The following is a 72,089-nucleotide window of genomic DNA, read 5'->3' as shown; positions in this document are numbered from 1 at the left end:
TGGTCTTATCATCAGAATGCCATAGCCCAACTATGGTCTTACTTATAAATACTGCCATAGTCCAACCTGGTCTCAGGTTCAAAGTGCCATAACCCAGTTATGGTCTTTTCATTAAAATGCCATAGCCCAACTATGGTGTTACATATAAACATTGCCATGGTCCAACCATGGTCTTATCTGTCAATTCATCCTTTGCTATAAAACGATTGTACTCTATCCTGCGTTCTACTTGTTTTAAGCATTCATTTCAATTTCATATTTTAACAATAAATTTTAATTTCAATAATAAAAATATGAATAAATAAATTATATCATTCATAAATTAATAAATAATCATGAAAATTTAACCTTACAAACTTACCTGGATTGAATTGTAAAATTGGTAGTAGTTCAGGGACTATTCAGCTAATTTCTCTTTTTCTCACTGATTAACGGGCTCTTGATCTAAAATGTAAAATTTTTCATTTATTAGCATATATTTCAATTTTAGTCCACTTACAATTTATACCCTTCAGATTTCAAAATTACACAATTACCCTAACTTTTACAATTTTTTGCAATTTAGTCCCTCACCAATTAACTCATCAAATGAGCTAATTTTTCTCAATTCACACTTTATATAAATATTATAAGCTACTACACAGCCTTTGATCAACAAACTTTAATACCAAACCCTAAGATTTAATCTCTTACACAATTTTTGTAACACCCCTTACCCAATACCGTTGCCGGACTCGAGCATGAGGCGTTACTTGACTTAACTTAAAAGTTCGGGGCATAAAAATTTACTTTCAAATTTAATTTCATCATTCATAATAAAGCTGTCCACCTGTACAGCAGTCACTAAAATAATTATAATTAAAGCTACAAAACTCGAAATTTATATCCGTAAATTTTCCCTGAAACTAGACTCATATATCTATTCACCATAAATTTTTCAGAATTTTTGCTTTAGCCAATTAGTACAGTTTATTAGTTGAAGCCTCCCCTGTTTCACTAATCGACTATCCTGACCACTCATCACTAAAATTTAATTATATCTTATTAAAGGCTTCATATGGTGATTAAACTTATTTCTACTGAAAATAGACTCATTAAGGAATCTATACATATAAATTATAACTCATAATTCCTTCTGTACAATTTTTAATGAATTTCTAAAGTCAGAACAGGGGACTTCAAAAACATTCTTGCCCTGTTTCACTAAAATTCAAATATCTAAAAGTATATAATTCTTTTGCTTACTCAACTTCTTTTATATGAAAGTAGACTCTTTCAGCTTTAATTTCATATCTCACTCAACTTCTAATTCTATTTCCACTATTTTTGGTGATTTTTAAAAGTTACATCAATGCTGCTGTCCAAGAACTGCTCCATTGCAATTTTTTTTAAAAAAATCAATATAACCCCTTTATAATTGTCTAACCTTCCTTGCAAATTTCAAATCACAACCAATTCCAGTATTTCATCTACTTCATTTAAATACTAATTAAGTTCAACCAATCAACCATTTCAAACTAAAAACATGTATATATTTCGATATCTAACGCAACCATAACATTCAAATTTACTTTTACTTCAATTCCCTATACATGCCATATAAATCCAAAAAGTTGCTTAACATAAACTACCGGAGTATATCTGGATAGTGTGATTCTTGATGTAGATCCGATCCTCCGAATGTATAAATACGTTAATCTACAAAAACAATAAACACACACATGTAAGCTTATAGAAAAGCTTAGTAAGTTCATAGGCATAAAACATAAATCTTACCAAACACTTGTACACTTATACAATATACACCATTACTAAATTTACCTGTCAACCACAATCTTTGGTGAGTTCCTTGGTATAAACTCACTACTACTTATTCTTTTACCATAATTCCTTTGGGCCCATTTGTCACTTACCATCCTTGATCAAAATTAAGGAACGGTTACGGAAAATTGAGTACTTCACTTTCACTTTGACATATGACCTCTTATCACTTGTCCTTGATCAGATAAGTGTAGCTAGGCTACCACTTATCACTTTGCCACTTGATCAGATAAGTGTAGCTGAAGCTACCACTTATCACTTTATCACTTGATCAGATAAGTGTAGCCACTTATCACTTTGTCTCTTGATCAGATAAGTGTAACCACTTATCACTTTGTTTCTTGATCAGATAAGTGTAACCACTTATCACTTTGTTTCTTGATCAGATAAGTGTAGCCACTTATCACTTTGTTTCTTGATTAGAAGTACTCAAATCCGGTGTTCCACTTAATTTGATCATTTATTCGATTTTCACATTTTTATTTTATTCTCATTTCAACAATAAATACATTTCATCATACATTGTATAATTCATGAAATTAACATTTAATCATTAAATTTCAGCCATATGAACTTACCTGGATCGATTTGCAGAATTTGTAAAAGTTCAGGGACTAATCGGCTACTTTTTCTTTTCCTCGACTTGTTTCGGGTTCTCGATCTAAAATGCAAATTTATTCATTCATCAGCATTTAATTCAATTCTAATTCATTTCACAATTTATGCCCTTTAATTTTTGAAATTACACTTTTACCCCAAACTTTACAATTTTTACAATTTGATCCCTACTCAATTAACCCCTCAATTGATCTAATTTTTCTCAATTAACACCTTTCCAACTATTTTAGACTACTACATAGCCTTTCATACTCAAAACCGCAACACCAAACCTTAATTCCCAACTTTTTCACAATTAGGTCCCTAAAATCAATTTCTATCAAAATTACTTAATAAAATCATCATATAACAAAATTAAAGCTTCAATTCCATGTTTATTCATCATAAAAATCCAACACTCATCAATGGTAACTTTCAAAATCAGCCATGGAATCAAAAACTAATGAAATAATTAGTTGGACCTAATTGTAAAAGTATCAAAATCACAAAAATTAGAAGAAATAATCAAGAATTAAACTTACGTGATTCAAAAATATGAAAAACCAGCTTATTCCAGACCTCCTATGGCGTTTTTGCTGATAAATTGTGAAGAGATCTCTAGATTTTTCACTTTTGTCTTTGTTTTAAATGTTTAATTTGTTAAGTTTCCAATTTTGCCCCTGTTTCTCCTTACATTCTGCTGATTTTTTTTTTACCCAACCGTCCAGCCCATATAATTTGGGCCTAATTGCCTTTTAAATCCCTCCACTTTAGTCACTTAAGCTATTTAATCACAATTTAACAAATTTTACACTATTCCCAATTTAGTCCTTTTTAGTTAATTAACTATCCAAACGTTAAAATTTTCTAACGAAACTTTAATACCAACTCAATGACACTCTATAAATATTTATAAAAATATTTATGGCTCGGTTGAAAATCTTCGAGGTCTCGATACCTCGTTTTTTTTATTTTAATTATTTTAATATTTATTCCTAGTACACTATTCACTATTTCAAAAATTTTCCTAACTTCACATTTAACTTATACTTACTAAATTTATAATATTTTCTACTCGTTTGTCAGATTTAGTGATCTCGAATCACCATTCCGACACCACTAAAAATTCAGGCTATTACAATTTTGTCCTAAAATCAATTTCTATTAAAATTACCTGATAAAATCATCATATAACAAAATTAAAACTTCAAATCCATGTTAATTCATATTAAACATCTAGAACTCATCAATGGTAACTTTCAAAATTACCCATAGAATTAAAAACTAATAAAATAGATAGTTGGACCTAGTTGTAAAAATCTCAAAAACACAAAAATTTCAAGAAATAAACAAAAAATTGAACTTACATGAAGAAAAATTATGAAATACCAACTATTAGAAACCTTCCTATGGCATTTTGGGACAACAATTTGAGGAAGAAATGTCTAGATTATCCTACTTACTCCTTTGTTTTATTTTCATTAATTTTCCCAAATGACCAATTTGCCCCACTCACTTGATTTGTTGTTTTTATTTTCTACTTAAGCTATTTCAGCCTTTTCAATTAGGCACATATACACTCTAAGTCCTCCCATATTTATCTTTTAAGCTATTTAATCAGTATTTCATCAATTAGCTAGTTTTGCACCTTTTTCAATTTAGTCCTTTTACTAAATTAACTATCAAAACATTAAAATTTTCTAACGAGACTTTAATACTAACTCAATGAAACTCCGTAAATATTTATAAAAATATTTACTGCTCAGTTTATAAAATCGAGGTCTCGATACTTTGATTTAGAAACCAAATAATTTAATAAATATTTCTAAAGCATAAATTACTAATTCATTAGCCTTCCTAAACTCATAATTTGTTCACAAACACTAAATAATAAAATTTTCAAACTCACTCATCGGATTTAGTTGTCTCAAACCATTGTTTTTGACACCAGTGAAAATTAAGCCGTTAGAAGCAGCCTTTCAGATCTATTCTGACAAAAGCACTCCTCCGTTTTGATTGAAGCTTCTTTTGCAAAAGGTTTAGAAGGTAGTCGGATAGAAAGTGCTTTTGACAAAGCTTTTGAGGCTAAAGATGGGAGAAGGGATCGAAAACTTTGCAAGGGAAAATTGAGAAAAGGAATTGAGTGAAAACTAGACTGAGTGAGAGAGGAATGTTGAGTGATGAGGGATGATTAAAAATTGAGGAATGGCAAGGTATTTATAGGTGAAGGTAAGGGTTTGAGTTTACTAAAAATAGGTTTAAATTTCCTTCCTTCCCTTTCTCATGTGGTCGGCCATGCTTCAAGGAAAAGGGATGACCAAGTCTTCTCAATTTGAATTCGAATTTCAAGCTAAAAATAGCTATAGAGTGGACGGTTTCAATAGGGAAGTTGTTGGATTGAATTATTATTATTTTCCAACTGCAGGGACCTTTAATTAAATATCCCAAAACACATTTTTGGCAGTCAAAATCAAGTGCCTAAATTAGGCTTTTAATTCCCCTTGTTGGGCAGTTTTTTCAGTTTAATAACTTCGTAGACATGTCTATCTTTTATCGCCTTCTTTATTAGGTCAAGTAGTCAAACCCATGCCCAAAATTGCATGGTCTTGCAGTCCACATGGATAATTTGTGCATGGTCATCTTTTATTCATTTAAATCTTGTCTCCCATGGACCTTCTACATAGTGAAAAATACATACATTAATAAATTAACATGAATTAATATAAAATACGTATGAAAATCATGTACTTAAGCATAATTTAACATACTTTCTAAATTCATGTCTAAAATTACTAATTAAGTAAAATTCACTCATTTCAATAATAATTACTCGAGTCAACACAATAATTAAGTAAAAAGGTGGTAAAAATGCATAGAAAAACCCAATATGATTTTGAGTTTACAAGTACCTCACTCAAATACATCAAGAAAACACCAAATTTGAAGGTCCTCTCTCATATTCATAATTGGATTGAAAAAAGAAAAAGAGAGATAAAATGGTGAAATCATGGATTAAACTATTATTTGATGATGAAATTAATGGAGGACTCACTTACCAAGCCTAAATTGAGATTGAATCAAGAACATGAAAAATGAACTGAGAGAACTTTGAGAGAGATGGTTCAATATATTTGCAAACCTATTATGAAATGATTAAAGTGATAATTGTTCTCTCTTTTATTTTCAACTAATGGTATTTTTGCTAATGAGACCTTGGTCAAACTAACTAATAAATCCCTCACATGCTTCCCATTATAAAATCCACATCTAAGACATTTGGCGGCCTAATTTTGACTTACTTACAAACTAGTCCTGTAACACCCCAAATCCAGCCCAGTTTTTATGGTCAAACTTCGAAAGCTACATTGGCCACCAGAATGGTCCAAATTTTTTTTCATAATTTTAAACATACTTTTTGAACCATTTGCGCAGTTCATTCAAAACTAGTAAAATCGAATGTTCAACTTTATTGTCAATCACATTTTGAATTCATTTGTCCATGAAAAAGGCTGAAATAATCTTTTAGAATTTTAAAAAATATATTTTAAATCTATTGGCATATCAATTCAAAAAAAAATGAAGTAAAATGTTTATTTTAATTGCGTAAAAACCGTGCAAATTTCAGGATTCAAAATAATTAATATATCAATTGTAGACACTCAACTTTTATTCAAAAGTATTTCTTGTAACAACTCGATTTTGACCTTAATCGGACAAAGTGGTTTCGAGACCACAAATTCGAGCCAGAAAAAAATTTTAAAATTATTTTTGGCATTTGCATTATGTGAATTACTATGTGTGAAAATTTCGTATGAAAATTTGATCGTTTGAGTGCTCAATTTAATAAAAGGGCTTAATCGCATAAAATGAAAATTTAGTAGTTATTTCTAAAAGGACGGAATAGTGGTTGTTCTTTTAATATGGAGGTTTTAAGTTGCAATTTGACCATTAAAAAGATAGTGGACGGCATTATGAGTATAATATATAATTTTTTAATATTATTTATATTTTATAAAGGTTATAATATATATTATATTATAATGCATTTATAATAAAATAAAAACAAACATAAAATTTATAAAGCCATACTTATCTTTCTTCCACCGAAGCTAGAAAAGAAAAAGAAAGTTTAAATCTTGTGATATTCGGCCATGGTCAAGCTTAATTAAAGGTTAGTTTTTGTTCGATTTTTAATAATTTATACGTTTTTGCAATCGTTGCTTCGAATACTTCAAGACCCATGCTTCAATTTTGTGAATTGATGATGATTTTGAAATGTGCCATTGATAGATGTTTGAGTTTTATGATGTTAGTTGATGAAATATGAAATATATGTGTTAGATTAACATGTTTTGTCTTGGGATTTTTGATGAATTTGAGTATTTAGGACTAAATTGTGAAAATAAATTTTTGAGGAACTAAAATGTGAATTAAATGAAATGCATGGACTTGTACGAGTATAATGAAGATTCGGCCTAAGCATAGTATAGTCAAAATTTATATGTTTTGTGTTATGTGTAATTTGGACTAAATTGTGAAAAAATGTAGAATGTTAGGGGTAAATTTGTAATTTTCTCATTTATGTGTTTTTGGATTAAATTGAAGTTAATAATATTTAAACTGGCCCATTTTGAATATGTTCAGATCAAGAACCAAATAAATCGGAGCTAGATCGGGGAAAAACCAAAATCGTCGACTAATTATCTGATTTCAATTTTTCACTGTCCGAGGTAAGTCTATTAGCTATTTAATGTTATTAAATTAGTATATATGTATCTATATTGATTGTAGTTGTTGTTGAGCTTTAATTTGAAGTAATTTGATTGAATAAATTAGAATTATAAATGGTATATATATGTGTATAAAGTGTTCGAATATATATATGCTTATATAAATTTTTGAATTAAGTTAAAGTAGGAATGATATAAAAGCATATATATATAAATATATAATGTATTAATATTTATATATGTATCTATATGAATATGTTCTGAATTTAATTGATTGTATGAAGGTTATATATATATACACATAAGATTCGAATATGAGAAAATAAATACATGTATAAATTCTTGCTTTGATTAAAGACACGTATTATACTCATGTATACATGGGTTTTCGAATATACATATATATATGTAGAAACTTTGGGTTTGATTAATGATATGTATATTGTAATTGTATAGGTAATTTTTAAATAAGGTGATTATATGTGAGATGGAACATTTATATATATAAAATTAAGTATTGATTATATTATAAGATATGAATGTTAAGCATGTATGTATAGTTTTGAATATGTATGGATGTACATAAATATGTTTTCATATTGAGCTTAGATATAAAATTATATATATATGTTATGTTTGAATAGGTGTGTATAGATAAGTACATGTAAATTATTTGTATTAAATTTAGTTAAGTATATTTATATATACATGAATAAGTTGTGAACTTAGGTAAAGGCAAGAATGTGTATATATATAAATTCATATAGGTTCGAATAGAAATAAACATACTTGTATAGGCTTTTAATTTTTATTTAAAGGTATGAATGTTAAATATGTATATGAGAGTTTGAATATATCTATATGTATATTGGTATACAAGTTCTTAGATTGAATTAAAGACATAAAAGCTTATATTTTATAAGTGAGGTTCGAATGTATATTTATATGATTATAAGCTTATAAGTACTTGAATTGGATTGAAAATATGATTTACAAACTCATTTATGTTTGAGCATGGACTATGGTGAATATGTGTTTGCTGTTAATAAATATTTGAGGAAATATTCTGTATATGTGAAGTTGAGATTTTCAGGCTTAGCGCTTAGTAGGCTTAATGCCAGTGAAACAATTTCAGACTTTATGTCTAGCAGGCTTAATGCCGGTGAAACAATTTCAGACTTTATGTCTAGCGGCTTAATGCCGGTGAAACAATTTCAGACTATATGTTTAGCAGGCTAAGTGCTGGTGTACTAAATCAGGCTTTAAGCCTAGCAGGCTAATGTTAGAGTATGCCCAAAGATCAATCATGAGATGGTTGTAATAACATACTTGATTTATCATGTTTATTAATATAAGGCGTTACCATTATTATTTCAGTTTCTTTTCTGTGTGTATAAATAAACTGTTTTATAATAATGTCCTAAGAATAATATGATTATTCTTAAAAGATCCTTAGTCAAGTATTATTGTTGCATAGGACAACGATAATGCATTAAGACTAACATGTAGTTGATTGATGATAAAGAGTTGTCATTGATATGGAATGTCAGAATCGATGCATGAATATGTGTGTTAGAGAACAACATATTGGACTGACCCATTATGAGTATGTTTCTTGGATTATTATGTAATTGTCACGACATTACTCATAGTGATTAATATGTATATGCCGGATAGCTACAGCCAATTTGTCCTCAATTTCAATATGAATGAAATTGATAAGACTCTGCCACAGTTGCTCAGTATGTTACGAACTGCTGAAGGCAACATGAAAAAGGTTGGACCCAAGCCTATACTGATGGTTCGTAATAATAAGGGTAAGGGAAAGGCCAAAGTTTAGACAAAGCCCAAGGGCAAAGGTAGGCCTAAGCCTGGAAAACTAAAGGCTGCATTGAAACCTAAAGGAGGGGTGGCTAAGGAAGGAAATTGTTTTCATTGTGGTGTGACTGGACATTGGAAGTGGAACTGCCCTATCTGTCTTGAGGAAGTCAAGAAGACCAAAATAAGCGGAACGTCTGCTTCAGGTATTTATGTTATTGATATTAATTTATCAACTACTACTTCATGGGTATTAGATACTAGTTGTGGTTCTCACATTTGTACTTCTGTACAGGGACTGCAAAGAAGTAGGACTTTGGCTAGAGGAGATGTGGACCTACGAGTTGGAAATGGAGCAAAAGTTGCTACATTAGCTATGGGAACATATAATTTATCTTTGCCTAGTGGACTTGGTTTATGTTTAGAGGATTGTTATTATGTTCCCAATTTGACTAAAAACATTAATTCAATTTCTTGTTTAGACAAAATTGGTTTTGAGATAATTATTAAGAATAATTGTTGTTCCTTTTATCTCAATAATGTTTTCTATAGTTCGGAACAATTGATTAATGGCCTATATATTTCAGATCAAATGAATCCCATCTACAACATAAATACTAAAAGATCAAAAATAAATGACTCAAATCAAACTTTTCTATGGCATTGTCGTTTGGGCCACATAAGTGAGGAACGCATATCCAAGCTCCATAAAGATGGTCTCTTGGATTCATTTGTTTTTGAACAATTTGAAGTATGTGAATCTTGATTATTGGGAAAAATGACTAAGTCTCTTTTTACTGGTAAAAGTGAACGAGCTAGTGATTTATTGGGCCTAATACATTCTGGTGTATGTAGGCCAATAAATATACAGGCTAGAGGAGGATATCACTACTTCATCACTTTCACTGATGAATGCAGTAGATATGGGTATGTCTATCTCATGTGCCATAAGTCTGAATCCCTTGAAAAGTTCAAGGAATTCGAAAATGAAGTACAAAATCAACTAGGAAAAATTATCAAGACACTGCGATCTGATCGAGGTGCGGAGTTTGATGATCTTTTGAAGCAATGTGGGATTGTCTCACAACTTACTCCTCCTGGTACTCCTCAATCGAATGGAGTTTCTAAAAGAAGAAATCGAACTTTGTTAGACATGGTTCGATCCATGATGAGTCATGTTGATTTGCCGACTTCCTTTTGGGGACATGCACTTGAGACAACTGCTTTCACACTAAATCGTGTTCCATCTTAATCGGTTCAAAAGACACTGTATAAGATGTGGACTAGGAAACATCCTAGTATGTATTTTATGAAAATTTGGGGTTTCGAAGGTTATGTTAAACATCAGACGTCTACTAAGCATGAACCCAAATCTAAAAAATGTGTTTTTGTGGGGTATCCAAAAGAAACCAAAGGATATTATTTCTTTAATCCCACTGAGAAAAAAATACTTGTTGCTCGGACTGGTGTCTTCCTAGAGAGAGAATTTTTTTCTAGAAATGGAAGTGGGAAAAAGATTGAACTTGACGAAGTTCGAGAATCGCAAAATACCACTGAACCAGAGATAGAACAACAGCAAGTTCCACAAGGGATTGAGGGACAAGTAATTGTTGTAGAAAGACAACCACCACGTAAATCTTTAAGAGAACGCCAAGCACCTCAGAGATATGAATTTCTCGTTACAACGCATGGTGACGTTCTACTGATAGATCAAGATGAGCCTAGGACTTATCAAGAAGCGGTGACGAGCCTAGACTCTAAAAAATGGCTTGAAGCCATGAGATCTGAGATGGATTCCATGTATGAAAACCAAGTATGAACTTTGGTTGACCCACCCGAGGGGGTTAAGCCCAAAGGGTGCAAGTGGGTTTTCCAAAAGAAAACTTACATGGATGGTAATGTACAAACATACAAGGGGCGATTAGTCGCTAAAGGTTTTCGCCAAGTTCATGGTGTTGACTATGACGAAACCTTTTCTCCTGTAGCTATGTTTAAATCCATCAAGATCTTGCTCGCTATAGCTGCATTTCATGACTATGAAATCTGGTAGATGGATGTCAAAACAGCTTTCCTTAACGGGAAACTTGAAGAGGATGTGTACATGACACAACCTGAAGGTTTTGTCAATCCAAAAGATGTTGGAAAGGTATGTAAGCTACAAAGATCCATTTATGGATTAAAGCAAGCTTCTCGAAGTTGGAATCTTCATTTTAATGATGCAATCAAAGAGTTTGCTTTTATCAAAAATGAAGATGAGTCATGTGTTTACAAGAAAGTTAGTGGGAGCACGATAACATTCTTGGTACTGTATGTGGATGACATACTTATCATAGGAAATGACATACCTACCATGCAGTCTATTAAGGCTTGGTTAGGAAGTTGTTTTTCTATGAAGGACTTGGGCGAAGCCACTTACATCTTAGGAGTAAAGATCTGTAGAGATAGATCAAGACGACTACTAGGTCTAAGCCAAAGTACATACATAGACAAAGTATTGAAAAGCCAAGGTTCAGTATGGAAGGATCTAAGAGAGGATTCCTACCTATGAGACATGGTATTTCACTCTCGAAGGAAATGTGTCCTTCAACTCCACAAGAGAGAGAACGCATGAGTAAAATTCCATATGCTTCCGCTATTGGATCTATCATGTATGCCATGTTATGTACTCGTCCAGATGTCTCATATGCCTTAAGCATGACGAGCAGATACCAAGTAGATCCCGGTGAAGGTCACTGGACCACAGTCAAGAATATCCTTAAGTACTTGAGGAGAACTAAGGATACTTTCCTAATGTATGGAGGTGAGGAAGAGTTAAGTGTAAAAGGTTACACTGATGCCAGCTTCCAAACTGATAAGGACGATTCTCGATCAATCAAGTTTTGTGTTTTGCCTTAATGGTGGTGCTGTGAGCTAGAAGAGTTCAAAGAAAAGTACAATAGCTGATTCTACAACAGAGGTCGAGTATACTGCAGCCAGTGAGGCAGCAAAAGAAGCGGTTTTGATCAAAAAGTTCATTATTGAACTAGGGGTTGTGCCTCGCATATCAGATGCTATAAAACTCCGATGTGATAACAATGGAGCCATTGCACAAGCTAAAGAACCTAGATCTCACCAGCGATCCAAACATATACTTAGGCGCTACCATCTTATTCGAGAGATTATCGATCGAGGGGATGTAGAGATATGCAGAGTACCTACAGATGATAACATTGCTGATCCCTTGACCAAGCCTCTAACATAGCAGAAGCATGATCATCACACTAAGTCACTTGGTATTAGATATATAAGTGATTGGTCTTAGTGCTAGTGGGAGATTGTTAGAGTATGCCCAAAAATCAATCATGAGATGGTTGTAATAACATACTTGATTTATCATGTTTATTAATATAAGGCGTTACCATTATTATTTCAGTTTCCTTTCTGTGTGTATAAATAAACTGTTTTATAATAATGTCCTAAGAATAATATGATTATTCTTAAAAGATCCTTAGTCAAGTATTATTGTTGGATAGGACAACGATAATGCATTAAGACTAACATGTAGTTGATTGATGATAAAGAGTTGTCATTGATATGGAATGTCAGAATCGATGCATGAATATGTGTGTTAGAGAACAACATATTAGACTGACTCATTATGAGTATGTTTCTTGGATTATTATGTAATTGTCACGACATTACTCATAGTGATTAATATGTATATGATTCTCAGACTTGAGATCATCATAATCCCAACATCGTGAGTAGTATATTTTGATACAGTCAAACGTACACCGTAACTGGTCGTTCTATAAAGGCTGATGTTGGATATACCATAATCGATGTAAAAGGATATGGTTGGTCGATATAGAATAAGTACCTCCTACATAAGGGGAGTAATATCTTAGGCCACTTGATTAAGTGAGACTAGAAATGCATGGCCATGCTCAAATAAGTTGATATGAGATGTCATACTTATTTGTATATCGTAGTCTGCTTAAGATATCAAGGAACATGGAATGGACTATGCAAGTGTGACTATTCCATGACTTGTGTCCAATCTAGAGATAAAGGACTTAAGGATTATTACATAAAAGGTTAATCATAAAAAGATTATGTCGAATTATGATCTCTTGTGACTTAGGTAACAATGATGTATTGCTAGATGCCACTCATTGTTTGTAACATTGGAATCGTTCTAGAATTACTGCTAACGTTAAGGAACCTACAAGGTCACACCCTATAGTTGAAATGAACAGAATAAACCATAGTTGGTATTGTTTTTGGGGGGCGCTTGAATTAAATTAATTATAGAATTAATTTAATTCGATAATCAAATTTCCAACACATTATGTACAAGGTTTTTGCACGCATAATGAGGACATGAATTTGGTTAGCATATGGATTCAAATAAATATATGGAATGTAATTATAATTTTCGGTTTAAAATATTATTATATTTATTTAATTCCTAAAAACCCTAAAATAAAAAGATATATAAGAATCCCGTTTTTCTTTGTTTTGGGTCTAGCAGCCGTCAAAGAAAAATCATTCTCAAAACTGTTTGGGGGATTTCTGATTTCTTCCGTTCGTAGTCAACTGGGTGGATTATGTAGAGGTCGAGGTCTCGATAGATTGCGGCTTGGTTCAACTGTAGATCTGACTACACGTTGTTGAGATGTTGATGTCTACTCAGAATAAACATTCGGTAATTTCGTAACCTTTATCACCTCGATTCGTTCCTCACAATGGATCCTTGGTTAGGATTGCCGGATTTTATTTTTTCGCTGTGCCGTAGGGGTGTCGACGATCCAACAACTAAGTGCCGGTGAATCTATTTTTTTTAGTATGTGATTAAGTATACTATTACATGATTTTGGTTATTCTTAATTGGTATATATATACATTCGGCTAAGTGTGTTTAATGAAGTTATATAGATATTCTATCTATGCAATAACAAAATATACATGCATGCTTTTGGATTATGTAGTTGATAAATGTGTATGTATGAGTATTTAGGATATAAATATAATCTGATAAGTAACTACATATACATTCGAGATGTGTATATCTGTGCGTATAAGAATTTGATGGAAATGGTTGCATTCTTTCATATACATTAGATTTGTATTTGGTTTAACTTTATTATGAGTATACTCATACAATCGGTTATGATATGAGTATGGCAAATATATATTTGCTCAATTATATATATTCATTTGTTTGCATTCGACAGGTACACATATTTAACAATAAATAAAATGGTCAGAGTTCAGCAAATGTATAACTATTAGTTAATTGTGTTAATTGAAATCTTAGTGTAATAAACTAAAGAGTTATGTTCTTTTTATATAAATATTTAGTTATGCTATAGACTTACTAAGCCATAAAAGCTTACTTCATTTGTTTATGTCCTCTTGTTTTATAGATTTAAAAATCAAGCTACAAGCTTGGGGATCGTCAAAAAAATCATCACTCTATCTATTGTCTCGGTAATGAAATGTTTAGATTTTAGCTTATGGCATGTATAGGCTGGATAATATTTTGAAGGTTGTACTTTGATGTACAATATATGTAATGAATAGCTATACGAGAATCGCTTATTTTCTTCTGGTTTAGTTGGATTGAAATGTTATGTTTTGTTGTAAATGGTCAAAGTAGAATTTATAAATGATGATTATATTAATATAAAATTTTGAATGTTAAATGTGACTGTTAAAAATTATTGATTTATATTGAATGTTTGTCCTGAGTTGTGTTTTGATTAGTAATGCTTCTTAACACTAATCTGACGACGGACACGGGTTCGGGGTGTTACATTTTTTATTTTCAATCATACTTCTAAATCATTTGTATAATAACTTCAGAAATCAAATGCCTCTAGAATTCTCATTTGTAAACATTTATAATTTTGAAAACTAAGTCTAATTTTGTACAAACTCATTTTTTTCAAAAATGTAGCGCAAAAATATATTATTAACAGATTTTATTTTAAAAATCGAGTTTCATACAAAATCTTATCAAATACTAACTTATGTAGTTTTTTAAAACTTAATGTCATGAAATCAAGTAATGCAAATCAGAATAAAATCCCCCAAAGTAAAGTCCCATGACACAGTACCATAATTTAAAATACAAAGTCCCAAATAGCAATGAAGTCCATAAAAATACAAATCATAAATGAAAGTGCATATTTATTTAAAAACCATTTTCTTAGAGCATCTCCAATGACCGCATTCGAGTCCTCAGCACGAGGATTATCTAAAACACATAAGTAAAGTGGGTGAGATTTAAAGAGCCTAGTGTGAGATCCACACAAACATAATCACATACATAAAAAAATATCAATCTCAACATATCAATCATCATAATATTCTTAAATTATAATACTGATACTTATGCATGAACATGTCGATTCATATTTTAAAATGATGCATATTTTATAAAATTTCCTACCCATCTCCGCTACAATCCAGTATCGAGTTCCCCAGAACTCGTATTTGAAACACCATTTGTGGACAAAGCACCACTAATTTGCAGATAAATTGCCACTGATAACATTTTAAGGACAAGCCACCACATATATAGATATACTACCACTAAAATACTTTGTGGTCAAGCCACCACTGATTATTTCACTTTTTAACACATATATAGATATATTGTCACATACTTCCACCTTTCATAAAACCCACCTAATGCATGTGATATGATAATTTCACTTTTTAACACATTATTCACTTTTACACTTAGGCATGTAAACATGCCCTCATAAGCACATATCACTTAATAATCATGTTCACATGCTTTAACATGCTTTTCACATTAGATCATAGATCTCAATATTAACATACACATATATAGATATCACATATTTAAATCATCAAACGTATCACATAAGCCATGCATCACATATCATGAGGATGAGATATACACGTACATCTTTGTCAAAGTTATAAAACAAACCATTTATCATGCGTTTCATAGACTTACTTGATTAGAGCCACTTACTTGGATTCCCCTTGATGAGTTTTTCAACTCCTCTTTGAATACTTAGTGTACCCATGATTAATTATAATTAATTTATTAATATAACAAAAGAAAACACATCACACACAACTAATAGTATTTAACCCACACCTTTTTCGTAAGTCCGGTATGTCACAATCCCCTAGTAGTGATTTCTCTTGGATCTAAACCCAAAAGACGTATCTAACACACAAATAACTTATTTTGGTTAGAATTCACCAAAGATGTTATATTACTAAATGGTTAGTCACTAAAAAAATCTCACCATAACACTTACCCCACAGTTTATACACTAGAATCGATGTTCTCCGATCCAAAGTTAAGGATCTCTCCTATTGTTATCTATAGGACCTTCAAAGAGCATAAGGAATATTGTTAACACGTGAATAAAAAAATAACTTCTATGGCCAATATACCATTCAAAAAAGAGAATAAAATACTAAAGAGGAGGGGTTGATGATCGTATAATCCACACTCATACAACTTGATCAGTTCAGAATGGTCAGAGGATCAATCAAGATATGAGATCAGAGAGTTGGGTGATCTAAAAGAATCACCAAAGCAAGGAGTGTATAAGATTAACCATAAAAAAATTATGGAAAAAAAATGAGAAGAAAAAGAGGAAAAACTCAACCGCTGGTGGCGATTCGACAGTGGCGACAACAGTCTGACGATAAGAGGAGTGGCGGTTCAGTAAAGGGTGAAGGAAAAAATTATGAGGGTTCTGCACAAACAATGGTGGTTTTGCAAAAAGAGAGAAATGGGAGAGAGGGAGGAGGGGATGGCAAGGAGAGGTGGGTGAGTGAGAAGAGAGGTTGGTCAACTTGGTTTAGGTTCAATGAACTTCTTCTATGGCAAGGGTGAGATGAAATGGCAAGAGAAGGTGACATGGAGTAAAAAGGGGGATCATGCTCCCTCAACTTATGGTAAGTTTGACCCATAATGGAGGAAAATAATCCTCCTATTCATAGAAGCTATCGAGTAGAGGGCAAGCTTAATAATTACATGGGTTTTTGTGATAAAAATTAAATTAAAAAAATAAGAACAAGGGGACTTGAAGTTAGAACCTTTAAGATAGCTTAGGAGCACTTAACCACTTCATTTCCTTATTATTATTTTAAATAAAAAATATTTAAAAACATGGGATGACCTTTGCTAAGGGTTTTAAAAAATTTTGCACTAAAAAGAAATTAATGAGAAGGAAGGGATTCGAAATCAAATCGTCAAGGACAGCTCCACCACTACACAATCACTATAATTGATATTTATTTATTATCAAATAAGTAAAAGATTATCTAAATAAAAATTTGGTCGAAACCACTCTCGGTTCATTAACTCAATTTCTACTAACTTAATTTTTGAGATGTGACAAGTCCATATCTTTAATTTCTAACTAATTTAATAACATTTAATAATTGAAATTCAATTAGATATAGTTATAAAAAATAACCTAGTACATGTTTTGAGTTGTTACAAAATTTCTTTTACTGAAAAATTTTGAGTTGTTACAAGTGAAGAGGTTACTCATCCTTCTTTGTGTGTCTAGAGCGTTAAAAAAAAGTGTTTTGCTCTTCAATGCAACAACACACTTATAAGAGACAATAACTTAGATTTTGGTGCGTAAGATGCTTTTGCTCCTTGAAGATTAGTTGCAATCTCTTATTACCTTGGGAATCCATACTTGTCTATTTTTGTATGAAGCCATTTTCTTTATAAGACAAGTATGTGGGTGTGCCAACCATGATAATGTCGATGTTCACATTATTCAATTTCTATGAGTTTTCTAAAATTATTTCTTTTCTTTTCTTATGCTTTTAAGTTTCTTTTTTAACTCAACATTTTCCTTTTCAAATACATCACATTTCATTTTAAAAGTTTCCAAATCAATTTTAAAATTATCATTTTGGCTTTCAAAATCCACTTTTATCTTGAAAAAAATTCATTTTAAAATTAAGCATAAAAATTATTTTCTTGTCTTTAGAATTAATGATCTCAAATTCTAAAGCTAGCCTATCAATGGAACCTCTTAACTCATAAAATAATAATAAAGAATTTAATTCATTTGAATTAGAATATACCTTCTGTAACACCCCTCGCTTGATTCGATCATCATGTTCGAGTTACGGAATGTCACATTTTTTGTCGAAGCAACTACAGTCGACCAGATAACATACAACCATTTATACATATAACTCAATGTCAATAATATTCAATTCATGTTAATCAAAAAATTCTGAGTCTTAATCAAGCTTAAAAAAAACTCTTTTATTGACCCAAGCATGAAATAGAACCAAATTGCAAAGATTTAAAACTTCAAATTCGACATCGTGAGGTCGCCAAATAGTTTTTCACGCCACAATGTCAATCCACTCAACGACACGATATCACATACTGTTAGTCTACGTTGATACGAGAAGAAATGGTTGTTAGGACGAGGACACTATTTTTGGTAAAAGTGTATTTCAATACTTCCAACCATACCTATCAACTTGTACATCGAATACAAACTTCATTTGAATCAAAACACTACAATAACATATAAATCAAGTTCAAATGAGCATATCTAACTTCTTATCAACATTTATCACCTATCCAACCATTAAAATTAGAATTTCATTACCATGGCATGCATACCGATCAAATTACCCAAATACCAAGTATTTACCTATACAATACCATTTTGAAACATGCAAATTTATATGTCATACATACCTTAAACCTATAAATCAAAGTATCGCCATTAAGTTAGGCATCACAAATGCAAAATCACAACTCAACCAAGGTAATAACATATGCCATTTCATATAAGCATAAACCATTTCGAAACTACTATTTTTACTTTATTCATGCCATTTCATATATCATTCCTTTGGTTATAATTTATCTCACCTAATAACATAAATACACATATAAACTCAACAACATGAATAATTCAAGTCATTAATTCAACATGATCATTAATGGTTAAAGCAAACTTGCCATAAGTAGGCATATTTACATGCTAAGTTATACCCCCAAGACACCTTATATACATGTCATAATCTATGACTCAAAATTATCAAAACTTACCAATTTGGTGATAAGATAGTGTGAGCTTCACCCAAAACCTGATCCGATGAACTGGATCCTAATCGTGGATGTTACCACACTAATATAGATATAACGTAACTCACACAAATTACAATCGACTTCAGCTACTTAATTACAAGACTTCTTAATACAATACTTAAGTATAAACATTGAAGCATTTCAGTTATAATATATAGGGAATTTGATTACAAGTATTACTACAAGGGTGTCCTAGTGTAATGCAATCATTTTGAATCAAAGGTTTCTATGTGACAAACAGACTCAATCATGCCATCAAAGTTTGTTCTATATGCATAATAATCCAATACATCATTCATTGGCCGTAGTCTTGGCATTGTTTCCCCCAGGCACAGCCTCACATTTAACCTGAAATAGAAAACATAATTGATGTAAGTTCGTGAGAACTTAGTGAGATAAACACTCATTTATCTGAATCGTTTTTTATTTCACATATGGTAATTCAATTTGCCATCTCATTGCTATTTGTTCTTCGACTTGCCTCTAGCGAACACCTTCTCAGAATGCCATTCTTTACATTATAGATGTCACCCCTGACTCTGAAGTCATGCCTTACCATCCCCATCTTTAATACATTACACATGTTCTTCACTCTACACCTTCATGACTCCTTAACCATACCCATTCTAAAAGCCTAGACAGACAAAATGTCATTATTCTTTCATACATACTCTAAGCCATCGTTTATTCGAAATCCATGAATGATTTCATTCTTAAAGAAAAGATACGTTCTTTAACTATACAATTTAATCCTTTCTGGGAAATATCCTTTTTCTTCTAATACATAAAGACATATAACATTCTTCAAATTACTAGACACAACCCTTAATCAGATTTGTTCTTCAAGTCCTATTAATTCATACTTTGAATTCGTCACACGCCCTGGCGCATTCTAATTTCTCTGTTCTTGTCTTAAGACCATGCAAGACACACTATAACATTTCATACGAAGCTCGCCACAAAGGAAGTTGATTAAAATATCTTATCGAATGTGTAACATGATATGCCACAGGGGCTTTTCCTTCTAAGTTCATTACAACTATTGTCCCTCTAGAGTTAGTTATGAATACAATTTCTTTCTTTCAAGGTTTGCCACAGAGGCATTTTCCTTCAGATGGTTGCCACAATGACCATTTTTTAGAGAGTGCCACATAGGATTTCTTTATCATCAATTTCCACAAAGGCTTCCTTTTCATAGATCGCCACGAAGGCTTCTTTTTCATAAATTGCCACAAAGGATTTCCTTTCATAGATCGCTATGAAGGCTTCCTTTTTATAGATCACCACAAAGGCTTCCTCTTCATAGATCACCGTGAAGGCTTCCTTTTTCTAGCATGTTCACGGTAGGGATTCGCCTAGACTTACATTTCGTAAGGTTTTCCCCTCATCGTCCTAGGTCACGCCAAGATCCCCTTTTGGGTAATTACCTTCCTTTAGTTCTTTTCCCATATGATTCCATAGCCCCAGTTATGGTCTTACATAAGATGAAGTCATGATCATGGACTTTTCATTTTAGAAATCGTGTTTAAAGTCTCAACGGACCCCTTTAGACAACTCTGTGCAGACAGACACAAACTTAACATGCTCAAATCCACTATTATCAGAACATATCTTATTGCATACAACTAATATGCATATGCACAATCCATACATCCAGATGCAACCATACTTCACATCGACCAACTTGAACACAACAGATATATACCAAGTATGCATATCATTCTTATAAAAAATTAGGATAGTCATAAACATACTTCAATAATCACACATAAGGCCACAAACAAAACATATTGTAACCTCAAGGATCACAACATCATCTTTTAGCCACTTTCTTACAGATCTACAAGTACTATCATCATGTAAACATGAGTTAGACTAAAGACTCACCTGATTTTCTCCTACTGTAGTTCAAAGTTTCAGATCTAGACTTCCATCATGTAATTAGCTACATCTACTGCTAAAGAATAAAGAAGCTCATCAAGATCTATTCATATACCCAATTTCCCATCATTTTTAACACTGAAAATCCCTGAGGGCCCTTTTATACTTTATCTTATTGATCTCCCAGTCTAATAGATTTACTTTTCACAACACAATATACAGAGTCTTAAATCTTATCTCAATGTGGTGTAATCACTGGTAGAGATCCAAATCTTCAATTTTAGCTCAAGAGAGAGAACTAAATACTTTGGGTTCCTTTAGATCTAGACAGAAACACTTATTGAATAAGGAAGAAGAAGACTCCCTCTTTTTAGACCTAAATACTTATATTTATAACCCAAGCTCTTATTGGAACCTACCACGTGTCACACACTTTCAAAGCTACCTTTATAAATGATATACAGTTGTAAATGGAAATCTAATATTTTTTATATTCATGTTTCGCCCCTTAGTTCCTTTCCAACTACCTTATGAGAACGTAACTAGCACAAAAACTCACCACTAAACTAGGCGTACAATACATTTGGCAGTAATCCCCTGCTTATAAGGTTCTCAACACTCTTACCAAATATATCTTTCTTTATAACTTAATACATTTTAAGAATAACCCTAGCTTAATGATATGATATATACTATGCCCCCGATCTATACACCAGAACAACAATTGTGCGGATAGCACTACGTCACTCAGGTTATTTTTGGTTTACCCGCCAAATTCAGAACTCACCTAAAGTTGGGTGTTACAACTTGGTTTGCCATACTTACGCGAAATCTAGTTCGTAGATACTTACTATCAGATAGCTTAAAAATAATAAAATGTAAGATTTTCGAAAAGATTATCTTATTCACATGTTCTTTCTTGTTGGATAAGCGAATCTCCTTATAACGCCTCAAAATGACTCAATGAGTCTTAACATGTCTCATAAGTGTAGCATAAAGCTAAACACCCTCCAATACACCAACATGTCCCATTGAATGGAGCTTAGCTCGACAGTCCCTTATCTCTCTAACATGTCCCAAGGCCTCTCACTCAAACACAAAAAATAAAGGTAAATACTCACAATACTATGGCATGCCATTATATCCAACGGTTTTAGGAGATTAGAGTGTCAAAACATATACTTAAAACATAAAGCTCGTAGATTATGAAGAGCTCGCAGAGCGCTATTCATTTTGAACTCACAATATGGAGCTCGCATATCACCATTCATAAAAACACATATAATCACAAAATAGAGTTTAGAAAAGACTTACTCTCGAAACTTAGGATAAAACCAAAAGATCTTAGTTTACATTATGGTTCGTACATATATGTGGCGATCCCTGAACACTTACCAATTTGCTATAAGCTTTAGACAAGCTTCGCATTTCCTTTGTCTTTACTTGTAGATGGTTCTGTTAGTTTTACAATTTCACAAATATACACAAGTTACTAATAGACAAAGCACATTGAAACTCATACATAAACACAATCAAACCTAGGTTCGCACATGCTTGTCTTTTGGTGAACCTAGTTTCCTTTATTACGAACCTTTCTTAATTACTTTTAACACCAACACAATAGAGAAACATAGTCTTACCTTATATCCTAAGAGCTAAGTTCTGGGTAGAAACTTGACAGCAAGATAATCGTTGGAGAAATTTGAGAGAATTTTCTCATTCAAAAGAATATAGAATTTTTTAAGATACCCTAGCCGCAGTAGAAGTAGGAAAAAGTTACGTGCATGTATGGTTTTATGAAGATAAAAGTAAGTTGACATTCTAAATTTGGTATAATTACTCTTTTACAACTCCTATTTTGACTCTCTACCCAAAATAATGATCCCAACTCAGCAGGCCCACTAGCGATCCCTATTATGCCAAGCCCACTATTAACCATAGTTCACTAAATCTACTAGCGACCTCAGTTTGCTAGGCCTTTTGGAGAACACCAGCATGCCAAGCCTACTGGCGAACACCTTCTTGCCAGACCTTTCGGCATACACTTGCTTGCCAGACTACTAGCGCACACCTGCTCCCCAGACCTCAAACTCACAAGCCTTATTTTGGGATGTTACATTTTGAGACTCAAATTGGCTAATTGTTTCATTGGGGGCTCTAATATGTGCTTGATTGTTTAAGGACGCATTGAAGGCCGGAATCAAACAAGAACATTACCAAGGGATAAGGTATTGCGACATCATACCCTTGGAATCATGATACCCCCAACAAGCCCAAAAGATGAAGACAACCTACAGTGGTATCGCGATATACATACTCACCTACCCAAAGAGCATGCCAATTTAAGCCTGTCAATAGTATCGTGATATCAACATCGTAAAGGGACAAAAAATGACGCTAAGGGTAGTCTTTGTCCAACCGAAGCACCAATCGTTGAAAGCCTGTTCAAGGGAATTTAGGGCATAAAGAGGGTCAAAAAATTACTGCTAAAAATAACCAAATTTGCCTAAAGAGAGAGAAAACACACTTAGGCTTAGTTTTACATAGTTTTATCTTAGATTTTCTTTAGTTTTCTCTGCACTTTTCTAGGGTTTCCTATTTTTCATCTTCCTCTATAGTTTTAGTGCTTATTTTTCTACATTCTTTTTATTGTTCTTGTTGTTCTCATAGTTAGTTAAGTTAGTTAACACTATAGCTTAGGTTTATTTGCACCTTTAGTCTCTTTCTTTGCTTGTAATGACATTTCAACGTTTTAGTTTAATGTATTTCAATTTCCTGTAGTTCGGTCTATTCAAGACTTTACCTTTTATGTTTCTTAGTGTTGATTTCACCATTGAATGCTCATGTTTAATTTTTCTTTCAAGTTTTATAGCTTAAAAATCCAATCTTTCATCTTTTTCTCAATTTTTATGTCAATGGCTGCAATGGTTTCTTCTTTCATGTTTATTAGCTTAGTTTTAATATGGGTAACTAAACTCTAAGGGGGTTGGTTCGATGGAGATATGGATAAACTAATTTTTGGATGAGAGACTAAATTATAACAAATTAGACTAAATTGAATGAACTTGAAAAATTAGGATTGATGACCAAGGGAATATCTAGCCAATTGAGACCAAGATGTAATCTTGTTGAGCACCAATTTGTTAGTCTTGAGTTAGTCGGTGAAATCAAGAGATAAACCATATTAACTTTAGGATTGTTACTTAGTTCAATCGAGGAAAATAAAATTTGATTGGAAGTACTTAGTACACATTTGTTAGGGAAAGTGTTTAGTACATATTTACGTTAACATATTAATCTTTGAAAATAATTAAGTGATATATGTACTCTAGTTGCATGTTTACAATTTTTTTTTTACTTTTGAGCATAATTTTGCTAAACACAATACTATGTAAAGGATTGATTTCGTTTGAAGGGATTTTTTCAAAAGTGACTCCTTCATTTCTATTGTAAGTTAGCATATATCATTACTCGGGATGAGCAATGAATTAATTTTGGGGGTGTGATAACTCGAAATTATATAGACATGTACAACACCTTCGGACTAATAATTCACGCAAATTATGAGTATTTTTATAGCAAATTTTGTAGGTTTATTAAATTTTTGTAAAGTTGGACAAAATTAAAGATAAATTTGTAATCTTAATTATTTACATGCTAATTTGACATATTTTTACTGATTTGACGCAATTTGGTGCAATACGTGAAAAGTTAATCTTGAAGCTCACCTATTCGATGCTCGATGTTATAGCATTCCTGTAGCAGAGGCCATGCAAATGTGCATTGACGGCTGATCAGCATGGGGCGTCCTAAATTCATTTTTTGGACTCTCAAATTAATTTTGACCCAGCTTGCAATTGGATCACTATAGTGGACAAACCTGTTGCCAAGTTTGTAGCTCAACCGTCCACTAAGGAGGAAAGAGCCCAAATCGATTATGGGAAATCGAACCGTCCATGAAAATAATTGATTTAGGCACCCAAGCCTTGGTACAATATCACAAATCAATCACAAGGTAAACTATCACAACTCAGTCACAACAATTTTACCATGTGACCATTTAACTCCTTCCTGTAAATCAAGTTGTGCTGGCTAAATTTAGCAAAGTCACCCACCTTCCTTCCTTAACACAAGGGGTCGGCCATGCATGAGACTAAATAGGGGGATTATCATTCTAAAATTATCAAACTCAAGGGGCTCCTCACTAATATAAATAAAGAGGCATTTTCTCTTCATTTTATTCATCCCTCATTCATGATCTCTTCTCCCTGTTCTCTCTTCTTTCACTTCCTATTTTCCTTTCTTCAATGTGTGTTTGCAATGCTTTGAAATCAATCCCATTTGGCCATATTAGGAGCTTTTAAGATTGGTATTCACAACAAGAAGTGAAGGACGAAGGAGGAGCAAAGTGAGTTGTGCATCGGAGAACTACCGGAAATGGATTAGGATTAGGATTTTTGCAACTGAGTTTTTTACTTTTAATGTAATCATGATTGCTTACTTTTGTTGGTGTTAGAAAGATTTAGATTCTATAGATTTGATTACTTAATTCTATTAAAGATGTTCTATGCATTTGATTTGTTTACGCATGCAAGTAAAATCATGAATATGTTTCTCATGCATTATGAATGAAAGGAAACAACTGAATTAATTAATTAATGCGAACAAGATTTTAATTAATTGACATAGTACTTGTATGGTGTATGTTTAATCATTTAGGGATTAAATTAGTAATAATATCAAAAATATTATTACCTTACATAATCTTGTACGATGGTTTCTTATGAAGTTGTAAGTTTATTAAACATAGAAATATGCTAGATAAACTTAGTAATTAAAAAATTTTAACATTATAATTTAATTAAATAAGGTTAGTAAATTATCAACTTGCCATTAAATTTTTATAACATCTTTTAACATTGTTTAAATAATTCTAAGTTAGGAAGGAAAATTATTCTAATACATGCATGCTATTGTGATTAACTCTTAAAAGTTGCATATTTAATTATTATATGTTTAATTTACTTTTGAGCATAACTCTTAAAAGTTTCATATTTAATTATTATATGTTTAATTTAATTTTGAGCATACTTAGGTTAGTTTAGTGTAATTAGGAAATCATCACACTTTAATTTATGTTATCACCAGCCAATTTGCTAAGTGTTTATTTTGCAATTGTTCATTTGCATAAATAGTCCCTGTGGAGACAATAACTCTTACTTACTACTTTATTACTTGTCAATGATTTTGTATACTTGCACATTAATTGAATATTTTCGAGACAAATTTTTATTATTTTAGCATTTTATCACTTCATTTCATTTTTATATGCATGTAATAGGTTGTTGACCCATTTAATGGTTAATAAATGATGTTAACATGATATTGATTAAGTGTATTTATGTGTATGTATGGGTTTTTAAAGACAAAAAGATTGCTAGAGAAGCCTTTAGCAAAGGAAAAGAAAATGCAATGGAGTGAAAGTCCTTGCAAATAACACTCCATCATTTTATTGTTAGAAAGGTAAGCTCATATGAAACTTACTATATTTTATTGCTTGTGTATGCATTAAAAAGTGTTTTATGTGTATTTAGTGTGTTTGTGTGTGATACTCATGCTCAACATCATATAAGCTAAGGAATGTGTCAAAGATATTATATGAAAGATGAAATAATATTGATTATCCCATTTGATGTATATCTGATGAGTATAATTGAAATAATAGATGTAAGAATGGCTTATGAAAATGACATGGTATGATTAATGCATTGAATCACATGGAATTGGGTTGGAAAAGATAAAACAAACATTTAAATGAGATATGTGTTGTGATCGTCTGAAAGATCCCATGTTAATATGAAAATGAATAGATGTTATTTTCATTTGCATTTTGAATCAATAAAAGAAATGTGAAATTCTTGTTAAATTGTCTTTACACCCATGTAAGCTTAGTAAAAGGGTTAGGATACAGTTGACATGCCAATTAGGGTCTTACAAGCATTATTTACATTAGAGTTCCATAATGGTGTTATGTGGGGTTTATGGTTGTGTGATATGTTTTAGAGTTCTGTTATTATGTCTTGGTTGAGCATATGTTGCTAACCATTGAGTTTATATGATATACTGGAGTTATGTTGCCTTCGGGAGCCTTATATTCTAAACTTACTAGTGTATACTGCAACACCCATAATTCGTTTCTGCCACCAAAATAGGGTTACAGAGTATTACCATACAATTCGGAACATTTCATAACAAGTAACATCCAATTATCAAATTAATTTAACAAATACATATAAAATTCAGAATGGAATGAAACATACATTTATGGACCTTAAATCAAGCCTACGACGCCTCAACAAATAGTTTAGGAATAACCAGAGACCAGTTTGTAACAAAATAGGAGATTTGGGACAAAAATGAAAATTTTCGAAATAGGGGTACACGACCGTGTGATACAGCCCACACTGTGTGGCTCCAGACATGGTCGTGTGGCTATCCCACAAGCCCGTGTGGCTAATCCAATGCATGTGTGTGCACCTGTGTGCCCACTCGTGTAACTCACTGACTTGGGTCACACGGCCATATTGCAGGCCATGTGCTAGCCCTTGTAAACCTTACACCTAACACGCTTGGGACACACACCCGTGTAGGTTGCCCGTGTGTGACACACGACTATGTTATAGCCCGTGTCCCAAGCTGTGTGTGCCCAAAAATTGCCCAAAACATGCTCCTTTCACAGCCAAATGCTTAGGTACCTAAACACATCAAAAGTACATGCATACAAGCCCTCAAAACAAATTCAAAAGCACTCAAAGCATGTCAAAATGATCAACTTATGTGCCTAGCCAATGTGCCATCATTGACCCCACAATTCAAATGCATACATTTCATTATCTTAGTTAAAATGCACAAGCCACAACACAGTCAAATTGACTTAGATTTAAACCCAAAATTACCATACCTAACTCATGCCAACTTACCATTTCATACTCACCCACTTATGCTTAAACTTAGAATTAGGCTTGTATATAACCATTAGTTATTCAAATCATTTAAATTGGAATCTCAATTCACAAGTATATAACCTAGTTATTAGCAATCACACAAATATCATACCATATTGAATGTTAAGACTTACACTTTCCTATTTCCAATCAACCATAACTTGCATCATGCATGCACATATCAATAGCCATTTAACTAAACAACATAATAAGCACACCAAGCTATATAACATGAGTACTTATGGACTATTACAAAACAAAATCAAATACCCCCATTACATTCCATATAAGCCAAGTTCGAATTCAAAATCTACCAAGATCCTCAATAGTGCGATTTCTTCAAGTTGATCCAATCTCTGACTTCTTCAAAAAGTATCTACAAGGAAACAAAACAATAACACAAGTAAGCTTTCATTTAGCTTAGTAAGCTTGTCGATTAAAATGATAAAGCTTACTGAATAAACATAATAAATCAAATAACGAGATTACTAAATAGAGTTCCTATCAATAAAGTTATTCTCCGAAAATCTTGTTAATCACAACTCACAACAAATGAGTAATCCTTAGCACAATAGTACAAATCAGTTCCACATTTCAATAATTTTCCAATAAATATATCTCGATGAACGATAAGTGGATGCGAGTATACAGTTAACCATCCAACACACTACATGCTCATAGGAGCCAATTACCATCCAGCACACTAGATGCTCATAAGAGCAAGTACCTTCTAGAACACCAGATAACACTGTAGTATAACACGATAGTCCGTAATAAATACAGGACCTCGACATATCTAGTGAACAGAGAATATACAGAAATCATCTTCACTACTCAAATCAATCCCATACCGCGCGCATAATAACTTATTGGCATGCCAACCGTACTCTATCCTACGTTCACCAGTTTAGAGCATTCCATCACAGAACAATACGTGAATATCTCACTATCTCATATTCCATATACAAGCATTAGTTCCACAGCCAACATTCATCAACTCAGAATATCTTAATTAGTGATCAATGTCATATCAATTCATTATTTCCATTTTCAATTACATGCATCAATATAATCCAACATTATACAATTAATTTCATATAATACGTTTAAAAATATATTAAAATTAAACCGAACGAACTTACCTAACTAAACTACAGCGATAACAAAGATACCGGGACTATTCTGAAGTTTTATCTTTCCCTCGATTTTTCCACTTGTTCTTGATCTAAAATAATAATTTCATTCAATTAAATAATTCCAACAAAAAAATTAACTCATTTTATGCAATTAAGTCCTTTTTGACACTTTTACAAAATTACCCCTAACATTTCACTTTTATGCAATTTAGTCCCTAAGTCCAAAACATGGAATTTAACCATTTTCAATTAAATCCAAGCTTGGCCGATCTATTAACCACTTCATTGCAATCCATAATTTGTGTTATTTTGCACCAAGTCCTTATACTTTTATTATTTTCACATTTTAGTTCTTGAACATTAAAATTAACAAAAACTACTTTATAAAATAGTCCTATTTAGCAACCAAGCTTAATATTCTACTATAAAACTTCAAGAACAACTCAAAATCATTAATAAATCAATCCACAACATTTGACCATTTTACAAATTAGTCCCCAGGTTAGCTAAATCAAGTTAATATGAGCTAAGAAACATAAAAATCACTAAAAAGGGGGCAAGTTTTACTCACCAAATCAAAGGGATTAAGTTTGGCTGAAGCTTTCAATGCCCTAGCCATGGTGTTTCAATTTTCTCCACATGAAGAAGAAAAGAAAATGTTGCTACTATCTTTTAATTTCTTTAATTTAACTTAAAATTTAACCTTTTACTAAATTACACCTTTAATATAAATTGTAAAATTATTAAATTATGTCCATAAACATCCACAATTTAAGTATATGGTATAATTACCATCTAACAGAGGTTTAATTGCACAATTGGTCCTTCAATTGTTTCAAAATTTGAACTAAACAAGCTTAATTTCATTTTAACCCTAAACTAATTAGGACTAAAAGAGCAAATAGCCCAAAAACAACTGGATTAATCATGTCCACCACCGCTTGGACCTTTCGACCATGGTCTAATCACCATTTTTTTCCCTTTAGTATTTTAAATATATAGCAATTCATTTTTACCCCTTTTACAATTTAATAATTTACCTTAATTAACTATTTAAACATTAAAATTTCTAAACCAAACCTTCACATACCAAAATAATTACTCTATAAATTTTAAATAAAAATATTCACAAGATCGGTTTATAGAAACGGGGTCCCGATACCTCATTTTCCGAAACCACTTGACTTCTAGGACATCCACTTATATTAACCATTAATTCAATTAATTAAAATTCGTCAAATCAAAATTCAATATAAAAATTGTTATTGACACGTATAATTTAAATACTAATTATACAAACTTACTCGTCAGATTTGTGACCCCAAAACCACTATTTCTGACATCACTGAAAAATGAGTTGTTACATATGTGGAGTCTCGTAGTGTTCGAGTCTTATTTTACTAAGATTACTGTGGGCATAATTTCAATACTTGTTGATAGGAAAAAAAAATCTAACTAATGTATGAATGATTTAAGAATGGTAATAATTTATTTCATTTGCTTCAAATATTACTTAATCTAATGTTACTTATCTTGATATGCTTTATGTATGAATTTTTTATATGTTTGTTGAGCATGCGTTTGGTAAGGTCTTTATAAGGCAAGGTAAGTATAGTTTTTTTTTCAATTGAACTTATTAAGTAAATATATATGCTTCTATACTTTTGTTTTCATGTGTAGATTTCACTATCGAACCATTAAAGCTATCATTCTCTTTTGGAAGCATCACACTATCGTCAATATACAAGAGTATGAAGTATGTGTATTTATGTAACAGCTCATTTTTAGTGGTTTCAAAAATAGTGGTTTCGGAACCACAATTCTGACAAACGAGTTAGTAAAATTGTTTACTTAATATTTATGAGTATTTATTAAAGTCATATTAAAATTTGGTTAAGAAATTTTAACATTTAAATAGTTAATTTAGGGAAAATGACTAAATCATAAAAATTGTAAAAGTTAGTATCTATTAGTTAAAGTGTTGATTATCTATGAGATGTAGATTAATGGACTTAATGGGTAAATAAACCATATAATTTGATAGTGGACAATTATGGACAAGGTTTGTTGGAATTTAAGTTAAATTAATAAGGACAAAATGGTTAATAGGTAATTATTATTAGAAAAATAAAAAGAAATGAGCTATCATCTTCTTCCATCAAATTTTCTCATAGCTGAATTCACCATTAGAAAGTTTAGGAAGCTTCATTCAACTCTTGTTCGTGCATGTAAGTGATTTTTTTATCTCGTTTTTAATGATTTTTATGTTTTTGAGATCGATTTAGCTTAATCTAGCTAGCCCGAGAGTTAAATTGTGAAAGTGTTAAGAGTTTAGGGACTTATCATGAATGATTTAAATTTTTTTATGAACTTTGTTGATAGATTCATGAACTTGATAGCTAGATATAGGTATTTTGTTAAGTGATTTTTAGTAATTTAAATAATTAGGGATTTATTTGTGAAAATAGAAAAAATTCATGTAAATAAGTTAAAATGATGATAAATATGGGTTGATTATGAACCCTATAAATTTTGGCTAATATGACTTTCAATTAATTATTGATTATTTGTAAGTTTTGGGTCTAGGGACTAAATTGCATAAAGGTTAAAATATGAGGGTAATTTTGTAAATTCACATTGATAAGGATTATAGGCTTGAATTAATTATGTAAGCTATTTGAATTATTTAATTGAATGAAAATTATTATTTAAATCAAGAAACAGGCCAATCAGACTTAAATCGTGGAAAAGCTAAAGTATTGGACTAGTCGTCGGCTTTATTTTTTCAACTATTTTCGTTGAGGTAAGTTTGTATAATAGTTAAATTATTTCTTATGAACTTGTTAAATGTTAATGAATAATAATTCTGGGTAACTTAAATTTTTAATTTGTGTTATATGCTAAATTGGATTAAATTGTCATAGTAATCAATTGTTGGTAATGTGGATTACATGTATATAAGTATGGAATGTTATAACGAAAATGAAGTTCAAGGATAAGGATATGTAAAGTGTCCCGTTTGAACCTTGTGAATACTAAGGATACAAATGACATTTCATTACGGTTTTGGGTACTAGTCTTCGATGTCCTGCCGATGGCTGAGGTCCTATATTTGTTGCGGATTCTCCATAGACACGAGCAACATCTTGTAGCTTAACACCCTGCTCCATAGCTTGTAACATCCCGATTCTAGGCCTAGTCGGAACAGTGGTTTCGGGACCACAAATTCGACGAGGGAAAATATTATTATCATTATATTTTTACGGTCTACAATTTCACGGAGAAATCTCGTGAAAGTTTTCTTTCGAAAATTTTGACGTTTGGGCACTCAATTTAGTCAAAAGGACTAAATTGTAAAAAGTGAAAAAGTTGAGTTTTACATGTTAGAGGTGTCCAATTGTTATGAAATTTTAAATTGGAGGTCCTTATGTGGTAATTAGACTATTAGTTAATTGAAGGGAAAAAATGGGCATAGGATTAGTGAAATAGATTTTTTTAAGTAAGGGCATTATAGTCATTAGTAAATAAATAGAATTAAAATGGGAAAAAGATGGAAAAATGGTGTCCATCTTCATAACTTGCTGCCGAAATTTGAAGGAAGCCATAGCTAGGGTTTCTTCACTTTCTCAAGCTTATAGTAAGTGCATCCTAGCCCCGTTTTTAATGTTCTTCGCATTTTTGAGATCCTCGTAGCTCGGTTTAGCTTATTCTACCATTAATTCATGTTAGGGTTCATATTTGGAAAAATACCCATAGGTGAAATGTGTTTATTTTGCTGTTTTATGGTAGAATATAAAGCTAGAAATTATGTTAAACAACTTTTGCTAAGCGATTTTAAGCGAAAACGGGTAAATTGACATAATCGGTAAAAATATGTAATGTTCAAAAGTACATGTTAGAGTGAGAATTTGATGTTGCCATAGAAGGAAAAAGTGTTCAGCATGTTGTAAAACATAATAATAAGGAGTGAAATTTAATTTTCAAGCTTTGGGACAAAAATGTAAATATGCAAAAGTTTAGGGAAAAAATCGTAATTTTTGAAAAAAGTTGAGTTGAGGACCGTTTTAATAAATGTGAATATTAAATAAACTAAATTTTCTATTATAGATCAAGAAAGACGAGAAGACAACCTCAATCGGGGAAAGGAAAAGATAGTGGAGTAAATTGCAAAATTACAATATTTTGCACCGAGGTAGGTATGCATGTGAATTAATGCATTATTTTAATGTTATTCAATATATTTTTGAGATTTGATTGAATATAGAATAAATATTTGATGTGGATCATAAAAATGTGGTTAAGTTTGAGAAAGGTGGTAAAATGTTGAAAAATAAGGTTTCCGAATGAACACTCGGAATAGACCGAAAAACATTGAATAAAAAGGGATTGCTAAGTGCTGATTCCCTGAATTATTGACTTTAAAGGTGGTTGCTAAGTGCTGATTCCACCGTATCTTTGATTGTGAAAGGGGTTGATATGTGCTGATTCCCTGTATTACTGAATATAAAGGTGGTTGCTAAGTGTTGAATCCACCATATTTTTTACCGTGAAAGGGGTTGCTATGTGTTGATTCCCCGTATCACTGAATTTAAGGTGCTTGCTAAGTGCTGAATCCACCGAGTAACGGATAATATTCTGAGTATTCAACAGGGAAATTGGAAAGATGAATGTACATATGAAATGGACAAGATTATATGAGGAATATTGGGTTTGATATTTACTCGACCCATGTGTAAGATGGTATGAAATATCAAAACTACAAAAAAATAAATCTAGAAATAAAATAGTTTTAAACAACAGCAGTTGAGCAACTTTGAAAAATCACCTTAAGTGGTGGAAATTTAATTAGAGGTTGAATAATATATAAAATTGAAGCTGAGTGAGTCTATTTTCACATGAAAGAAACAGAGAGAAAAAAAGTTAGATATTTTGAAATATTTGAATTTTAGTGAGACGGTGTAGAATTGATTTCAAAATCCCCTATTTCAACTTTGGAAAATCACCAAAAATTTTAAAAAAATAATTATGGCTTGTAATTTACATGCTTGAATTTAAAAATGAGTCTATTTTCAAGAGAAACAAACAATAACATCGTTTGAGTTCTGTACAAAGAATTAAGTAAATTTTAGTAAAGAGAGGTCAGAGCTGTAAAGCAGTGAAACAGCAGAAGGTTTAAAGAATAAACTGTATTAATTGACCAAACTAAAAATTCGGAAAATTTTATGGTAGAAATATATACAAGTATAGTTTCAATTAAAATTTACGGAACTTAATTTGGAGCCCTTTAGCTCCAGATAAAAATTAATTAGTGACTGTGACGCAGAAAAATAGATTGCTGGAAATTGAACAAACAATGAAATTTATGTGTGAATAAAATTATGTTTCTATGAAATCATGTTAGAAATTTGTTTATTTGTCATATGTTTACTTACTAAGGTATATGCTTACTCCTCTTTATTTTCCCTTGTTTTATAGTGACATCAATCAACTCGGAAATTGGACGAAGTCAGAACATCATTCACACTATCATCATCATCTTTTGGGTATTTTGCAACCAATACTTTTGAAATATGGCATGTATGGATGACTTAATGTTATGTGGTATAAATATATATATATAAAATATTGTTAGGTTTAAAATGTTGGTGTATATTAATTGATAAATTGTTTTCTTAAAACTACTAACAAAGTATTTATAATGTTGTGGATGGATAAATTGTGTCTGAACATATAACTGTATTTGGTTGAAATATTGAAGTTATTTGAAATTGTGTTTCTAAAATTTGCAGGAGGGATTGAATGTTTATGAAAAGAAATTATGTCAAAATTTTTGTAAAATAATAAAAATAATAATAGTAATGATGTATCTCAATTGGAATAATTACAAGTGTTTGAGTTCTTGTAATACCTCGCACTCTATTCCGGCAAGGGACTCGGGTAAGGGGCGTTACATAGCTCCTATGAGCAGGCTCATTTCATAGCTCATGTGAGAATTACAGTTATAGATATTGGCACACTTTGTGTAAGCATGGTTCCCGTGTATCCGGTGTTGTTTCATTTGGTTCAATTGGTAATAAAGACTTAAACAAGTGAGCTTAATTATATGAAATGTTATGTTATGTGGTCTTGAAAGATGGAATGGAAGATTTTGGCATAATGTTTTGATTTGGATGAGTAATGCAAATTGGTAATGTGGTGGATAAAAGGTATATTTGATATGTTACTATTATGTGTTTTATGACATGATAAGATTATATATTTCCTTTTTTAGCTCACGAACTTGTGGGACTTGTGATGTTTATAGGATTTAATGAATTCATGAGAATCATCATTAAATTATGTATCAAATATATATAAATTGAGCCTAATAGGTAAGTTTATGATTATACGAGCTTACTAAGCATTACTTGCTTATGTAGTTGTTTTTCCTTTCTTATAGATCATCAGAAAGCTCGACCGGTTGGAATCTAGTCGGAGCATTCACACTATTCATCCATCACTTTGGTAGACTTTTTTATTTTGTTGATGGCTATAAATGGAATGTAATAGGATATTTTATGCTATTTTATCAATGTGGTATGATTTGAGCTTATTAATTTCATATTTTTATATATATTACCTTGCTTTTGGGCTTGTAAATGCCTAAGTATATATGTGACTTAGTTACTTATTTATGCCTTATGAAAGTAGATAGCTAATGGTGGAATGGATTGTGGATGAATTGGTTAATTGGTAATTTTTTATACATGATTATGATATGGACTTGTAGCTTTGAATTTGGATTGATTTGGTGTAGGAAATATGGTGTCAAGTGATGGCATATTGGTTAGGCACATAGGTTGAATGATTTTAGCATGTTTTTGGTGTCTTTGAATGTGTTTAAATCATGTGAAAGTAATTATAAATGGTTTGCCTTGGTGCTTCAGAAAGGGTTGATGAATTGGCTTGCAATAGGGGTCATTTTTGTAGCACACGGCCTAGGAACAGGCTGTCACACGGCCGTGTGCCACACACGGTCACACCACACGACCATGTGTCTTATTGATTTTTGGTGCAGGATGGTCCACAAGTCACAAAGAGTTACATGGTCTAGCGACACAATCATGTGACCTTACTTCAAATATACACATGACTTGCGACACGGTTGTGTGAAGTTATTTCGAATACCCACACGGGTGGAAACACAGAAATTTACACATTTTTACATACCCTTTTTAACTTAAAATCATACAATTTCGATAAAATTCTTGTCAAAAAAATAATTAATTTTTAAAAAATAATTAAAGTGCACTTAAAATATGAACATTTTGAATTTTATTTAATTTTATATTTAATTTTGATGAATTTTGGTTATTTTCGACAGATTTGCACAAAGGGCGAACAATGGCTCGATAGACACTGCTAAAAACACAAAATCAAGAAGCAATTTGAAGTATCGAGGCGAACTAAATTTCAGCCTAAGACGGTCCAAAATTATATGTATTAATTAATAATATAATTAATTTTAATTTATATCAAATTTAAGTTGGGTTAATAAATTATTATTAATTAATTACGAAAAAGTGGTCTAGTTGAACTGAACCGAGTGAACCGAACTGACCAAAAAATGGACAGCCCAAAAACCGTCCCAAGAGCTGACCCAAATCACCTTATTAGCTAATTATTTAAGCTTGCAAAGAGGTCCTTGAAGACTTGTTCAAGTTGCATTCAAACCCCTCCACAATTGGTGGCTTTATAGACTTGCCCCAAGCCTAAATTAGCAAAGTTGAAACTATCAACCTTGCCACATGTGTGGCCAGCCAAGGGAGGGCTCTTTGGCTGATAATTTTAGCTATTTTTAGCAGCTCCTCAGCTATAAAAACCCCCTTAGGCTAGTCATTTTAGAAACACACCTCAAGTATTCACATCTTTCCTCTCTTCTCTCCACTTTCTCTCTTCTTTAACATTCCAAAATTCCCTTGCTCTCTTGCCGATTTCTCCTCTTGGGAAAGGGGCATTCATCAGCTATTTGGAGCAGCAATTAAGTGTTCATAGCAGCCTTGGTCAACGAGGACAACGGAGAAGGAAGAACGAAGCAACTAGTCAAGCCACAGAAAAACACCGGATTTGATTCTTGTTCCCTATCTTTTTAATTTTTGGTGTTGTTATGCTGAACATATCTATGAATATTTATGTTGTTGGAATGGTTAATTTAATCAATTTATCTTGAATTTAATTAGTGTTAGGTTGATTGCATTTCGTTTGTTAAAATTATTAAAATTATGTTATGTTATTATAGGCCTCGCTAAGATGCTTGATTAAGTAAATCATGACTAAGTTATTCTTTCATTACAATTGTTAGGTAACTAATGAATTAATTATTTAAATGGATTGAAATTGTAATTACTGGACACAATACTTAATCAGTGCATGTTTAATCATCTAAGGTAGCTGAGGGCTAGATTAGCAACGGTATCTGATGATACATTTTCCTTGAATAACTAGTAAGATTATTGTGATTAAACTATTTCAAGGTAAGGATACTTTGTTACCTCACATAGTCTTTTATGTGCTTATTAAATCGAGTTAATTGTTTGAATTGACAGAGGGATTTCGATTTAATAAGTAAGTATGTGCAATAACAAATTTGCCTATTAAGATTTGTTTAATCGGTTGAATTGACATAGGGATATAGTCAAGAGGTAAATGGATTTTGGCAGGTGAGTATGTTCATAAGTTAGCAAATTACCGAGTTGCCGTGAACTTATTCGTAACAATATAAACATGAGTTTAATAATTCTAAGTTAAGAAATGTAATTAATCTAACACAGTTATGTCATCTTGATTAAAATCGTATTTTGAAATCATGCATTTGAGATTTATTTATTTAATTCACTTAGTTTAAAATCTTAATTTTTAATCACCCTCTTCATAAAAAAATTTCTTTACCAAAATGTTTTAAATAGCATTCATAAATAATTATTTTCACAGTCCTTGTGGGTACGATAACTCGACATTTATTTGTCACTTTATTACTTGTTGCGATTGTGTACACTTGCACATTTTGGTCGTTCCAAGTTTTTGGCGCCGTTGCCGGGGACTGTGTTTTAAAAAATTCATTATTTGTGAAGTTGTTAGTTTTGCATTTTGGTTTATTTTTTTGTTCAAATTTTAACTTAGTTAATTTTTCTGTGATTATTTCAGGTGTTTATGAGTATTGACCGAATCATCGAGTTACTCCCTATAGACCCTAAGCTTGAACAAACTTTTTGACAGCGAAGAAGACAAGCAAGTCAGAGAAGGACTGATGAGATGAACTTCGAAAATCTGAATCAAGAAAATGGAGCAAACCTTGCTCAAAATCCTATCCTTATTGCTAATGATAGGGATAGAGCTTTGAGACAGTATGTCGTACCAGTATTTCATGATCTTAATCCGGGTATTAGGAGACCCAAAATTGAGGTATAACAGTTCGAGTTGAAGCTAGTCATGTTCCAGATGTTTCAGACAGTGGGCCAATTTAGTGGAATGCCTACCGAAGATCCTCACCTACACTTAAGACTATTTATGGAGGTGAGCGATTCTTTCAAGTTAGCCGGAGTACCCAAAGATGCATTAGGATTGAATTTATTCCCATATTCACTAAGGGACAGAGCTCGAGCTTGGTTGAACTCATTACCACCAAACTCAATTTCAACATGGCAAGAGTTAGTAGAAAAATTCCTTATGAAGTATTTCCCGCCTAGAAAGAAAGCTAAGTTGAGGAACGGGATCACTACTTTCCAACAAATGGATGATGAATCATTGTATGCGGCATGGGAAAGGTACAAAGAATTATTACGGAAGTGCCCTCATCACAGAATCTCACATTGCATACAATTTGAGACACTTTATAATGGTCACAATGCTCACACGAGGATGGTAGTGGACGCTTCTGCTAATGGTGCTCTCATTTTTAGGTCTTATAATGAGGCTTATGGAATCATTGAGAGGATTCCCAGCAACAATTATCAATAGCCAACCAATCGAGCACAGTCAGGAAGACGAGTCGCTGAAATACATGAAGTAGACGCTCTTACTTCACTCACATCTCAAGTATCATCAATATCCTAAATGTTAAAAAATATTACTACTAATTGGTGTAATAGTTTTGCAGCACAACTACTGAATCAATTTGAAAATGTAGCCTATTTTTATTATGGGGAAGGACATTTGTTTGAAGAATGTCCATTGAACCCATAATCTGTGTATTACATGGGTAACCAGAACCAAAATCGAGGAAGGCAAGGGCTGCAATCCAATTTCTATAACCTATCATGGCGAAACCACCCGAATTTTTCCTGGAGTAACCAAGGGGCAGGAACCAGTAACAATTATGTCCAACCTAGATCGACCCAGTCACCTAGTTTTTCCCAACAAGCTCAGAAACCAACCCAAGTTGAACCATCCAATAGCCTAGAGAATCTATTGAAGGCATACACGGCGAAAACTGATGCCTCTCTAAGGAATTTGGAGAATCAAGTGGGCCAGCTTGTAACTGAACTCAGAAACCGACCACAAGGTGCTTTACCTAGTGATACAGAGAATCCGAGGAATCCAGGGAAGGAGCATTGTAAAGCGTTAACATTGAGGAGCGGAAAGACTCTAGAGCCGAATTTCGTCGAAGTTGAGAAATAGCCAGCTGATGCTTAAGACTCAGAGGAAGTTCAACCGAGTGTTGAAATTCTAGTTTCACCAAAAATTGAATCTGTAAAATCTGACAAGGTCGCTTCTAAGCCAGCTAATTTTGATCAACTAATAACTCTGTTAGATGTAGAATTGCCACAGAAAACAAATTAATCAGTTCTAGTAAAGAAACCTCCACCACCCTACCCTCAAAGACTTCAGAAGTAGGATATTCAATTCAAGAAGTTCCTAGACGTACTCAAGCAACTTCATATCAACATCCCGTTGGTTGAAGAACTTGAACAAATGTCAAACTACGTCAAATTCATGAAGGATATATTGTCTAAAAAATGAAGGCTTGGAGAATTTGAGACGGTAGCCCTAACGAAGGAATGCAGTGCATATTTTCAAGACAAACTACCCCCAAATTTGAAGGATCCTGGATGTTTTACTATACCTTGCAATATTGGAGCAACATATTGTGGTAAGGCACTATGTGACTTGGGTGCGAGTATCAACTTGATGCCCATGTCAATATTTAGAAAGTTGGGGATAGGTAAATTTATTCCTACTACGGTTACACTTCAATTAGCAAATCGATCATTAGCACATCTAGAAGGAAAAATCGAGGACATATTGGTACGTGTAGACATATCTTTCCTGCTGACTTAATTATAATTCACATATTACACACATCAGTATTACTTAATTATCTCTGAATTCTTATTATTTTTACAATAGCATTAAACACACTCCTTTATAACAACTTGACCAATTTATACCTAATCGATCCCTATGGAGACGATCTCACTTATCACTTTATTACTTGATCCGACATGTACACTTGCACACTTCACTGAGCATATTCACACGCGACAAGTTTTTGGCGCCGTTGCTAAGGATCGACAATTTGGTGAAATTTGGTTTTGTTATTTTCTTATCTAATTCTATTAGTTTTATGTAACTTAGTTATTTTTAATTTCTATAGGTTTGTTATCAGTGCATGAGTAGAGGCATTCCTGGTAATGAAAAGTATCCTTTTAACCCTGAGATCGAGCTAACTTTACGAAGAAAAGGAATAGAAGTGCATAACATGGCTAGAGACGAAAATGATCCGGGTCTGAATGATCCATTAAATCTAAATGGTCAGGATGTTGATCTTTCTATTCATCACATGATAGTTGACCGTGGCAGGCCACTTCGTGAGCATGTTGTTCCAATTTTGGATGATCTGAATCAAGGGATAGTTAGACCACACATTCAATCTCAGCATTTTGAATTGAAACTGGTAATGTTTGAAATGTTGCAAACAGTAAGATAGTTCAGCGCGTTGCCTACTAAAGATCCACGATTGCATGTAAGACTTTTTCTAGAAGTCTATGACTCATTTAGACAATAGAGTGTTCGTGAAGACGCCTTGAGACTTAATTGTTTCCATATTCCTTGAGAGACTGTGGAAGAGCATGGTTGAATGCTTTACTGTCGGGGATAGTGGCATCATGAAATGATCTTTGCCAAAAGTTTTTGCTACAGTATAATCCATCAAACATGATTGTCAAGCTTAGAAATGACATCATATCTTTTTGGCAATCAAAGGATGAAACACTATACTAAGCTTGGGAGATATTTAAAGAATTATTGCGGAAATATCTGATGCATGGGTTTCAGCACTGGACTCTGATAGAAATGTTTTATGATGGGTTGAATGCACATACAAGAATGGTAATTGATGCTTCTGCCAATGGTACTTTGTTGGATAAATCTTACAATGAAGATTATGAGATTTTGGAACGGATTGCCAACAATATCCTACCACGCGAGTTGGGACTGGTAGGAGAATTATTGGAACCATGGAACTTAATGCAATCACTTCATTGAATTCCCATATATCATCTTTAACTAATATGATTAAAATAATAAAGAGGCCAATTACAGTTCAGGAGATGAAATCAGTCGAGCTATCATGTGTTTATTATGGCGAAGACCATGTGTTTGACGAATACCTATCGAACCCAACATCTGTGTGTTACATGGGTAATTTTAATTAGAATAAAAACCCCTATTCCAACACCTACAATCCAGGATGGAAGCAACATCCAAAATTTCGTTGGAATAATCAAGGTGCGGGGAATTTTAATAATGCGACAAGACAAAACATCATCAATACACCTTGCCTGATTATACTCAACTTATGCCGAGGCAAAATGTCTAGCTAGGTCAGGCATCGGCTTTATCATCATCATTATCATCATCATCTATTGAAGCCTTGTTGAAAGAATATATGGCCAAAAATGATGTCGTAATTTAGAATTAAGTTGCATCCCTTCGAGCTCTTGAGATTCAGGTGGGACAGATAGAAAATGCTTTGAGTTCGAGACCACAAGGAGCTCTACCAAGTGGTACTGAGAATTCAAGATCATCCGGGAAAGAGCATTGTAAGGAAATTACTCTCAGAAGTGGGACTCAGTTGAATGAAATCGTTAAAAATGTCATGGAAAAAGAGGGCAAATCAGATTGCAACAATGGAAAGATTTAAAAAACATCTGAAATTCACACTACGCCTAGAAAGGCTAAAAAAACAATGTTACAGAAGAGTAGATCATCTTATTGATGGAAATGCTACAACAAAACAACATCACCAACCTGAAGGATGACCACCTCCACCATTTCCTCAACGATTTCACAATTGTAAACAATAGGCTCAGTTCAAAAGATTTCTAGATGTCTTTAAACAGCTTCACATCAGCATACCGTTGGTGGAAGCTTTGGAGTAGATGCCTAATTATGTGAAATTTATAAAAGATATACTATTAAAGAAGCACAGATTAGGAGAATTTGAGACTACTACTCTCACTGAAGGGTCTACAACGATGTTTACTAATAAATTACCTCCAAAGTTGAAAGACCTAGGGAGTTTCATTACCCCTTGTTCAATTAGAAACCATTATTATGGAAAGGCATTATGTGATTTAGGAGTGAGTATAAATCTAATGTCTATGTCTATTTTCAAGAAGCTAGGAATTGGGAAAGCAAGACCTACTATAGTTACATTACAACTAGCTAATCGACCCTACGCACACCTGGAAGGTAAAATTGAAGACGTGCAGGTAAGAGTAGATGAGTTTATTTTTCTGGCAGATTTTCTTATTTTAGAATGTGAAGCTGACCATGATGTGCCAATTATTCTTGGAAGACTTTTTCTTGCTATAGGTAGGGCTTTAATTGATGTGCAGAAAGGTGAACTAAACATGAGGGTAAATGAAAAACAAATCACATTCTATGTATTCAATGCCGTGAAATGTGCTGATAAGAATGAAAAATGTCATGCCTTTGATTTGATATAAATATCAGTGGAGGAAGAGTTCACAAGATTTTGCCACAACAATTCTGATAGAGATGAAGACTCACTTGAGCAGAGTGACGCAATAATTTTTGAAGACATTGGTGAACTTGTGGAAGCCAAGCAGTTTTTGGATAGACTAGGGAAGAAGTTTGAATCCTTGGATTTATTAGATCGCTCTTTCAATCCTCCTAAACCATCTACAAAGGAACCCCCTACGCTAAAGTTGAAGCTTTTGCCGATGCACGTAAAATATGCTTATTTGGGAGAGAATAACACTTTGCCAATAGTTATTTTTGCAGAGTTGACACTCGATCAAGAGGTGAGGTTGTTGGAAGTACTCCAACAATTTAATAAGGCATTGGGATGGACAATTGTCAACATCAAGGGAATTAGCCCTGCTATCTATATGCATAAAATTTTACTAGAGGAGGTTGAATCCAATCATGAAGCAAGTTGTTAAAAAAAGAGATTATCAAGTGGTAGATGCCAGTATTATCTACCTGATCTCCAATAGCCCATGGGTGAGCCCTGTCCAATCTGTACCCAAGAAAGGAGGTGTCACGGTGTATAGCAATGATAACAATGACCTTATACCAACTCGCACTATCACAGGATAGAGAGTATGCATGGATTACCGCAAGCTCAATAAGGCAACTTGGAAGGACCATTTTCCCTTACCATTTATTGACTAAATGTTAGATAGATTAGCTAGGAAAGTTTTCTACTATTTTTTGGACGGTTATTCAGGATATAATCAAATTATCACAACTCCAAATGACCAAGAGAAGACAACTTTCACTCGTCTATATGGAACGTTTGCATTTAGACAAATGCCATTCCAGTTGTGTAGTGCCCCAACAACATTTCAGCATTGCATGATGGCGAAGTCTTTGTGGATGATTTCTTTATGTTTGGCAATGTTTTTGAGGATTACTTGAAAAATATAGAATTGGTTCTATTCCGTTGTAAAGAAAGAAATCTTGTTTTAAATTGGGAGAAATTCAACTTCATGGTTCACAAAGGTATTGTGCTAGGTCATAAGATATCGCAGTAAGGGATTGAAGTTGACAAAGCAAAATTTGAGGTGATAGAAAAATTGCCACCTCCAACTAGTGTTAAGGGGATTAGGAGTTTTTCTAGGTCATACGGGATTTTATAGAAGATTCATTAATGATTTTTTGAAGATAACTAAATGCTTGTGCACCTTGTTGGAATAGAATACACCTTTCAATATTGATGAACTTTATTTGATCACTTTTGAAGAGCTGAAAAGAAAATTGGTAATAGCACCAATTGTAATCATTTTGGAATGGACACTGCCTTTTGAACTTATGTGTGACGCTAGCGATTATGCCATTGGAGCAGTGTTGGGAAAAAGGAAAATAAGGTATTTCATGCAATTTATTATCTGAGCAGGACCCTAACGGGTGCGCAGCTTAACTACCCCACTACTGAAAAAGATTTATTGGCTGTGGTTTTCACATTCGATAAATTTTGATCTTATTTAGTTGGTACCAAAATCATGGTCTACACAGATCACTCTGCTATTAAATATTTGGTGACCAAGAAAGATGTCAAGCCAAGATTAATTCAGTGGATACTTTTGCTGCAAGAGTTTGATTTAGAAATTTGAGACAAAAAGAGGACTGAAAATCAAGTGACTGATTACCTGTCAAGGTTAGAAGCTGGAAATGAAGATGGCAAAATTGAACTTATTTTAAGATTTTCCAGATGAGTGACTGTTGGTTGCCATGGCATTACCTTGGTATGCTAATATAGTGAACTTCTTAGTAAGTGGTTTGATGCCACCTAATCTCAACAGCCAAATAAGATGGAAGTTCCTTCATGATGCCAATCATTATTATTGGGATGAACCCTTCCTATTCAAGCATTGTGCTAATCAGATAATTAGGAAGTGTATCCTTGATGATGAAATACATAGCATTCTGCAACATTGTCACTCAGCGCCTTACGGAGGACACTTTGAAGGAATAAGAATCGCTGCCAAGGTACTCCAATCTGGTTTTTATTGGCCAAGTTTGTTCAATGATGCCCATGAATTTTATAAGGTATGTGACTGTTGTCAGAGGCCAGGAAATCTATCTAAGAGACACGAAATGCCGCTACAAAACATGTTGGAGATTGAGTTGTTTGATGTCTTGGTAATAGACTTTATGGGCCCATTTCCACCATTATTAGGCAATCTCTACATACTCTTTGTAGTGGACTACATCTCTAAGTGGGTCGAAGTTACTTCCCTCCCTGCTAATGATTCAAAGTTAGTGATGAAGTTCTTGCACAAGAACATTTTCACAAGATTTGGTACACCTCGAGCCATTATCATCGATAAGTTTTCTCATTTTGATTGTATATTAGTTGCTAATGTTTTGCAAAAGTATGGGGTGAAGCATAAGACTGCCATGGCATATCATCCCCCAAACAAATGGACAAGCAGAGATTTCTAACAGAAAAATTAAACAGATTTTGGAAAAAGTGGTGAACCCAATTCGAAAGGTTGGCCCTCTAGGCTGGATGAAGTCTTGTGGGATTATTGTATGGCATTCAAAACACCATTGGGGATGTCGCCTTTTAAGCTTGTTTTTTGGAAGCCATGTCACTTACTTGTTGAGTTAGAGCATAAAACATTTTGGCCTATTAAAAAGCTAAATATGGGTTGGAAAGCTGCTGGGCATAACATGTTGTTAGAACTAAATGAAATGGAAGAATTTCAAGCACAGGCATATGAGAATGCTAAACTGTACAAGGAGAAGACCAAGTGGTGGCATGATAAGAGGAGCCAAGGCAATTTGAACCAGGACAACAGGTGTTGTTGTTCAACTCCAGGCTCAAGTTGTTCCCTGGTAAATTAAAATCTCGCTGGTCAGGTCCCTTTAAAGTAACTCAAGTCTATCCTCATGGAGTTGTTGATGTCAAGGATACGAAAATGGAGGTCACATTTAAAGTTAATGGACAACGCTTGAAGCACTACTAGGGTGCTCATGTGGATCGAGACAAACAATCTATTGACCTCCGAGATATTTGAGTTAATAATTATATTTTTTCTTTTTTCTTTTCTTTAATTTCGTTTTTATTATTAGTTATCTTTAATTAGTTCATGTTGCTTCTATTTCTATTTTTATCTTTAAGTAGTTCTTTCCATGATTTCCAAAGATAGAATAAAGAACGCAAACTTATCAATAGTCCTATTAAGAGGAGTCTGCTGCAGCATGCTAAAGAGAATTATGCCACGACAAACTGGGAAATTGATGTTGAGGTACGAGGTAATATGGGTTGACCAGAAAAAAAAGTCCAAGGGAGAGATTTCTAGACAATTGGGCCCATTACGTTACTTGGGTAGCCCATGGTGGAAAAGCCAAAATTCTTATTTTAGGGCTAGGTCACTTCCCAATTCCCCCCAAAAATCTTTTTGTTTTTCCCTCCTCAATGCTATAAAACATACTTTGCACATTAAATTTTTCTAAACCGTCAACACTATCTTATAACGGCAATTGTGAGATTGGGTCGTATGATACCCATTAGCCTATTTGATACGAACTCACGAGTTCGTATCATTATTAGAAATTTGTTTCCCAAATATTTGGGCCTATAACCTTTTCACTTTTCCTCTAAATTTTCATCACACTAAAGTTAAGCCATAATTATCAGCCTCCCATTACTAATGTCATACCCTATTTACTCCTTAATTTGTCATCATTTTATTTTACCCTAATCTCTTCAATTCTTTTACAATTATCCTAAATTTTTTTTCTCTCCACGCTTATTTGTGCTTTCTTCAAGCATTGCAAATTTTCTTCTTCCTTTTTTACACAAACTTTTACATTAACTTTCCACAATGGCTAGATGATCTATCCCTCAATCATTTATTATGTCACCTTGCACTTTCTTTAATGTTGCGACAGAAGAATGGTACTAGAACAACATCTCCAAGCAACCCTTTTGTTTGGAAAAAGGCTTTCTTTTTAAAGACGAGCTTCCTTTTCATAGGATACGATGCTTCCATTTCTTCTATCGTCGAGTAACATGGATGGTAAATTTTTTATTTGTATTCGAAGGATGTGCTGACCAAGATTGTTCGTGAGTTCTATGCTCACCTTACTTCCGCAAATATTGCTTTAATATATGTGTGAGGAGTTTCGATCTTATTTGATAAGGACACAATTAATGCATGGTCTTTCTGATATCCAAGATGAGCATACCAAGTTTGCTGCAATTGTCACTGCTGATGGGTTAACTCAAGTTCTTCAAGATCTATGCGTGACGGGAACTAAATGGATGGTGTTGACGTAAGATTGTTACATCGTGGAAAGGGCATCTTTGAAGCCTAAGTGCAGGTTTTGGTATCACTTCCTTAAGACGCACCTACTCCCTTCTACCCATAACTTAACAATTTCTAAGGAGCAGATGTTGTGGGTAAAATGATATTCAACGAAGTACACTGGTGCACACAAAAGAATGTTGGGAGTTTGAAATTTCCTTCTTTAATCGTTGCGCTTTGCCGACGTGTTAATATCTCAGTCCAAGCCAATAAGGATGTCGTCCCAAATAAAGGGTCCATTACAAGATTGATTATTGCAAAGATTTCTAGGGAGGATTTGCCACAACAACAAGCTCCTGACTCAACCTCAACATTCTCTGCGCCAACATTTGCCACTGCAACAACCTTCGAGACTAACAGTTTATTCGAGCAAAAATTTCTCATTCATTGGAGAAGTTGCAAAAACAGAATAACTTTTTTGAGATTCAACAGTTTCAGCTTGTTGTAGATTTGGCAAAGGTGCAGGATAAACTAGCTATTTACTGGGCTTATGTGGAGAGGAGGGGCGCTGCTCTGAAAAGGTCCCTTCAAAATAATTTCACCAAGCTAATGCCTACATTTCCTCACTTTCCTAAGGAATTGCAGATAGTTGTAGTAAAAGAGGTTGGTGAAGCCCAGCCAACTGAGACAGACCCTGCCGCTGCTGAGAAAGAAACCAAAGAACCATAGGAAGAAACAGAGAAAATGGAATCAAACAGTATTGTAATTGATTGTGAAGAAGAAGCAAATCCCACACCTACACCACCAGTGGACAGCACTATAGCTGTTCCACCTCCTTATATTGAACCTATGACTAAACAAGATGGTGAGATCAATCAGATTATTAATGAAATCACCAAATCCGATGATGAACAAAAGGACGTTCCATTCTAATCATTTAAAAAGAAAATGCGCTATAAACACAGTGCACGTAAATCCACTCATAGGACAGAATGAAGTAACTACACTCTGATCCAAGCCAAGGAAGTTCTTTTCCCTTCCATACATCATACATTTCATTTATTTTGCCATGACATTTTCTGTTGTATATCCGTATTTAGTATTGCATTTCATTTCTTTTCCCTTCTATCAAATTATTGTTGAGCATTTAGTATTGCATTAAATAGTTCATTGAGCATGTTTTAATTTTTGGTTCACTTGTCATTCATTTTTCCATGGCACACATAATTGCCACAGGTTCTTTTGCCTATGATAAGTACAATCTTTACTTATGATGTTCGATGATGAGCTTAAATTCTTCAATACACCTAGAACATGAGACAATGGATTAGGTGAATTTAGCTTAGGAGAGTTGCTTAAAAATTAACTCCTAAACATGAGATGTCCTAACCTCAGTTAGTTGTGGACTATAGCTAGTGTCTTTTTATGAACTTAGGGACTTTTGAAGCCAAACTCAATCAAATTGCCAAAGCATTAATTAAATAAAGGACAATAGGCACTCCAAGGCTTAGAATTGCCAAGTCAGTATTACATTGTTTGCTCCATCGTGCTGTTGACTAGAAAGGTGAGTTTGAGTAAGAGTGTGTAATAAAAAAAATAAAGGGCACTCCACTGTAGTAACAGGTTGAGTAGCTAATGAGGTAGTTGTTTGCTCCATCTATCTTCTAAGTTAAAAGCCTTAGCTTCAAGAATTATTTTTATTTAAATTATGACATGTTTGGATACTCGGTAATTCAGTGTTTGCTCCATTGTGATTATCGAGTCAAAGAATTTGTGACATGCTAAATCCCCTACATTAATTTGAAAACAAAAGAAACAAAAACAAGAAAAAGAATATGAATAATATATATACATTTTGAGTAGGCCTAGAGTAACTTGAGTTTAGGTAACAAATCAACTAAGTGAATTAGGAGATGCTTGCTATGGCTAGAAAGCACACATGAGCACTTAGGAAATTTTGTTTTTAGAATGAAATTTTTTGAACTACTTTTGTTGAGCAAACCTCTTACAGTTGAACAAGTTTTTGGAGAAAGAAGATTACTGAGAACTGATGTATATAGTGCTCTTTGAGTAGACTGGTAGTTCAAGGTGGTTATGTGCAATGGAAAATTCTTGCATATATGCATTTATGCGTATCTTTCTTGAGGACAAGTAATAACTCAGGTTTGGGGGTGTTATAAATCTTGAAAAGAGTTATATTTTTAAAATTGGTTAATTGTCTATACTTAGGTAAGTTTAGTTGCATTTTAGGATTTTCCATTAGTGTTTTTAGCAAATTGCATTAAAAAGGCTTGGACTGTGCTTAAATGTTATTACATACTACTTTTAATTGTTTGCAGAAAAGATTTATTTGTTAAGTGGCAGGTGCAGAATGAGGAAAAGAAGTAAAGAAGTGAAGGTTTGTCGTAGAAAAAGATTGGACAGTTTGCCAACACGAATGTCGTGGCAATGCAAAGAAGCGACCCAGTCAACATTTAACTATTATCATCCCTGCTATATGTGTACCAAAAAAATCAACCTAAACAAGAGGAAAAAAAATCATGGGATCATAGGATGATGGGTCTACCCTAAAGGAGGAGATATAAAACCAAAAACTAAAAAAAATGAAGAAGGGGTAGACAATTAGATAGTCATTTTTGGAAGGAGAAATCCCTTAGACGAAAATAGAGGGTAGAGGTTGTGACAAAGACGAACACGCAAAGGGGAAGATAAAGACAGTCCCTCTTGGTCATCGGAAGACATTTCGTAGCTAGAGTTGTGGGCTAGACAAGCGAAAGCTATCTTCCTAAGTTCTACCTTTAATTCTTTATTTTCTCTATAATCTAATTTAAGGAAACGGTGTTGATTACAATTTTGAATTTGGATTCTACTTATCAACCTATAAGCTAAATCTCATAGGGTTGGGATTACTTTATGAAACTTTTATTTCCATTATTGGCCACGGTTTAGATTAGTTTTAATTTACTATTTCATTCAATGGTATTTATCAATAGCCTGCGTGTAATCTCTATACATAGGTGAATATGCAGCATTTTTATAAAATTAATCTAATTTTGACAAGGTTAGGTTAGTTAGCTCGAAATTGAATGATATGAGCGAGTACTCGAAAGAATACTCATAGCAGACTCTAGACATAGAGCAACGTTCTGCACGGAAAGGAGAACAAAAGTAGGAACCAAACTCAAAGCCTATATACATATAGTGCCCTAGGTGAGGTAACTCAAGGCCTAGCTCTTAAAAGAAGCAAGCCACAGTAGAACTATTTCAAGCAGTAGAATAAGATTGAACTTGCCGAGGCATTATTGGTTAATGAGGGTAGATTCTTGGTAATCCCAGCCTTAAGATTCAACATCGTAGATCCTTTAAACTTTGTTGTAGCATCTTTATTTTCACATCCCTAGTTGTTACTTGTTTACATATTATTCACGTAATCATTCTCGTAATTTCCATTGCATACTTACTATTGTCTTGCCATAGCATTTTCATTTATTTGTTATAATTCACATATTACACACATCAGTATTCCTTAATTATCTCTGCATTCTTATTATTGTTTTTGCCATAGCATTAAACACATTCTTTTATAATAACTTGACTAATTTGTACCTTACCGATCCTTGTGGAGACGATCTCACTTATCACTTTATTACATGATCCAACATGTACACGTGCACAATTTGCTTAGCATATTCATACGCAACATGACCACACATCCATGTTTCTGAGTCATGTGACCCCTATTTCTAAATTTTCAAACTTTTTTAAAATTTTATGTTTTGTTTGAAATTATTCTTTGATTGTTCCCAAACTACTTTTAAGGCCCCATATACTCGATTTAAGGTTTGTAAATGTATTTATGCTATGAATGAATATCATTATTGAATTTTAATATTTTTAATTAATTAATTGTTTATATATAATGTTAATTGTTTTGATTTGAACTGTAATACTCCATAACCCTAATCCAGCCAGAGATGGGTTAGGGGTGTTACAATTTATGTATTGTGGCATGTACTTAGGGCACCAACGTGTATAAATATGCTTATATCATATATCAAATAGTACTTGAAACTTAAGTTATGATGTAGAGGTTCAAGGCTTAAGAAACTAGTTAAAATTAATGAATGTGTAAAATTGTGAATAGCTACAACATTGCCTAAGAGGCAGCTTGTTCCACCTAGGCAACCCTTTGTTAGAAAACCACTTTTAGTTAGTACTGCCTAGGCGGTGGATTGTGTCACTTAGGCAACTCCTTAGCAAAAAAAAAAAACCATTAACTCTAGTACCGCCTAGGTAAGAGCTTTGGTCGCTTGGACGATAACTTGATGATGGTACTACTTAGTTTCTTAAAATTTTCTTAAGTATTTGAGTAACCTTTAACAACTTAAGTAACATACCTATATTTTGCAAATTACTTAGTTTTTTCTTTCAAATGGGTGCTATAAGATTTTTTAACTATGTCTTGAAAAGCATAAAACTCATTTTGAATAGAATTTAAATATTTTCTATAATTTTACAAAAATTATTTCAAGTTTAAAATTTATTGAATAATTCAAACATATTTTTCATGTTAGTGCTCTAGTAGCACCTTCTATTCGTACCGTACCGAAGGACGAGTGAGGGGTGTTGTAACACCCCCTATCTGGATAGTATTTCTAAGGATATAGGTCATACGATGGATAACTAGCGTTTCGTCCTTGATTGTAGCTACTCGTCTCATTTGCATATCCATCATGAACCATAAATGTAGGCGTCTAAATACCTTTAACCTCCATAATCGCCATCATAGCTCCAATTGGCGATCAAATCTCCGTTCGCTGAACTTATCCAATTGCCATATCGAAATTGGTCACTCGTCCACCTATAACAATCGTTAAACATGATTAAACACAGTTTTCAACAAGGCAAACAAAAGACAAAACACAAAAAGAAAACAAAATACAAGGAAAATGAAAACAATATCCAATCCCCTAATATTTTATTCAATATTTCCTAGCAACCAATTAACTTGAGAACACAAATTCACTCCGTTACAATCCCCGACAACAGCACCAAAAACTTAAATGTCTTGACGTGCGTGCACCAAGCAATAAAACATAGATATATAAAAGTGAAGTGTAGTGTCTGCTAGTGTGATAGGTCTAGTTGTATTAAAAACCACTACAATAGAACACAAAGTATCCCAATGATCAAACCAATGGATTGTCAAATTGGTAAATGTGGTTGTCAAGTTAATTATGATTCAAGCAATTATTAATCTAATAAATTGAGAAATTATCAGTGCAAACCAAATATGAAAATATATCAATGCTAAATCTAAATCATCAATTAAACTATTTAAACTAAACTTTCTTCTTATTGCCTTAGATTTCTCAAATGCTAAAAACGTTGGTCGATGGATTTATTAATCGCTAACTAAGCTAATACACCTATGTTGATTGAATTATTTTTCGTTCGATTTTAGTATATTAAACAATTCAGAATAATTGAACAAACAACTAATCAATCATAGAAATTAATGTAATTTAGCAATCAACCAACAAACGATATTAGAACATAATTAAAACTCAAAAATCAAATAGGCATATCATCTAACACCTGATATGTGAAATATACAAGTAAATGGTTCGAGAGATGCTCATTCAAATATGTCGATCTTTGTGGAGCGTAAAAGTTTAATCTTCTCTCATTTATAAAGTCTTCACAAATGAAAGAAATAGTAACAACAAAAATTAACTCTATTCTAAAAGAAAAGAAAAAGAAATGGAAAGGAAAATAAAAACATAAAACTAGGAAAATTAAAAGTAAAAATATGTTTTCTACCCTAGTCTTTACAACCTCTAAATTAATTGAGTTTAAGTGGTATTTATAGGCATAAAAATAATTCAATTACAAATTTTCCACATTAAATTTAAATATGGCAACTTTGACCCAAAATTTATTCATGTCTCCTTTTTGGAATTCAACTCTGTCAGCCCAACGTCACAACCTCCATGCCTAATGTCACGATATCCTCAATAGAAAAGGTTTTAGGTTGCGACATTGATAAGTGGATGTTGTGACCTTTCTTGACTTGGCTCGATTCTTTCATTCCAGGGCTGTGGTTGATGTCGCAACATTCATAGCATCAATGTCGCTACCTTGACTTCAAATGACTCAATTTTGCAACATCAAAGGTTGATCATTACAACTTTGAATGGCAGGCTCCTTGTCTGATGAGAAGCAAGCAATTTCGCATCATTCAAAGGTAAAGTTGTGAGCTTGGGGTTAGAACACTTCAAGTTGCAACATCAGTTTCCTAAGGTTGTAACATTGTTGCTTCTTACTCATTTACTTGTTCATTCTCCCCCACTAAGCTCTTGAAACATCTTAAGCTACCATTAAGTTTATCAAGACATGTAATTGATAATTTATTCAGAAAATTGTAAAACAAACTCAAATTTGCAAATTACAATACAATTTTTCCTAAGTACTGAAAGGCAATAAAAGACACAACTAATTGCTAGATAACAAACTCTTCAAGTGTGAAAAGGGCTCTATTAGTCCTATCGAAATACGACATATCAAACGTATTGTGAACATGATAAGTTTAAGTTTTTAAGATTTGCATGGAGCCTTCTTGGAAATGAGAGCTCAAAAATCTGAGTCATTAAGTATTTTTATTAAGACATGACTAACTGGAAATTGATTAATATATTGGTTTAAATAAAAAATTTTATTCAATTTTTAGGAAAATAGTTTAGAATCAGTTGAATCAGATTTATATATATTTTTTAATTTTTTTATAAAATTTTAATATTTATTTAATTAAAATCGATTGAATTCATTTTTTTAAGAATTTTTTGACGAAGGATTTATGTGAGATGGGTTTAGGTTTTGGGCTCTATATAGTGGTTTTGGGTGGGGTATTAAACAGGGTTGGTTCAATTTTAATATTGTGTTGGTTGGGGTTGTGGGGTTTAAGGAACAAAGTTAAAAAAAATAGTTTTCCCATGCTTAAGTCACCATAGGTGGTAACAATTCGGGGCTTAGTTTTTTTGTGTCCCGCCTAAATCGTCACCAACTATATTGATTTGAGGTATGAGAAAACGAAAAATTCTTTTTACTATTCAATTCATATAATTTTGAGAAATAAAATTGGTTATATATATATTTAAAAAAGTATTAATATTATTTTAGTAAATACCTCTCAAGAGTAATGTTATTAAACCTTGATAAAATTCAAACTTAAAAATCAAAATTATCTAGTTCACAACTTCAGATATTAAAGAGAAATTTAAAAAAAAAAACTAAGTATCAAAGCTACTAGCTATAAGTTTAAAGACAAAGAAGTATATTAATCTCATATTGATCATCATATAAATTGATATAATAATACTTATTTTTATTGAGAATAACAAATAAACGCACATAATTTTTAAGATAATCAATTTTTATATGGTTTTGTGTGGGTAACTTTATTTATCCCACGGTTATTTGATGTGCCCAAACCACATAATTCAGTCATATCATATCACTCACTTTCTGTCTCTTTCTCCAACTTATCATTAAAGCCTGCATGACTTCAATAATTGCAAAGATCCCAAACGCATGACATATCTGACCTACTCTCCATCTCTATTTTAATTACCCTCTTCTCTTCAAAATCCCCCTTCCATCTTCAAATTTTCCAACTACATCTTAAATTTTAAATAATATGAAGTATAACTATGTTAAATTTAATTGAGTATATAATAAATACAATATATAAATGGTTTAATTTTTTGGAATAATAAAAAATATAATTTTTAAGGACTTTATATATACAAGTAAATTCACAAATAATATATGTTCCATAAAATAATTAGTATTCATTCAATATAAAACTTAGATTAAAAAAATCGAAATTTAAAATCAGTATTATTTAAAAGAAAACTCATATATGGCACCTCAACCTTTAGTAACAAGGTCTTGCGACTTTCCTTTATTTATTATTATTACTATTATCATTTATAATAATACTTTCTTTGAAATAGTAAAAGATGTCTCCTTGTCTGCTTGGAATGAACATAATAAAAAGCTGTTTTTGGTCAAAATCTCATATAATCTCTAATCTGACCATATTTTTTCTTTCCAGGGTTTTTTCTCTGTTTCCACATCAGCCTTAGCTCAAAAGCAGGGCTTTCTGGATCGCTTTAACCAATTAGTTAATGCCACATAGGAAGAAACTGGTAAAGCTGAACTGTTTTGGTTGGTGAGTCAACATTCCCAGAGGCTTACACACTTCATTTCAATTTTTATCATTGGAATAATTGTCGAATTCACTACTGGGAAACGGCAATGCAAATCCTGGATTAATTGTCTATCATTTGAAAACAAACAAAATAAAAAAAAAGTAAGAGAAGAAGCAAACAAACAGTGCTAATGCTGTATAATTATTTTGGGTAAAACAACACAATTTAATCATTATTCTCCTCATATCGTCCTCATGATGATTCATAAGTGTACATTATAGAAAGAAATTTTAGTTAGAAAGGAGGTTAAAAACAAATAGATTGGGTCAAGGGTTAGAATAATATAAGATCTGATGATCCCTGCCGTTGGATGAAAAATCCTTTTCTCATGTTGAGATGACGATAATGATGATTTTCTAGCCCTAATTGTTTGGTGAGAGCACAATAAATACAGAAGCATTGTGAAGTTATCTCTGCATTAATTAATTCTTCCCATCAAAGTATTTAATGACACTTTCTTGATTTAAAACAAGAAAAAGAGAAGAGAAGACTCGTCGTTGTCTGTATCCCATAAACCTAAAACAGAAGATTTGCTTAAACATCAGTTGATTCGTTTATAATATAATCAAAGACCTTTGAATTCACAAAACTTAACTCTCTCTCTTTCTCCTCCTCCTCTCTCTCTGTCTGTGTGTCTCGTGTTTGAAACAGTGTATATTTATATAGATTCACGTGTGTTTTTCAACCTGGATTTGTCGGTCAATCTTTACTCCCAATAAAAAAGGTGTTTCATAGACGAGGGGGGGGGTTGAGTTGTGTGTTTCCATTAAATAAGATCGGATAGGGTTTCTTTTTAACTCTCTTTCCAGGATATATCTTTCTTCATCAAATCAAAGGAGCCCCCCCCCCCCCAAAAAAAAGAAAAAAAAAGTCAAGATCTTCAAAGACTTCTTCTTTGCAGTAGTTATTGGTTTCCGCTGGGGTTTCTCTTTGCAAGAAAAAGGGTTAATGGAGTTAGCCTTGAGCTTGGGTGATCCTTCAAAGCCATTTTCGTTTCTTGACAAAACTGCAAAGTTATCAAGCAAGGATCTAGGGTTTTGCATGGGGCTTGGGAATGGGTTCAAATCACAAGAGAATGGGGACGATGCTTTTGAAGGTAAAAATAGTACGGATGGAGATGAGAAAAGGGTTTCTTCAGATCCACCTCTTCAGCTTGATCTTCTTCCTTTCTCCCCAGTTCCTCGTCCCCAGTCTTCTTCTCAGCTTCGCCTTCCTTGGCTCACAGATAACCGTGAGTATTTCTAGCAGAATTGATATTTGATGGGGGGTATTTAGATCTGGGTATCTTAGGATATTCTTCTTTTTTTTTATAGTTCTTTAATCATCTTGAAGAAAAATTACCAACATTTTTTTTTTTGCATTGTTGTTATTGGTGATAGAAACGGATCCATGGGAGGGACTCGGAAGAGGTTTAGACGTGAACCGTCTACCGTTGGTGGCGGTGGCGGATGAAGCTGAGGAAAAGGCGGCTGTGTCGTCTCCTAACAGCGCTGTGTCGATGGATTTTGGGATTAGAAAGGGAAGCAGAAGAGGCAAGAAAGAGGTGGAGGTGGAAGCAGTTGAAACAGAAAGAACTAGCACAAGAGCCAGTGATGATGATGACAACGGTTCAACTCGGAAGAAACTCAGGCTTTCTAAGGAACAGTCTGCCTTTCTTGAAGAAAGTTTCAAAGAACACAGCACACTCAATCCTGTAAGTCCAAACATAGAATCCAAATTTCCTTTGCTTGCCTCTTGGGTTTTGCTTTAAATTATTTATTTATTTTAAATATTTGATTCAGAAGCAAAAACTTGCACTGGCTAAGCAATTAAATCTTCGTCCTCGCCAAATTGAAGTCTGGTTTCAGAATAGAAGAGCAAGGTACTTTTAAATTTTTTTAATAAAATAAATAATATTCGTACGTTTTCTTGGTATGAGAATTTATATTTTATAGTGATATTTTGAAACAGGACAAAATTGAAGCAAACAGAGGTAGATTGTGAGTATTTAAAGCGATGTTGCGAGACACTGGCAGAAGAAAATAAAAGATTACAGAAGGAACTGCAGGAGTTAAGAGCCTTGCAAACTTCTCAACCGTTTTACATGCAGTTACCCGCTACCACCCTCACTATGTGTCCTTCATGTGAGCGTGTCGCCACCGCTTCCACCACCAACGCATCAGCCTCCACCGCCGATGCCAAAACTGGAGGATACCCATTTTTCTCCTCTATTTCAAACACATGAAATCGTTGGTTGTGGCCAGTTTTTTTATTCAAATTTTGTAAATATTTTTGGGGTTTGGTGGATTTTTTTTTTGTTTGAATATTTTAAATGTCTGAAGCCGTTATCAATGATAGATTTGAGTTTGGATAGATTTTGTTTAGACTCGGTTTTCGGGGAGAAGGTGGAAGAAATTTTGGTTAGAAAGCTGGTCGTTTATTTTGACAGGGAAAGAAATTAATTTGTAACTTATTATTATAGTAACTGCCTTATTGTTCTTTCTTTTTTCTTCGAAACTGCTTATTGTGATCTAGAATTATAGTTTGTGACTCTGTATTGGCATTGAATATATAATTTTATAAGGAAGTATTTTAATTATCGTGACTGAATTTTTAATATTTCATAAATAAATTAGCAAGAAAATATCTTCTTCTAAAGTACATTTATTTTGGCATTTTCCAATGCCTGTTTTGACTTGTGTTCTCCTTTATTTTCCCCATATTCTAGTCTTACAGAATTTTTTATTCCTTTCTGGCCAAAAATATATTTTCCTTTTTTTTTTATATTCTTCTTTTTAATATAGCATACAATATATTTTGCAAAATTGTAACAGACAATTTTGACAGAGCATTTGAAATGGTAATTTTTAAATTTAGAAATACAAAACGTAGCTGGAAATTAAAATTTGCAAAACAGTCGAAATTTGAAAGTTTGTTTTTATTGATCCTAGTTCATAACCCAAGTTTATAATAAATTTGAGTTTAAGAAAGCTTGAGTTTATAATAAATTCGAGTCCGGAAAAATTTAAATTAAAAAAAGTTTGAGCTCGAGAAAATCTAAGCTCAAAAACACTTGAGATTAAGAAAATTCAAGCATGAGAAAAACCTAGTCCATAAGAATTCGAGATCAATCAGGCCAGAGCCTGAGATAAATCTGACCTAAAACTCAAATTTATAATTGAGTAGCCATAATAGACATTAATAATTAATATGAATTTGCGTTATTACTTAAAATAAACGACAATTATTTATTTTATGAAACTTATTCATAAGTACTACATAAAGTGAAATAAAATTTAAAAAATGTTATAAAATAAATAGATAAAGAGTAAAGAACAAAGGAAATGGGAGAGCAAAAAAGAGAGTGTATTTTATTGATCAATCAGAATATTTACAAAGCTTTTCCAAAGTCTCTATTTATAAGCATAAGAAATATAAATGAAGTAGAAATCTACTTATAATGACTATAAGAATTTAAAGTACATCAAAACTTATCTTGATCTTGATGGATATCCACTTAATAAGATATTCATAACACTCCCCCTTAGATATCCATTGGTAGATAATGTGACTCGTTAAAACCTTACTAAGATAAAAACCCTATGGGAAAAAATCCTAGTGAAGGAAAAATAGTACACATATCTATAATACGCATAATATGTTGCCTCGTTAAAAATATTACCTGGAAAACCCAATGGGACAAAACCTCGGTTAAGGGAAAAAGAGTACAACGCGTATTTACTCACTGTCATGAAAACATCATATATTTTCTCATATTCTACATATTCATTCTTGAATACTGGTCTTTCAAATTACTATTTGAATGTATCTGCTAATAATTTATATCACTATTTTTTTGAAAGTCATGAGTGAGGGAAAGTTTTAGGGGAAATATATTTTGATTTCTTCAAAAGTTTCAACAATAATCATAGCAAACTTTAATCATGATTCTTATATAAAAATACAAATAGACATTTTTGGATCATTTTATAATCCTCCTTCAACTACTATTTACCACATATATTCAAATTATTTCAATTCATATAAATGAACAATTTCCCGAGAATTTTAATATGCTTCTAGCATCCTAAATCCTTCAAGGATTTTAATATAAAATTTATTATATAGTGGTTCATAAAAGGTTGTAACAACAACCATTAGATGCAAGTTAAATCTTTTATAAATTGTCATAATAATATATCTAAAGGTTATTGCATCCACCACAAAAGAATATTATATCTTTTCATAATCAATGTAAAGATTTAGCGAAAAACTTCATATTTTTATGCCGCTTTTGCAAAACTACTTCATTTGCACCCTCACTGGCTTTATACATTTAAATTTTTGGACTACTAGTCCAAAAACTCCACGAATTTAATTGTACTTGAATTTCGTCTTTCTATTTTGATCAATTTATTCCATATTTATATTTCTCAATAGATTTATTCAAGATCTTCCTTTTATTTCATTACTTCAATAAGAATATTGCATGCAAAATTATTGTCGACCACTTTTATTATTCAGTTCCACATTTTCTCGAATTGGTATAACTTATTGAGATCTCTTATTTTCATTATTTTAATCTTCAGTTTTAAGTACCTGAATCTCTTCCAAAATTTTACTTTTTAGTTATGTCTTGGGTCTCTTCTGGAGCACCTGCCTCCACTATATAACCATCTAGAAGAAATTTCATATTTAGAACTAATCAATCTATTATTTATTCTAAATGATTGTCCTACTGAGACTTTGATTCAAATTAAAATATTAGATGGTATATAACACTTGGTTATTCTCATTAAGTTTGTGAATACATCTAACAATTAACTTGTAATGAGTTATCCTTGTTGAACTTTTGGTTCAAATTATTCTCCCCTTAACTCATTACAAGTTATTATTTCTCTCCCCCTAATGTCGGGAAAACTATTGAATCAAAATGGTAATCACAAATCATGTCATAACTGAATTCCCAATACATTCAAAACATCTAATAATACAAAGAGACTTGTAATTAATATTGATACAAGACACAAAGGCCCAACTCAAGCTCAAGAACGTGATGGGCTCAAATTACCACAAGGCCCAATAACGAGGTCAAAGGCCAGGCAAATGCATATGAAACTAAATGGAACCGTTCAAGACTTCATTAGCAAAGCCTTAGACGCGTATACAAAGGAAAAAGAAAATCAAGATTCACTTTCTTGTTTTCAAGAAAATCAAGAAACCGAATCTTGGTCCAATTTTGCTGTTTTGAGCGATTTCAAGAATCAAGAAAATCAAGATTTCAAATCTTGGAAATCTTGGTCCAAGAAACCGAATCTTGCAGTTAAGGCCCATTGGATCTCAGTTACGAGCATCAACGAACCAATTTTAGGAGAGAACAGATTACAAGCCCAAGTTATTGAAGATACGACACTTAGTTGAAAATTAGGTCAAATTGTCAAAGTGGCCCAATTTGTAAAATTTTAATTCTTTAAATACTTAGTTTTAATTTTTATGCTTTATGATTTAATTCCTATGTAAAAATTCAGCCCAAGCAACTCATTAAAAAGCCTTGGCCGAATTTCCCTTTTTAAATTATTAATTAGTTTTTTTTTAGTTTCCTAATAAGATTAGGAAAATAGTTAGAAGGCCTATAAATAGGCTTGGCCGGCCACCTTATGAAAATACCTTGAATTACATTAAATTTTCAAATTTTTTTGTGAGTGGAAATTCTCTTTGAGTTCTCCAAGAATTTTCTCTTGAGTTTTCTTTAGGAGGAGTTTTAACAATCTTTTCGATTGTGAGAGCCATCTTCAGCCTTCTTCTTACCATTGTTCTTCATTGGAGGGAAGATTAGAGCCGTTTGAAGGGAGTTGTGAAATCTTTCGGGATTTCAAGGCTTCTTAGGACTTTCTTTATTTTCTTGCTGTTCGTTCTTCTTTATTAATTTTTGCTTGTGCTAATTTATTGATTAACTTGAGATTAATTGTTCTTGTTGCGTTTCAGCCATTCCAAACTTCAAGATCTGATTCGGCTTCATTCTTAGGCATCAAGAAACGTTCTTCATTCATAATTTCTAGATTTATTGCCGCCCAAGTATTTCTTATTCTATTTGATTTGGGTTTCTTGATCTAACAAGTTTAGTTCTCTGTTTTCTGTTTTCGTTGCAGCCAATTTGTTTATAGATCTCGTAGGACTATATATTTCAGTATTTCGTTAAATTTTTCAATTTGATACCAAATTGCTAATACCCGAAAACCCGAAAAACTGCGGAGTAACTTGATAACTTCGTTCGAGGTGTTCCCGATCTCCAAAAATCACGAAATTTAAACTGAAATGTCCTTAAATATTGTATATTTGATTTGGAAAGTTTCGGCACTAAACTTAACCCGCTGAATATTTTTTTAATGTAAAGGAAGAATAAAAGCAAAACAAATGAAATCCTACAGCTAAGAATCAATAAAAATTGCTAATGCTCGAAAACCCGAAAAACTGCGGAGTAACTTGACAACTTTGTTCGAGGTGTTCCCGATCTCTAAAAATCACGAAATTTAAACTGGAATGTCCTTAAATATTGTATATTTGATCTAAAAAGTTTCGGCACTAAACTCAACCCGCTGAATATTTTTTTATTTTTTTCTTGATTTCATATTTTTCAATTTTTTTGACTTTTTGTACTGATTTTTTTTTCGGGAAATATTTTTTAATAATCTATCATAGTGCTAAAAATATGCATATAAAATTTCATACCAATCGGACAACGTTTACCCACTCAAATGAACTTTTTTCAAAAAACTTTCTGGGTAAAAACTGCAGTTTGCTGTTTTTAAAAGGAGATCAGTTTAGAAATCAACCAGGAACACCCAAAACGTCCAAAATCTGATACCAAATGATAGAGGATCACGCGCGGACCAAGACTGAGTTGTCAAGTCACGGGAAAGTCCTACAAGATATATAAACAAATTGGCTGCAATGAAAACAGAAATCAGAGAACTAAACTTGTCAGATCAAGAAACCCAAATCGAATAGAATAAGAAATACTTGGGCGGCAAGAAATCTGAAAATTATGAATGAAGAACGTTTATTGATGCCTAAGAACGAAGCTGAATCAGATCTTGAAGTTTGGAATGGCTGAAACGCAACAAGAACAATTAATCCCAAGTTAATCAATAAATTAGCACAAGCAGAAATTAATAAAGAAGAACGAACAGCAAGAAAATAAAGAAAGTCCTAAGAAGCCTTGAAATCGAGAAAGATTTCACAACTCCCTTCAAACTGCTCTAATCTCCCCTCCAATGAAGAACAATGGCAAGAAGAAGGCTGAAGATGGCTCCCACAACCTAAAAGATTGTTAAAACTACTTCTAAAGAAAACTCAAGAGAAAATTCTTGGAGAAAAACTCAAGAGAATTTGCAAGCAATCAAAATCTGATTTCAAGTGTATTATGCAAGTATAATGTGTATAAGGGTGGCTGGCCAAGCCATACATATAGGCCTTCTAACTATTTTTCTAGTCCTAATAGGAAAACTAAAAAAAAAAACCTAATTTTTTTTACTTTCAAGGGGAAATTCGGCCAAGGACTTTAAATGGGTCTCTTGGACTGAATTTTTACATAGAAATTTATTCATAAAGTCTAAAAATTAAAACTAAGTATTTAAAGAATTAAAACTTAACAAATTGGGCCACTTTAACAATTTGGCTTGATTTTCAACTAAGTCTAATTTAAATTTCTTGATTGGGCTTGGAACATCTTATTGGGCAGTTTCTTCAAGCATTTGGGCTTGTAATCCGTTCTCTCCCGAAATTGGTTCGTTGATGCTTGTAACTGAGATCCAATGCACCTTAGCTGCAAGATTCGGTTTCTTGGACCAAGATTTCCAAGATTTGAAATCTTGATTTTCTTGATTCTTGAAATCGCTCAAAACAGCAAAATTGGACCAATATTCGGTTTCTTGATTTTCTTGAAAACAAGAAAGTGAATCTTGATTTTATTTTTCCTTCGTGTACGTATCTAAGGCCTTGCTAATAAATTCTTGAATGGTTCCATTTAGTTTTGAACGCATTTGTCTGGCCTTTGACCTCGTTATTGGGCCTTGTGGTAATTTGAGCCCATCACGTCCTTGAGCTTGAATTGGGCCTTTGTGACTCGTATCATTCAATAGGCTGGTCGATTTGGTATTGAAGCTCTGGGTACTAAGTCAATTTGATGCTCTATCCCACGTAAAGGTGGTAAACCTTTAGGGGCCTCACTAAAAACATTCTCATAATCCTGCAAAAGACACTGAAACACACTAGGCAAATTTTCGTTAATGTTAGATAAAGATAAATAGTTTTGCCTAAACCTCACAAGGATACAAGGCTGTTTATTGAGTAGGGCTCTCCGCACATATTTTTTTGTTGCCATCAAATTTTTCACTCTAATTTTACCACTTGCGGATTCACTCACCTTTGGGCCATTTATATTTTGACTTTTTTCACTACTGACATCTTTTCTCTCTATCTTTTTTATTTGTCCTCCCTCACCCCCTCACAAAATTTCATCATCTTTAATTGATCCTTATATACATCATTAGGATTTAAAGGAGCAAGTGTGCCGCCTGCATTGGGACCACATCACACCATACCTCATCCTCATAATTCCGAGCTTAAAAGTGACCAAGGACTGTTTTGTAACTTTAACTTCCAAGCATTCATTATGTAACACCCCTTACCCGCATTCCTGATTGGAACAGGGTATGAGGTATTACTAAATTTTAAAAAAAATTTCGACAGCATTTCTGCTTATTTTTGCTTAAACCTCCTGCAAGTTTTCAAACACAATTCAATATTCCAACCAAGTTCAGTTGTATAAACATATACAATTTAACCATTAATAAACACTACATTTTAAATCGAACCATAACATATATTTACATGGTGACGCTCCATTACATAAGTCGTCTATACATGCCATAATTTCCGGAATACTAGTAGCAAAATACCCAAACGTGGATGATAGTGTAGATGATTGTCTGACTCCGTCCCAATTCCGAGTTGATGAAAATCACTATAATCAAGGGAAAAATAAAAACGAGTAAGCATATAGCTTAGTAAGTAAACATATGACAAATAAATAAATTTCTCACATGACAACACCATAGTATAAATTTATTCACAAATAAATTTCATTGTTTGAGTAATTTCCAGCAAGCTGGTTTTCTGCATCATGACCACTAATTTATTTTTATCCGTAGCTACAAAGCTCAGAATTGAATTCCGTAAATTTTCCCTGAAACTAGACCCATATATCTTTCAATAATAAAATTTACAGAATTTTTGGTCAAGCCAATTAGTACAGTTTATTCTTTAAATCTTCCCCTGTTTCACTGCCCGACAGTCCTGACCTCCCCTTACAAAAATTCACATAATTCTCTGTAAAAGTTTCAAAAAATGTTCTTGTTTGTTTCTATTAAAAATGTACTCAAAAAGGAATCCAGGCATATAGATTTCAAGCCATAATTATGTTTTTATAATTTTTGGTGATTTTCCAAAGTTGGAACAGGAGATTTCGAAATCAATCCATCCCTGTCTCAGTAAAATTCAAATATCTCCAAAAATACAACTCTTTTGCTTGCTCTATTTCTTTCATATGAAAATAGACTCATTCAGATTCAATTTCATATATTATTTAACCTCTAATTAATTTTCCACCATTTATGGTGATTTTTCATAGTTGCCCAACTGCTGCCATTCAAAACAGTTTTGGATTCAAATTGTCTCTTTTTGTATTTTTGATTTTCCTCCCATCTTATACATGGGTTGATTAAGTATCAAACCCAATATTCCTCCCATAAACTTGTCCACCACATATATGAATATTCACCTTCCCAATTTACTCGTTGAACACTCGGAATGTTAACCGTTATCGGTGGATTCCGCACTTAGCAACCACCAATGAATCGGAAAATCAGCACACAGCAACCCCTTGGGGGAATCAACACTTAGCAACCCCCTTCACATTTCAGATGCGGTGGAATCAACACTTAGCAACCACCAATGAATAGGGGAATCAACACACAGCAACCCCTTGGGGGAATCAGCACTTAGCAACCGCCTTTCACATTTAAAATACGGTGGAATCAGCACTTAGCAACCACCAATGAATCGGGGAATCAGCACACAGCAACCCCTTTATATGCAATATGCTCCGGCCTATTCCGAGTGTTCAACCAAAAACCGTGTTTTGCAACCCCTTACCACCTTTCCCAATTTAACAACATTTTTTGGAATCTTGCCAAACATTTATTTTATATTCAAATAAATCTCAACACATATCAAATAATATCAAAATAATACATTAAGTCACATGTTTACTTACCTCGGTGCAAAATATTGTAATTTTGCAATTCACTCCACTATCTTTTCTTTTCCTCGTTTGAGATAATCTTTCCGTCTCTCTTGATTATTGAGCTTGGAAGCTTAAAAACCCTAACTATGGCTTCCCCCTTGCTGATTTCGTTCACCATGAAGAAGATGAGCACATTTTGCCATCTTTTCCCCTTTTTAGTTCTTTTTGTTACTAAATGACTAAAATGCCCCCATTTAAAAAAAATCTATTTCACCCATTTCTTATGTCTATTTTTGTCCATCAATTAACTAATGGTCTAATTACCATATAAGGACCCCCAATTTATAATTTCATAACAATTAGACACTTCTAACATGTAGAACTCAACTTTTACACTTTTTACAATTTAGTCCTTTTGACTAAATTGAGTGCCCAAACGTCGAAATTTTCGAACGAAACTTTTACGAAATTTTTCCGTAAAATTGTAGACCATGAAAATATAATAATAATCATATTTTCTCTCGTCGGATTTGTGGTCCCGAAACCACTATTCCGACTAGACCCAGAATCGGACTGTTACACATTAAGCCACTGAAGGTGATACGGCTTAAGGTGCTTGATACAAGGTAACTTTAAAGAATCCACCAAATAACTGCTCACTACATTCGAACAACTCCCACTATTAATAATAAGTGAACATAAGTTACCTTTTATAAAACACCGAGAATGGAAAATATTGGTCCTTTGGTTATCAACATCGTCTCTCATCTGGATGTTAAGGGTGCGGCGAACTACAAGGCATTGAAAATTGGCAAAGTCCCCTTCTTTTGGAGGTTCAACCAACTCTTCTCCATTATCACTATCATCCACAAGTTCTGGCATATCTGGATCTGTTTTATCGGAGTCGGAAGTGTACTCACCATTATCTTTTCATAAGAAGCAATCTCATGTTAGGACATTCCCTACTATAATGACCACGCCCTTTGCACTTGAAACATTCAATCTCACGAGTCCTCTTCACATTCGAATCGCCTAAATTGGGGTGCTTAGAAGGTGTTTGCGCTTTAACAGGAGCCCCTTTTTCCAATCTGATTACTTACTTCCATTACTCAAAGAAAACTTATTAGTAACAAAAGGTGATTTCGAACTTTTAAAATCAGAATTGGAAGTATTACCTCTGTAATATTGTGAAGTAGAGAAGGAACCAAACCATTGTTCCTTTAATTGTTGCTCGATCTCAATGGCTTTATGAACTGCTTCTTCTAAATCAATGTAAGTTTGTAGCCTCAATGTATTAGCTATTGGCCTATTCAAACCATCAATAAATCGAACCATAGTTGTTTCATCATCCTTCTCCACATTAGCTCTCTGAATGAGCATCTCCATCTCCTTAAAGTATTCATCCACCGTCCTACTTCCTTGAACAAGTCGTCTAAGCTTTGTTTTAACTTCTCTATAGTAATGAGGCGAAATAAATCTTTTACACATAACTTGTTTTAACTCCTCCCATGTCGTAATCTCACCTTCATAATTCTTATGACGATTTACCCCAAGTTGAGTCCACCAACTTAATGCATAATCTGAAAACTCTATTGTTGCTGTAGTATTTCCACTATTTTCAATTTGTTTTCGTTGCAACCCTCTATCAAATATATATTCTCAACTTTCTTTGAGGATTCACTCATCTTTGTGCGTTGTGGTGGAGCAATTGGAACATATACGCACGTACAAAAATTCAAAGATGAAAAATATTTAGCTCTTGATGAAAAACCAATTGTAATGGGTTGATACATACAACACGTAAATCAACATAATCTCATGTTGAAAGAAAAAGTTTAGTTCTCATAAGTAATGGTATAGACATTAGTTAGAGACGCTCAATCAATATTTCTCTAAACCATTATGCGCATAAATAACAAACTTTTACAAAAGTTTTTCAAACTCAATCAATAAAAGACTGAGATACAAACTCATCAGTATTACCAGGATGAATTGTCTTAATTGCATGATCTGAAATTAATTATTTAAATAAGTAATCTTGCAAACGACAAGTTGCAAGTTGATAACACATACGTGATTTATTTTGTAGATGCATCCACCAAAATCATATAATATCAAAATCATTCACATGATGGATGAATGAGCCCAAATTCATTTCAGAAATGCAATATATTAATTCTCTACTTTAGATAGTGAGTTTCTAAAAATTAATTTTCATTGAGAACAAGTAATAAATGAGAATTCTTTAAATTAAAGAATCCTCTAGTTCTTTAATGAATGTCCATATGAATTCTCAATTAATTTTCATGTCATATATGTTCTAGGATGGTCTAATTGGTTACACCAAGTAGTAAATGCATTTGTATCAACAAATTTCTAGTTTACTTTAACACACATTTCAATTGTACTAAATTGTAACAAATTGATAATTTTACTATCATTCTTTCTACTTTGTATCCATATATAAGTAATATTGTGACATTTACTACTGGAAATGTTTAAATCAATGTGAAGTCTATGATGCCACTAAGTCATTAAATATAATTTTCAAATAATTATATGTAATATTTACTTCATGGAATATGCCAAAATCTTAAAATGTAGGGCATTTAGTCTAGTGGTATGATTCTCGCTTCGGATGCGAGAAGTCCTAAGTTCGGTTCAAATAATTTTAAAACCCTTTTAACAAGAGTTTTGCATAATCAGCTAACTACCAAGAATAATTGCCTAGGTCATGTATAGAAACAAGCCTGTACTAAACATATCAATAAATGTCACATCTCAAACATAAAAAATATGACATAATGAAAAACTAGCAATTTTTTTTCATAACCATCATCATAAATATGCATGAAATTTAAGTCAAAACCCAACCATTCAAGCTCATAGAACTTTTCATTTACAATTGCTCATGTCATTTCTCTAAATAATTAACAAATAAAATAATATAAAATGTATGAACTACTACCTTTAACAATTCTTTGAACTAAACCAAATATGAATAACAATAAAACTCATTGGTTTGTTAACATAAATTTGAATACTAGATATGTTTTAATAAAATAGATTATTTAATTGTAAACCTACTATAGCGACATAAATAAATCAGTTAATATTCATTTCTATGAACTAATGTGATGCTTAAAACAATATGTAACAGATGTAATCAAAACTTAAAAAGAAGACCATCTCAAAATATTTAAATCATATATCAAGTTGATTTAATATTTAAAGACCTACCTTTTTTTGGTTCTATGTTGAGTCTTGACGATAAGAAGTAAGCAAATTAAACTTCAGTAGTAGAATTTGAATCCAATCAAAATCTATTAATAGAAAATTTTGAGAGTGGATCTTATTTTCCATGTGTACAATAGGTACATAACCAATGACTCTTCATAAATAAATTGTCTCTCTTATTAAAAAGTTCTTAGAAATTCTTGTTCTTTTCTTGCTTTCTTCATTTTTCCACTTCTCGTGGTGAGAAAATTTATTACGACATTTCCCATTGACTATTATTATAGTCCAAGTTACTACATCTACGTCAAATATTATGTCTTTTGAATTTATTAGATATTGTTACATTCTCTTCAGGGAATGGTTAGGTTTCGTGGTTAAAAACTTTTTTCAATTATAAGTAATTTTTTTCATGATATTGCTACCGTAAGAGCACATTTGAATCATGAAAAGTTGAATAAGTTCTCTCTTGCAATGTTTTCATTAGTAGTATTTTTCCACGTAATTTTAATTGAGAACTTATTCTGAATACTGTAGAGTTATACTCACAGTTTTAAAAAAAAAACTTGCAACTTCAGGTGCATCCAACCATAATGAGCTTTAGATAGATTTACCACATTCTATTCCTCATAAGTAGATCTTTCACAGTCAAGTATTTTGCTTTCAACCTTTTAACGAGGATGATGACAAAAGAAGATCACAAAGATAGTCACGATCAATTCAATTTATAACAAGAGTAATAAATATAAATTAATAACCCAATCCTCTTTAGATTCATATGAAATATAATATTTTCTTCATTCATAATCCCAATATGATATCCATTATAATGAATATATTTTAAAACTAATGCATTAGCCATCACAAATTTTGTGCTTTTTAGATATTGATATATTAGCTCTTCCGGAGCTTTCAACTAATTTTGTACTATCAAATATTGGAATAATATTTATTTATTTCTTTTGAAACCACCTTTTTTGAAAAGTAAAAAAATTTGGGTTGTTGACTTAATAAAAATTAAAATTTGGAGTCGCCACCGATCTTTTAAAGAGGTATGATCGGATCACCTTAAAAACAATTTTAGGCCTATGAATTTTGAGAAAACAGGTTCGGGAGTCGGTTACGCACGAGGAAGGGTTAGCACCCTCGTGACGCCCAAAATTGGTACCAAATTGATTGGTTAATGTCTTAGACTGGAAATTTTGAAAAGATTTTAAAAATACAATCCTTTTAAATTTTGAATTTGAATAAACCAACTTGAGTAGCAAGATGTACTCATTTTGCAGAAATAAATTGCTACACTCAGTGAGTTAGGGTGTAACAATTCAATCTTCGAAATTAGATTTGTTCCCTTCTTAAGAAAATCATGTGTTTAATGAATGTTACTTGATTGTTTAAGTCAATCGAGAAACCAGAATCCAGTAAGTTAGGGTTCAATTTCTCGAAATTCCTAAACCTCAAATATTGCCTTTATTTTAAAATCGGGACTACAAAATGTCGTATCCAGTGAGTTAGGATCCAACATTTTGTAATATTAAGAATTTCATTTTAACAATCGTATGGTTTTAACAAAATGAACACTTGATGATCTAAATTCATTGAGAAAAATTGAAGCCCAGTAAGTTAGGGCACAATTCTCTCGGGAGCTTATGAACACCACGCTTTTTTAGGAACTTTGAAATAAAAAAAATTATAATGCTTTAATGAAATGCAATTCTTACAAATAGAACATAATTGAATAGCAATACATGTAATGTAAAAGATAAATAACTATCTAAATTTAAACTAGAAGCAATCAAGCAAGTAATAGGCTAATACAAACATTCTTTAATCATGTTATACAAGCATCCACATTAATAATTAAGCAACCTAAAAATTAATAATCAATAAATAAAAAACTTCGAAACAATGAGAAAAAGAAAAAGAGAAAAAAAATAGTAACAATGAATAAGATGAATATTTGATACAATTTTGGTAATTGAACCAAAAAAAAAATAAAAGGTTTGAATAAATTCTATTGAAAGATTTTAAAAAGGGGAAACAAAATAAAAGTGAATAACATAAAATTGGTACTTATATTTTAATTTTTAAAAAATAAAATCTAGTATAAACAATCATACATACATAGTAATAATGTACAAAAGTTAAATAAATGAAATAAAATAACGAATTCAAAAGGAATAAGGTTTCTATACATAAAAAAATATCATTTGAAATTAATAACATATTATTATATATATACACATATATACTAAAAAATACTACATATACCTATATAAAAATATGAAGTATTATTAAAAACTTGAGGTTAATTATATATATTTACGTGAACAAAAAAAAAGGTATGTATAAATTATATTAGGTAATATCCTAAACATATATAAAAATATTTATAAAATTAAGTAATGAATACATAAGTAATATTATATAATAAAAGAGTTTATGGTAAAATTTGACTAATTGATATATATAAAAATAAAATAACAATAAATGAAATTAATAATAAAATGTTTAATTTAATGAAAAAATAGATTTATTTTAAAATCAAACAAAAATTCCAAGGGTTGATTTGAAATAAATAAGCAAACATCTGTATTGAAAACCCCTGAATATCATAGGGACCATTATGGCAATTTAACACAAAATTCTCTTTGGCTTAGGGATTGGAATCTTCAAAACGACACCGTTCTAAACTGTACTTAATCGAAATCTGAATCATATATAATGTATAAATTAAAATAAATAAAACAATTGAATCAAAGTCATATAAAATCTAGAAGGACTTGCTGCATAAATAATCCATAAAGGCAAAACGCGCGGATCCCTCCCTCGGATTGGGTCACCGCGCGGATCTATGCCTGCAAACGATCCCGTTTCGAAGCCATGGCCCTAGCCTCAAACGACGACGTTCCCTTCCCCATCTAAAACAC

General features: G+C 32.5%; 1 protein-coding gene, 1 long non-coding RNA gene and 1 other non-coding gene across 3 annotated transcripts; 2 read left to right on the top strand and 1 right to left on the bottom strand.

Moving 5' to 3' along the window:
• The first annotated feature begins 25,227 nt into the window (after positions 1-25,227).
• LOC121216057 (uncharacterized) lies at positions 25,228-31,902 on the top strand. Its single transcript, XR_005912085.1, has 3 exons — positions 25,228-25,372; positions 26,390-26,487; positions 31,829-31,902. It is a non-coding gene; the product is annotated as an uncharacterized lncRNA (long non-coding RNA).
• Positions 31,903-38,839: 6,937 nt separating this feature from the next.
• Positions 38,840-38,946, bottom strand: LOC121216602 (small nucleolar RNA R71). The gene has a single exon (XR_005912783.1). It is a non-coding gene; the product is annotated as a small nucleolar RNA R71 (small nucleolar RNA).
• A 17,169-nt stretch (positions 38,947-56,115) lies between these two features.
• On the top strand, positions 56,116-58,104 carry LOC107899750 (homeobox-leucine zipper protein HOX11). Its single transcript, XM_016825537.2, has 4 exons — positions 56,116-56,871; positions 57,020-57,333; positions 57,422-57,501; positions 57,591-58,104. The coding sequence occupies exons 1-4, from the start codon at positions 56,589-56,591 to the stop codon at positions 57,862-57,864; spliced, it is 951 nt and encodes a 316-aa protein (XP_016681026.1). The 5' UTR covers positions 56,116-56,588; the 3' UTR covers positions 57,865-58,104.
• The last annotated feature ends 13,985 nt before the right edge of the window (positions 58,105-72,089 follow it).

This window comes from Gossypium hirsutum, chromosome D04 (assembly GCF_007990345.1).
Source record: "Gossypium hirsutum isolate 1008001.06 chromosome D04, Gossypium_hirsutum_v2.1, whole genome shotgun sequence".
NCBI classification, from domain to species: domain Eukaryota; kingdom Viridiplantae; phylum Streptophyta; class Magnoliopsida; order Malvales; family Malvaceae; genus Gossypium; species Gossypium hirsutum.
The sequence above is the reverse complement of the archived record's forward strand: the minus strand, read 5'-3'. Positions and strand labels throughout refer to the sequence as shown.

What these genes read in the sequence shown, in the direction of transcription:
- LOC107899750 (XM_016825537.2), top strand. Translation starts at nt 56,589, where the DNA reads ATGGAGTTAGCCTTGAGCTTGGGTGATCCTTCAAAGCCATTTTCGTTT. An exon ending in TCCTTGGCTCACAGATAACC is followed by an intron (nt 56,872 to 57,019) that starts GTGAGTATTTCT and finishes TATTGGTGATAG; the next exon opens with AAACGGATCCATGGGAGGGA. An exon ending in TTTCAGAATAGAAGAGCAAG is followed by an intron (nt 57,502 to 57,590) that starts GTACTTTTAAAT and finishes ATTTTGAAACAG; the next exon opens with GACAAAATTGAAGCAAACAG.